This window comes from Gopherus evgoodei, chromosome 4 (assembly GCF_007399415.2).
Source record: "Gopherus evgoodei ecotype Sinaloan lineage chromosome 4, rGopEvg1_v1.p, whole genome shotgun sequence".
NCBI classification, from domain to species: Eukaryota; Metazoa; Chordata; order Testudines; family Testudinidae; genus Gopherus; species Gopherus evgoodei.
Genome location: NC_044325.1, coordinates 116,853,500 through 116,925,262, shown reverse-complemented (window position 1 = coordinate 116,925,262; position 71,763 = coordinate 116,853,500). Strand labels below are relative to the sequence as shown.

At 43.2% G+C, this 71,763-nt stretch overlaps 1 protein-coding gene across 3 annotated transcripts; it reads left to right on the top strand.

Annotated features, from left to right (window-relative positions):
- Positions 1-17,524: 17,524 nt before the first annotated feature.
- On the top strand, positions 17,525-65,818 carry PHRF1 (PHD and ring finger domains 1). Of its 3 annotated transcripts, none has more exons than XM_030560692.1 (18): positions 17,525-17,738; positions 27,863-27,977; positions 28,390-28,509; positions 31,103-31,341; positions 31,664-31,747; positions 32,880-33,004; positions 35,553-35,653; positions 36,213-36,385; positions 41,618-41,747; positions 42,335-42,459; positions 44,241-44,428; positions 46,084-46,203; positions 52,761-52,915; positions 54,595-57,402; positions 58,724-58,875; positions 59,426-59,686; positions 61,412-61,540; positions 64,842-65,818. In XM_030560692.1, the coding sequence occupies exons 2-18, from the start codon at positions 27,887-27,889 to the stop codon at positions 64,977-64,979; spliced, it is 5,139 nt and encodes a 1,712-aa protein (XP_030416552.1). In that variant the 5' UTR covers positions 17,525-17,738; positions 27,863-27,886; the 3' UTR covers positions 64,980-65,818. The 3 variants fall into 3 exon arrangements, with proteins under 3 accessions (XP_030416552.1, XP_030416553.1, XP_030416554.1); XM_030560693.1 differs by having other exon boundaries at positions 17,526-17,738; positions 58,724-58,800; XM_030560694.1 differs by lacking the exons at positions 17,525-17,738; positions 27,863-27,977; positions 28,390-28,509; ... (3 more) ...; positions 35,553-35,653; positions 36,213-36,385 and adding an exon at positions 39,494-39,626.
- The last annotated feature ends 5,945 nt before the right edge of the window (positions 65,819-71,763 follow it).

The following is a 71,763-nucleotide window of genomic DNA, read 5'->3' as shown; positions in this document are numbered from 1 at the left end:
GGGCAGGGCCAATTCTCCAGTGGCTCTCTCTCAAAGAGGCTTTAAGGCCACTTTGTGCTGCTATGAAGCAGACCGGAGAATCTGATCCTGATACATATATGCATTCAGAAATGAAGGCTAAAGCAATGATTTGTCTCTTTGCTTTTCTGCCTGAATCTGGCCTGGTTGATCTTGTAAACACAGTAGAAGAGGAACTGAGGAGAATCATGTGAAAGCCAACTTGATTAATTCCTCTGCTGTGTTCCCTACTCACAACTTAAGTTCTGACTATGGTTAACAACCTCGGCGTTGGAGTTACTAGAGCCATCCCTCTTTCTGCAAAACTCTTCCCGCCATTGGCTATATTTCACAAGTGCTTCAACCTTTCCTGTGAGTCGAGATGGACCAGTAGATTTCTGTGATGCTGATGTTAGTTTAACTTCCAAGACACACTTCGTCCCCTTTGTGCTATGACAGACCTAAAGTTTTCTCATGTAAAATGTGATCCTTACAAACTGTTGTTATTTATTTATTTATTACTTTATATTGCAGCAGTGCCCCCAGGCCCACATCAGGGATGGAGGCCCCCTTGTGCTAGACACTATAAATCTGCATGCAAGCCTTAGGTGAAAAGCAAAGGAGATCTGGAGTGTGTTTTCAAAGCAGCTCTGGGTGGCTTAGCTGCATGATTCCCACTGTTAATTCAGTAAGTGTTGCACACGACTAAATCTCTGTGCCTCATATTGAAAACATAGTGTAAAGCAGGGGCTGAAACCAAGACAACACAGCAATCTGGAAAGAAGCAGCTCTATTTGCTATATTGGAAAATGGAAGAGGTGTGATTTTAAGGTCCAGTTCTGTATCCACTGATGTAAGCTGAAAGACCCTCCACTGACGTCAAAGGAGGATGGATCTAGCTTTTAGTCTCTGGGACATTCGTGGGAATACCTCAATGTACTTCAATGGAGTAGGACTTGCTAACCCAAATGGAGAATTTGGCCCTTTGTCTCCAGCTCAGTTTCAAATCACATTGAAACCAAGAATTCTCAAAAGATTAAATTTATTTTTAAAGACGATCATTTTTTGGGATGATGGAAGGTGTCCTGTTCTGGTGTAGTCTAGGATAGGAATCAGCATGGCCTCTCTCCTTGCTAGGATCATTGCCAAGCTGAATCTGGTATCAGAACTGGCATAAACAAAGAGGAACAAAATTATTTTGTTTGTTCTGTTAGTAAAAAGAGACCAGGATGGGACTTTTCCTGCTCCCTGTAATAAGAATGATTCTCTCAGTGGGCCACAAATGCTGTTTTGTATCAAAACCGTGCAATTCCAAATTCCTAACAATATCTAATTAATATTTTCATAATGAAGGGCTTATTTTTCTTTTAAAGTGTACAGTGGTTACTAGCTGTTGCTTTAAGGCAGCCTTCTACCCCCTCTTACTTCATCTCTCTCTCAGATCGGTGAGAAAATAATAGAATACACTGGCACATTCACTTAGCTACCTTTGTATCATCAGGGAAGGGAATTCTGTTTCTCTCTTTCATCAGCTTCTGACAAGGTGCCAGCCCAGTGCTGACCCTGGAACATGCCTGTTTCTTGGTTGTATGTGTGCACCTATATGTAATTGCTCTACAGATTTCACAGATCCTGTGCTTTATTTTGCTTCCTTTTTTCATAAATAGGGCAGTTTTCTTGACTGACTCATGGGTAATGTGGGTTCAGTTCCCCTTTCCAATGGACTGTCAAGTTTTAAAGACCGATAGAAGACTGTAGAGGATGAAATAATACAGAAAGAATTATTTTCTCCCTACTTGTGTGATTTCCCCAGCAGGTGAGCCAAATGTTTGAGTTGAGCTCAGCTGTACAGATTTGAGAGGGAAATCTCAAATTTTCAACCAGGAACTAACCTGGGAGTGAGGAATAGCTCAGTGGTTTGAGCATTGGCCTGCTAAATCTAGGGTTGTGAGGTCAGCCCTTGAGTGGGCCATTAAGGGAACTGAGGTAAAAATCTGTCTAGATATTGGTCTTGTTTTGAGCAGGAGGTTGGATTAGATGACCTCCTGAGGTCCCTTCCAACCCTGATATTCTATGATTCTAACCTGGTTGCTTAAAAAAGATAAATAAAAATCTTTAAATATTCTAATATGTTATATTGTGTATTAATTTTATTTCCAGTGAGTTATTTTATGTTAATTTCAGCTTTCACTTCTGTAACATGTCTCGGGGGACCCATTACAATGAAGCCAGACCCCCCATTTCCTGTGACCTTTTGTACAATTTTTAATCAGGATAATCTCAGCAAATGTCTCAGGCTGACATGTCACAGGGAATAATCCTCACCGGCCCATGCGAGCTAACTAGGTTAAAAAAACCTCTCTAGCAAAACAATCTGATGGTGGAAGGGGCATGGTTAGCAATTACCTCAAACACCTCAGCTCCTGGGCCAGGAAAATCAAGGGAGAATGAGAAAGAGGGTTGGGTATAGGTAAAATGATAAAACTATAAAGAAACCAATATAGATCCACACCCCTGTGATGTGATTCACTCTTGTTTCATTTACTTAGTTCCGTAGGTAGTGGGCGTCAATCCTGTAAATAAAGAAAGAGCCTGCTGGTTAACATGGCATCTGATAACACAGCCTACAGTATAAACACAAATTAAGCAAAGCTGCTATCCTGCTGGTTCTGTGTCTTTGTGCATCTGCTAGAAAATAGGAATGCTGCTACTGGCCACTTTCATTAGTAAATGAGAGATAATGTGGGGGAGGGAGGGTCAGCTCAAATCCCAAGCAGAGAGAGAAACAGGATGTCTGACAAGGGAGTTACAGTCCAGCAAATTCAGAGGTGTTCTGAGTGAGAGCTGATAGGCTGATGGTGAACTCCTTGTTGCCAGGGGTCTGACTAGATGGCACAAGGGATTCCTTCCAACCCTTTCATCTATACGTAGAAATACCAGCATTTTCCTTTCAAAATGAGATTCCCCAAACCATAGTCTGGGTTTTTTTTCATGCATGATGGAGCTTACATATCTTTATGGAGTTAGAGAAAGATGCCCGAATGAAGTCCTCTGCTTATCCACTGAACAAACCATGAAAGTCCAAGTTTTCCTGACACAGCCTTTCCTTGTGCCTGAACCTTGTTTGAGGTGGGAGAGGATCACTTCTAGGGAATCAGAGGGAAATTCTGTTTCGTCTTCCTGGTGCGACTGCTGAAAATGCTGGCTCTAAACAAAGGAGGATTTTGCAGTATTGACACCTTGGGGGCCTGATGAACCAGTTTGGGGCCTGATCTAAAATTCTCCAAAGCCAAACTCCTTTCACATTGGACATCAACCTCCAGATGGTAAAAACTTCCAGCCTGGAGTTAAGCTGGTGACCTAGTGTCACGGAGTCAGTGGGGCGATGCTCTGGAACTACTCCATACAAAGCCAGTTAGGACTCTGGGAAGCCTCCTCTCGCTGAGCGTATACTGTTCCAGGGCAAGAAGCTAACACAGCTTCGACCTTCCTGGGTCTGACCTCGGAGAATTCAGCATCCCCTTCCATGCAGTGGGCTTCCTGCAGCCAGGGCCGTCCCACAACATTTTGGCACCTGAGGCGGGAAGCTCAAATGATGCCCTCATGCCCCCACGCTTGGGTCAAAACTTTGAAAGGTCTCAATTCTGCCTTCTTCCTGTTCTACTCCTCTCATGATACTGCTCTGCTACCTACCCCAATAAAGGAGCACTAACAACTTAAAATGCCTTGTTCAAAAATTTTAAGTAACACTTAACTTTCAAATGCCTGCACAGCAAATGTAACTTTTTTTGTCTGCATAGTAAACACTGGCATTTTTATCTGTTTGAATAATCAGAGTGGTGCTTTCCGTGCCTTCTTGGTTGCAAAGATTTGAACTGCTTCCTGAAGGTCCACAGTCTGGGCCAGCTCATGCTCTATTGAGATGGTTGCAAGGCCAACCAGCCTCTCCCGTGTCATTGTGGAACGTAGATGTGTTTTTATTAACTTCAGCTTGGAGAAGCTGCGTTCTCCACTGGCAACTGTTACAGGAAGTGTTTAGAAGTATGCACAGAGCAACAAAAGCATTTGGAAAGAGGGTAGTCATCTTATTGGTGCACATATATTCCAGAACAGCCTTTGGAGTTGATCCTGATTAAATGTATCTTGAAAGAGCTTTCAGTTCATCACCTAAATCACTTGCATCAATATTGCGCATGAAATCATATGTCAACACTGTTTCTAGTGCCCTACATTGCTGGTGTAGGTCTTCTTCGGGTATAGTGAGGAGTTTTGGAATATCATACAACATCCCAAATATACTGCTGGGTCCTTGAGCTGCATGAAACGTTCTTCAACTGACTGTATTGCACAATCTATCACCTAGTTAAAGAATTCAACTTTGAATTGTTGTTTGGGGTCTCTTATGGGATTATCGCATGCCTTGTAATCAAAACGTCTTTTTCTTTGGTGACTCTTGTATTCTTGAATGGGTGGGAAAATAGCTTCAGTGTGAAGTTCCTCTGCCAACTTCTGTGCATTCTTCAAAACGTTTTGAAATCCCTCATCTGACCGGTAAGATTGTAGATATAGTTACCCGAAATTGGGCCAGCTAGTAAGCTTAGGGAGGACTAATGACCCGCCAGAGTTTGGCAGAAAGCAGCACGTTTATTATACTTCCCAGGACAAGCACAGCACTGGAGATGTTAGGATCCTTGAAGGTAAGTTGCCCACAGTGCAGTGATGGATGGTGTAATGAAGGTAAGTCTTCCCGAGGCATGATGAAATGCAACGCAGTGAACCACTGGCCAAGCGGTCCAGGCGAAGGGCCTTTATGGGAGGTACACGCTTGTGAGTGCATTCCTGAACACATGACCCCTTCCCCTTTTAAGGACCTGCTCATCATGGCCTGCGACTAGAGATGATTTGGCCGCATCTGGTTGATCACACTCCACCTAGGGCAGTGTCCATGCACTGGGTGTGTGATCACTGCCTAATTAGAGTCCCAGACACCTTGTCTACCTGGAAGCTCTTCTGATCTTCCAGCTGTTCAAGCAGCCCATTCATCCCACAAGCATTCCAGGAGGGAGGGGGAGAGGGAAAACCACTTCACAGGTATTCAGAGAGGGAGAGGAGACAAAAGGGGTGGGGGAAGTATAACAGACCTTTTGAATATACAGGTTATACATAGCATAGTTATACAGAGCATACAGATCACTGCTGCTCCTACGAGTATGACTTTGCTTTGTCCAGTTGTTCCATTGCTCCAGATATATCAAGGTCAACACCTTGGAGTCTCTTGCTTACAACATTTATTTCAAGCAGTATGTCATGCCACAACACTAATTTGAAGTTATGTGTGTTTCTGGTGATTCCATTTCCCTCTGCCACTGTTCTCCCACGAACAGTTCTTTTCATAGCATTATCCTCCATAATGGCAACTATGGCATCATCTATCTTCCCAATTTGCTGTTTGATAGACTTTATCGCCTCCAGTCAACTTTCCCATCATGTAGATCTCAGTGGTTTCAGTGTCAGAGAGGAAGTTCCCAGATGTTGCTTCAAAATTTGCCACCGATGAGTTGATGCAGAGAAAAATACATAGATACTTTGAATTATATTAAAAAATCCAGCAGCCTCACTAGAAGCTGTTGCTGCATCACTGACCACCAAGTTCAATGAATGAGAACTGCACGAGGGTTGAACTCTCAGATCCCCATGTCTACATTCCTCTGTTCTTTCCTCTCATGTTCGCACCATTATTGTAGCCCTGACCTCTCATATCAGATATCGCAATTCCCATATGTTCCAGCTTTTTAAGAAGCACATTTGTCATACCAACTCCTGTAGTATCATCAATGTCAATAAATTCTAGAAAATGCTCTCTGACAGTCACCATTGCAGGGATATTTTCACTAAGTTCCGTTGTTGTTACAAAACGCACCATTAAAGTAATTTGTTCCGTATGGCTGACGTCAGGTGTGCAGTCCAGAATAACAGAGTAATGTCTTGCTGACTTCAGATCTGCCACAATCTTCTGTTTGACTTTTGTTGCCAATAACTGTACGATCTCATTTTGAATTTTTTCCCAAGGTAGTGGTGTTTGTACATTTCTTGGGTGGTGACTCTTCTTAGATGCTCCTGGAGTACAGCATCAAACTCAGCCATCAACTGCACAATTTGAAGGAAATTTCCATTGTTTGTTACATACAGCTGATCTGAAGTGCCACACAGTGCTAGGTTTTGGGTAGCAAGCATTCTCACAATGGCAATGAGCCTTTTCAAAACATTAAAGTCAGTAAAGAGACTCTGATGCAATCTTCTCTTGATGCTGATCACCTATGGTGGCCTTTAATCTTAGTCTCATCTCAAGATCTTTCCACCTATGGAATGCTCTCTGGTGATTTGCTGCCTTCTCATGGCATGCTAGTTTTCTAGCCAGATTTTTTCCAGTCCTTTTGTGATGTTATCGATATAAACTGGAACCATATAGAACATGGTTTGCAACCAAGGTCCTGTAGTGGCACCAAGTCTTATGTAAAGGGGGTCATATAAGGTGTCTAAGACCAAGTTATGAGTTACTGGTTATGATTATGCTGTCTGTATGTCTGTATCATTTTGTAGTTGAAGTTATAAGTATTGGCTCTATACTGTCTATATTTCAAACTTGTGCTGTGTTACTGGGAAAGATCCGAGACAAGTTGGTGTCAGCTCTGTTTAGCCTGCTTGATGGCCCATTAAGGACCATCACCTATACAATTGTCCCATCTAGAGAAGACAGTTACGCCCTGTGACTCAGCAGGGTGTGCAGAAACTGGCCCATGTGACTGCAAACTCCATTTTGCTGTAACTTTCCACAGCAGGAACAAAGGAGTGTTCTTACACCTGGAAAAGCCTATATAAGGTGGAGGCCTCATCTCCATTTGGTCTTCAGTCCTGCTTCTTACCTCTGGAGGGACTTTGCTACAAAGAGAAGCTCTGCACAAAGGACTGAATGACCAGTCCCAACTGGGGATGTTCTCCAGAGACTTGATTTGAACCTGCAGTTTACTCCATCACTGCTACAAGCCTGAACTAAGAACTTTGCCATTACTGTATGTAATTGATTCCATTTAACCAATTCTAGCTCTCATCTCTATCTTTTTCCTTTTATAAATAAACCTTTAGATTTTAGATTCTAAAGGATTGGCAACAGCGTACTTTGTGGGTAAGATCTGATGTGTATATTGACCTGGATCTGGGGCTTGGTCCTTTGGGATCGAGAGAACCTTTTTCTTTAACTGGGGTGTTGGTTTTCATAACCATTCATCCCCAGGACGGGTGGCACTGGTGGTGATACTGGGAGACTGGAGTGTCTAAGGAAATTGCTTGTGTGACTTGTGGTTAGCCAGTGGGGTGAAACCGAAGTCATTTTTGTCTGGCTGGTTTGGTTTGCCTTAGAGGTGGAAAAACCCCAGCCTAGGGCTGTAACTGCCCTGTTTGAGCAATTGGTCCTGAATTGGCACTCTCAGTTGGGTCCTGCCAGAACCGCATCGTCACACCTTTGTTCCTGTAGAACCCGATGTGGCTGGAACATTAGACTGGAAGAGTTTGCAACAAAAACAGTATGCAGCATTCTGGGTTTTTGAGTACATAAGCCCTAGCCTTTCCACTTTGTTGCCATTGGGGATTTCATGCCAGTAATGTGTTGGATGGAAACTTCTGTTTTCATTGTCTTTGGGGAACATGAATTTTTTCACTTGCTGTGGCCCATGCACTAAAAGGAACTCCCTCAGGCTACTACTCAAGTGGGTCCACAGTCCTGGATCATCTAGCTTTAAGGAACTAAACTCAGCAGCAGCTGTTTCTTGGGCCGCAACCATAATCTTCTCTGATCTACACTTTTCTTGAGGAATGTGTATGGTTACATCCATTTGAGATGGAAATATGGATGCTGCAGTAGCTGCCAGGTCACCTGCACTCTGACTAATTGGAAGATCAGGCATCTCCTCTCCACTCACATCCCCACTGGGGCCAGAAGGCTCACCGTGAACATTTGGGTCTATGTATCTCAGGAGAGCTCCTTCCTGCTTAGATAGAAAATCTTCCTTTGCTTTCTTTCTTTTTCTGAATGCTGCCCACAGAGGGGCATTTTCTTCTTTCACTCACGACTGCTGTTCTGTGCCAGCTATAGTGGCTCTCAACACTCAACTGAAGGGGACAAATAAGCAGGCTGGTAGCAGGGCCTGAGTGAGGGAAGATATCAGTGTCTTAAGGGCCTAACTGGCTCCTACTACTTCAGTTGACTGCCTGTTCTCCTCAAGTGGGTTCAGGGAAGCAGCAGGAAACCGGAAGCTCCTTGAGAAGCTGGTGTTAATCAGTCCAGGCTCCTGGGGGTGTTAGGGAGGCACATAAGAGGCTCCTCCTTCTCTCTCTCCCGGCAGCTCCTGCTGCTTTCTGTTATTTCCTCTCACCTTTTCTCCTGCCTGCCTGTTATGTATCTTGTGCCCTCCTTCCTCCAGTACAGCACTCCAACATCACTTTGCATCTAGAGCAGAGAGAATACATATGCACCAGCAACAGACACAATCTTCTACACTCTGGGTTCTAGTGATGCCCCCCCCCCGCCACCCGCCCACAGTCTGGCACCTGTGGTGACCGCCTCAGTTTGCCTCATGATAAGGCCAGCCCTTCCTTCAGTGAGTCTGCACAGGCGGGGCTCCTGGGGAAGCCAGAGGGCCCTGCACCCCAACTCCACAGTCAGACATGACTCTAAGCCAGTCAGTAAAACAGTACGTTTTATTAGATGACAGGAACACACAGGGCCATCCTTACCCGTATGCAAAGTATGCAGCTGCGTAGGGCACCAGGAAGTTTGCCCTGCCTCTTCCCACCCCTGCTCCACCTCAGCCCACCCCACTCCACGCCTTCTGGAAAGCCTCTGCACCGCCCACTCCACCTCTTCCTGCCCCTGTCCTGCCCTTTCCCCACCCCAGCCCCGCCTCTTCCCACCCCTGCTTCTCCCCAGCCATGCCCCCATGCCTCTGAGGAGTGGAGCAGGGCTGGGTCTGTACACACCGATGGCGGGAAGTGCAGCGGCCTGGCCCCAGTGAGTGCTGGGGGGTTGTTCCCCCCTGTCCCCCCAAGCCAGCCTCCCTCCTCACACAGAGGCCTGGGGCCCTGGCCAGCCTGATCCCCAGCTGAGCCAGCCAGGAAAGCTGCTCCTGCCCCTACCCCACATCTTCTGACCCCTGCTCCGCCCCCACCCTGCCTCTTCCCACCCCTTCGCCTGGCAACATCCCGGGGGACTGCAGCAGGGGTTGGGCCTGCTCTGCACTCACTGGGTGGCGGGAAGTGGAGCGATCCGGCCCCAGCCCGGTCTGCTCTCCCAGTTTCCAGCCACGCTGCCGGTGAGTGCTGGGGGATGGTTTCCCCTATGCCCCCCAGTCCCAAGGCTGGGAGCCAGGAAAGCAGAGCGGGCTGGGACCAGGTCGCTCCACTTCCTGCTGCTCCGTGAGTGCGGGGTCGGGTGGCAGAAAGTGGAGCGACCCGACCCCAACCTGCTCTGCTGGCTTGTGGTGGGGGCGGTTCCGCCCTGCTCTTCAAGCCTGGGACGGAGGTGGAGCAGTGAGGAGAAGGAAGGGGGTGGGATGGGGAGGAGATGGAGTGGTAGGGAAGGGGCATGGGATGGGAAAGAGAAGGTGGCAGGGGAAGCAGGGGCCCAGCATGTAGATCCCGTTGGCAGCAGCTGGGGCTCCCTGTTAAGCAGGGCCATCAAACCCTCACCCTGACAAGCCTCACCTCCCCTGCATCTGTACCACCCTGATGAGCCCCCACCCGACACCCTCCCCACTGAGCCACAACCATCTTCACCTGGACTCCCACCCAAATGAACCCTACCTCTCCTGCATCCAGACACCCCTCTGCTGAGCTCCAACCACTTTCACTTGGTCCCCACGGAGATTCCCATTGCCCTTGCACTTGGAACCTCCCTGTGCATCCAGATCCCCCACTGAGCTGCTTGCACCTAGACTGTCCCCCACAGAACCCTCTTACCCCCATCTGAATACCCCCACACTAAGTCCCTCTGCACTTAGATCCTGCTGTCAGGCTGAGCCTCCCTGCCCACATCTGGTGCGCCTGGCGCAAAAGGGGCAGGGCCCCAGGGTGTTTTTGTGGCAGGCATGGCCCTTGTGCTGTGTCAGGGTCAGGTCAGCCTTACTGCCAAGTCCCTGACCCGGTATTTACCCACCTCTGTGCAGTCAGTGGACTGTACTCCCCACTGCCCTGGTGGAGCTTCCACTTTTTTTTTTTTACAATAAATAAAAGTGAAGAATTTTAAAATATTATGCACAGAATTTGATGCAGAATTCCCTCAGGAATATGGAGCGCTGTACAGCTGTGGTGGCGGGATTGTGAAGGGGGTGCTGGACAGTAGGGGATCACTGGGTGGGAGAGCTGGGCAGGCGGTATGGTGTGCAGGGTGCTGTGCAGTTGTGGTGGAGGTCAGCCTGAGGGGTCTCTGGGCAGGGGGTGCTGGGTATAGGGCTCTGTGGGGGAGGGCTCTGGGCAAGGGGGCACTGGGCATAGGGCTCTGTGGGGGGAAGTCTCTCGGTGAGGGGGTGCTGGACATAAGAGCAGGGGGCAGTGTGGAAGGGGCACTCTGGGCAGTCCTAGCAGTTGTGGGTTTGTAAACAGTGCCCTTGTGCTGGGCTGAGTGGGGCCACTCCTGCTGCACTGTGCCTCATTGCCCCCAACCAGCCCCTCGTTCTGTGGACCCCCCCCTTCACATGCCCTATTTCCCCAATAGGAGCCCACAAACATGTTTGGCACCAGGCCCACAAAAAGCTAATCTGGCCCTGCTAGAAGCTCTATATCCTGTCACCAACCCTTCTCCCTTCTATAGCCAACTGTTAGTATATTGACAGTGCAACAGCCATCTTGAGAGCTTGGGCCCAGCTCCACAGAGGTATACAGGCTCTTAACTTCCATTGATTTCAATGCAAGTTAAGATCCTAATATCTTCGTGAATGTGGGCCCTAGGCAAAGGGACTGCAGCCCCATGCAAGCCCCGTCTACACTAGAGAAACACACTGTGCAACTTTAGCTCTTATCCCACAATGCCTAATGTTTATGATTAGGTATCAAATGTATGTTTGCATCTGTTATATATTTGTTTAGTTGCTCCAGTAACTGCTTTGAAATGTTCTGTCCTACATGGGACTCTGAACTATGCATCATGTGAGGCAGAGGCCACACACTCACACCATCAATGAAGATGTCATGGTAAAGGGTCACCAGCCTTTCCCCAAGTCACTGCCTGCATTGAATCTGGGCCTGGATGAGGCAAGAAGTATATTACTCACTGGTGCTGATTTTGTCCTTTCCGGAGGAGTGCTTGACCCCTGCTCTGCCCCAGGCCCTGCCTCCACTCCACCCCTTCCCCCAAGCCCCTGCCCTGCCTCTTCCTGCCCCATTCTGCCCTCTCCCCTGAGTGCACCTTGCTCTTCCTCCTTCCCCCCAGCACCTCCTGCACGCTGCTAAACAGCTGATCTGGGGGAGGTGCTGGGGGGAGGTGCTGATCAGTGGGGCCGCCGGTGGGTAGGAGGCACTGGGAGCACCCATGGAGTCAGCACCTATGATATTACTACTTAGTCTCTGTTATAACTCTATTTTCTTTTCATTCCCTCCCATGTTTTTTTAGAGGGGAAAGAGGATTGCTCTTGTTTGTAGCTGAACTACCTATTTCCTCCTCACCCTTCCTCCAAGGGATGGGAATGGCCCAGTTCAGGAGGCAAGCTATCCTTCCATAAATCCCAGTAGAGTTCTTCCCTCCCCCAGTTAATACAGTGGGGACCCCAGAGAATGTACCATTAGTGGCATGATAGCTGGGTGCTGGGATACTACGAAGAAGCGATCAGGCTGGCAGTAACTGGGGGTGGGAGGAATGTGAGGTTGCCTTGTTGTGTTATTTTTATCTGTGCCCCCATTCCGCAATTCGCAGGGTGGGGGGAAACACTGATAAAGCAGAATCAGGACTTGTGTAGCAACCTCCATTAAAGTGAGCACCTTGAGGTATCTGTGTCAGCAGACAGACTGCTTATCAGCTTTCGAGTTTTGCTCTTTTCTGTTATTCAGGTGAACTCCCATCAGGTGAGGATGAACTCCCACTCTATGTATTGGTCACATGTTTCCAGTGTGTTGTTAAAACCATATGTTTGCAGCATCCCTTTATGTCCTTCATTGCTGCTCTGGAGTTGAAGGTCTCAGCGACACATAAGTGCAGTGGAGTAGAGGTCAGCTGACTACCACTTAGGTGCTCTCAGACATGCATGCAGCCAGTAGGTGAGTGGTTATCAGCAGTTCTTTTCATCCTGCCTAGTTTCTAGTCTCTGGCTGCATGGAGACAGCTGTGTTCTCTCCTCCGGCTCTGAGCATTAATAGCAGTAGGCTTCTCCCTTCTATAAACGGTGATACGAGAAACAAGGTGGGTGAGGTAATATCTTTTATTGGACCAACTTCTGCTGGTGACAGATACAGGCTTTCGAGCCACACAGAGCTCTTCTTCAGGTCTGGGAAAGATACTCGCGGTGTCGCAGCAAAAGGCAAGGTGGAACAAAACATGGGTGGCAGGTCAACCCCTTATTTGGGGAGGCTAGCCTGCTGGCCCTGTCTTTCCCCTCCATCCTCCCGTAACAGGAGAAGCCCTAAGGGGCCTTCCTGGGACTGGAGGAGGCCTGGTCCGCCCCAGCCATTCCGGGCTGCACCACTGACCCACTGCCCCCGAGTGCCGGGCCAGACCCAATGCCGCTGGCTCCCCCACTCCTGATGGCCTCCCCAGTCGACACCAGCCCCATCTGCCAGCACCAGGCCAAGCCACCAGCCCCCTGGGCACTGAGCTGGCTGCAGCGCCAGACCGAGCCACCGCCCCCCTCCCTGAAGGTCCTCCCCTAGATGAGCCACTGCCCCCCCGAGCACCAGGCCAGCCCCTCAAGTGCCTGGGTCCAGTCGCCCTTGAAGGCCCCTTGCCCCTCGTCCGAACCACTGGCCCGTGCCTAGCCGAGCCTCCTCACTCCCCCCGCCCGCCACTAGCTCTCCGCGTCCCTCCTCACTCCTCTGCCCCCGAGGAGGAGGGATGTGGCAAGCAGTGGGGACCTCCGGGGTGGGATGGGGACTGGAGGAGACATGGCAGGCAGGCAGCAGCAGCAGGTGGTGGGGGCCTCGGGGAAGGGGCGGGACCACTGTGGCCCAGATGTCTGGCGGCTAAGCCTTCCCTGATCTATTATACCTGAGGCCCATGGAACAAAATGCCCTTTGCTGTGACGCTGGGATACCTTTCCCAGCCCTGAGGAAGAGCTCTGTGTGACTTGAAAGCTTGTCTCTCTCACCACACAGGACCGGCGCTAGTGTTGTTAGCGCCCTAGGCGCACGACCATTTCGCCGCCCCACGCGCTGGTCCCGCGGCTCCGGTGGACCTGCCGCAGGCATTCCTGCGGAGGGTCCGCTGGTCTGTGGTTCCGGTGGAGCTGCCGCAGGCCTGCCTGCGGGAGGTCCAACAGAGCCACGGGAGCAGCGGACCCACCGCAAGCACGCCTGCGGCAGGTCCACCGGAGCTGCCTGCCGCCCCCCCCCGGCAAAATGCTGCCCACCAATAATCCTGGTGCCCTAGGCGATTGCCTAGGCCGCCTAAATGGAAGCGCCAGCCCTGCACCAGCAGACTTTGGTCCAATAAAAGATATTACCTCACCCAGCTTGTCTCTAATATCCTGGGACCACCACAGCTACCCCTACACTGCAGATAACATATATTGTCCCTGGGCTAGTCAGATAGGAGGGTGCGGTGTTCTTAATGAGTATGGGAGAGACCTCTAGTGGTGGAGCTAGTGTATTGTCTCCTTTATCATACCCTCAAACGTGTATTTGAGAACATGCGAAGGCCAGAGTTTTCAAAAGATCTCAGCACCCACAATCGCAGCTAGAATTTCATAAGCTCAGGACATCGGATGATCCCCTGTTTTGAAAATCTGGCCATAAGGTCACTATGGGAGCAGCTGTCTACTGAGCCCTTTGGAAAACTTCAGAAGTGCTGAGTCCTTACACCTGCAGTTGACTTCAGTAGAAGTTGTGGGTGCTCAGTAGTATCCCTATAAAACCAGGCCCTAAACATTTATAAGCAGCAATCTGCTTCTCGTTCTTGTTCTTTTCACCATTCTATCTTGCTTCTTCACCATACTCCCACTGTCATTCCCAGTATTGCCAATCCCAGGCATTCAAAAGTCATTAGTCACACTCACAAAAATCATGAGATTGGCTAAAAAATCACAAGAGGTTTTTTTTTCCCCCCTAAAATTGTACATTTTGAGCAGGGTTTGGGGTTTTTTTGCATTCTGGTTTCTGAGCCTTTAGAGTGCATTCGATTAACCTCTCAAGATTTTCTCATGCTCGATAGATTCCAGCAGTTGGGCTTTTAGAAAAATAACAAGTATCACAAGAATTGTGATTAAATCACAAAAGTTGGCAACACTACAATCCTCTTCCTCAGGTAAAAAAATTCCAGGGGCTGAAATCCTAGTAATAAGAAGGTAATGCAAGTTTTGCCATTGACTCCAACAGAACCAGAATTTCATCTTCGATGCCTCCTAGTTTGCAATCTCTGTAGTTATGTCAGGATGTTCATTTTAAAACCTTCCTCCAATTTTCATGTGCTCATAACATTCTGAAAAATGTTGGCGTTGAAACTTTCCATGCTTGGCGTAGCCCAGAGTTGATGATGATGTTTTGACAGGTTGAGGAAAATCTCTTGACCTATCTGAATTACTGGACAGTGAATAAATAGATAGCTAAAATATGTAAGTTTTTTCTTATCTCCAATAACTCAAGTGTCTGAACTCCACCAACCTCTGTGGCCTTGTCTTCACCAGGAAAAAAGTTTGCTCTTATCCTGAGTTATGTAGCTAGAAGCAAAATCCTAGTGATAGGGCAATTTGTAGGTTTCAACTGAGATAGGAGGTCAAGGTCACCTAAGGCTGCCTCAGACTCTTAACTTGACTAGGGATTTCAGGCATTGGTTCTAGGCCTGATGCTGCTCAATATTTTTATCAACAATCTGGAAATAAATATAAAATCACTTCTAAAAAAAATGTGCGGTTGACACAGAGCTTGGCAGAGTGGTAAATAGTGATGAGGACACAGCAGTCGTACGGAGTGATTTGGATCACTGGGTAACCTGGGCCCATTCAAACAAAATGTGTTTTAATACAGTAAAATAAAAGGTCATAGTCTAGGAACAAGGAAAGCAGGCCATATCTACAGAATGAGGACTGTATCCTGGAAAGCTGTAACTCTGAAAAGGTTTTATGGGTCACAATGGACAAACAACTTAATGTGAGCTCCCAGCTTGACACTGTGGCAAAAAGGTCTAATGTGATCCTTGCATGTATAAATGGGTGAGTAAGAGCAAAGAGGTGATTTTATCTTTGCATATAGTATTGGTGAGACTAATATAGGAATGTGGCATACAGTTTTGGTGTCCATATTTGAAGAAAGATGTTGAAAAATTGTAGAGGATTCAGAAGAGAGCTACAAAAATGATTGCAGGCTGGAGAAAATGACATAGTAAGAGGCTTAAAGAGCTCAGTCTGTTATTGAAAAGAAGATCGATAGGTGATTTGAGTGTACAAGCATAAGTACCTTCACAGGGAGTACAAGAAAATGACTCTTTAATCTAGCACCCTGCCCCCCCGCCCAAAAAAAAGGCATAACAAGAACCAGTGGCTGGCGGCTGAAACCAGATAAATTCAAATAAAAAATAAGGCACATTTTTTCCTAAGTGAGAGTGATTAGCCATTGGAACAAACTACCAAGGAGATGATGGATTCTTCATCCTTGGATAAAGACTGAATACCCTTCTGGAAAATATGCTTTAATCAAACACAAGTAACTGGGCTCAAAACAGGGGTAGCTTGGTGAAATTCTATAACCTGTGTAATACAGGACATCAGCCTAGATTTAATGGTCCCCTGGTCTTAAAATCTATGAACAATAGTTATTCAGAAGTCAAGTTAAGATGATTTTTTTTTAATGATATGGGCAAATCCCTTTTGTTTGGTGGATGTTGCCCTTTATTTGCTGGTGTCGTAGGCCTGTAGCCTATATCCTTGAGTAAAGAAAGAAAAGGTAAACGGGGGAGATATTCAACTAGAATGAAGCATCCTAAAGCAGGGGAAAGCAAAATATTTGTAAGTATCTACATGGGGAACAAATATTTAATAATGGGCTCTTCAGTCTAGCAGAGAAAGGTATAACATGATCCAATGGCTGGAAGTTCAAGCTAGACAAATTCAGAATGGACATTAGGTGTAAATTTTTAATTTCTAATTAACCATTGGAACAATTTACCGAAGGTTGTGCTGGATTCTCCATCACTGAACATTTTAAAATGGATGTTTTTCTAAAAGAGCTGCTCTCAGAATAATGCTGTGGAAGTGCTATGGCCTGTGTTACACAGGTCAGACTAGATGATCACAGGTCTGGTCTACTACACTACAGTTAGATCAATGTAAGGCAGCTTACACCAACCTAACTGTAAGCATCTACACTACAACATTGCTACCACTGATATGCCACTGCACCGACCTACTCCACCTCCGTGAGAGGCATACTGCTTAGGTTGATGTAGTTAGGGTGACACAGTGTCCATGTAGACACTGTTACTTACTTCACCTGCTGGCTCTCAGCCCTGCACGGGCTCACAGCTGGAGCCCTTCTGCCTCAGGGCTGGTAGGCCAAGTTGTCAGCCCTGTGCAGGTGGAGGGAGGGGCTCCAACTGTGAGCCCTCCACACATCAGTGCAAGTTCTCCTGGTGAGGAGGGTAGTGTGGACATGAAAAGCTGCAATATTTGCTCCAGTGGCTGTATTTTGACCTCACTTAGACTGACTTAATTTTGTAGCATAGATGAGGACATAATGGTCCCATTTGACCTTGGAACCCATGACCGCATGAGCAATGGGTCCAGCATGTCCTAGGCTGCAGCTCATGTGGCCTGTGGCCATGGCAGATCCCTGCCTGGCAGGCACCACTCACATGCTGGCAGCAAGGCACCTGGCTTGCCCGGCCCAGTTTCTGTGGGCTGTGTACTGAGGATGGGGCAGCGGTGGTGAGCTGTTGGTATCTGGCTCCTACTGGGACAACAAAACCTGTGTGAGGCTCCCCTGCCCACCAGTATTTGCTCGGGCCAGTGCCAGGGTGGGATGATTGGTGTGTGCCCCCCACATGGCAGCCAGCGCTACGGGGGAAACCATCCCTTCCCCCTAGCTAGGGGGAATGCTCCTTAGCAGCAGTTACTGAGCTGCCCTAAATTTGTACATGCAAAATACAACCTAGCTCCCCTGTGCACAGCCCAGGCAGGGCAGAGATACACGCTCCCCCCCCCTTACAGTCACTCAGTGGTTCAGCCCGACAGCCTGCACTGGCTCCTTCACCCCAATGATTCAGTCCGCTGCTTTGCACTCCCCATCCCCTCACCCCCGTCGTAGACTCAATGGTTCGACCCACCAGCTTGTGTCCCCTCCCTTTGGGGGAGCGGAGCTCGCTGCGTGACCCGGAAGTGCTGCGAGCCTGGTTCCGGTGGGGATCACAGCGGCATTGCTCCCCCCTCAGTGTCCCGGCCTAGTCTCCCCTCCCCCCCCGCTCGCCCACTTCTCCCGGTTCCTTGTCAGCCGGGCAGCGCAGCGGCGGCGCGTTCGCTGAGTGAGGCCGCGACGGCGGCGCTGGCTCTTCTCCGGGGGTGAGTCGCTGAGGCCGGGAGCGGAGCGGAGCGCCCCCTCCCCCACCCGGGCGCCCCGCGGGTGGGCAGCCCGCCCTAAGAATCGCGCGCGAGGCGGGGGAGTCTGCTAGCCGCGCTCGGGCTCCGGTGCCTGGCGGCGGGCGGGGATGGGTTGGGAGTTTGGCGTGTTTGGTGCGGGGCTTGTCCTGGCTACTCGTCTTACTTGGCCACGGACAACATCGCTTCCCCGCACCCACCAGCGGGCCTCCGGGCGGGCGGGCGACTCCACCACCAGGTAGCTCCGCTGCATATGCCCCGCTGTCTCTCTAGCTCAGGGTGGGGTGGCGGAGTCCCAGCTCTCGCCAGCTCCTCTTATATAATCGGTAGCAACAGGCCTTGGAGGTGCTGGAGGTTACATTTCCGTAACGCTGTTTTTCTACTAAACCAATGTGTGTGGCAGGGGCCGCGTTTTCTCAGTGTGATTTAGGGGCGGGAATGCAGTTCTGTCAAATCAAAGGCTGGCGATCTGGTTGCTGCCAATCCCATCCAGCAAGGTGGGCTAGGGTTTTAAAAGCTCAGAGCTGCAACTTCTGGGTGTCTCTTACTAAACCTTTAAAATATTATTAGAAAAGCTATCTTATTGTAGTAAATGCAGTATCGAGCCCTTAGGCAGAGAATAGTAACGTAAGTAATTGTCACAAAGCGTGGACCATCACAAAACTGCTTACTTCATTGATATGGGCACTGTGTGGCAGGGCTTTGGAGCTGTGCTCCGGCTCCGCTCCAGGCAAAAAAACTCTGCAGCTCCACTTCTCCGCTCTCCAGCTCTGGGCTCCGCTCCAAAGCCCTGTTGTGTGGCTTGGTCTCAGTGTTTTGAATGTCCTCTGAAGTACAGTTTTAGAATTTACATCCAGTTTTATTGCTGAAAGACTTATTGAGGTGAGTATAGCTTGCCCCTGGGGTGTTGGGTGTAGTAATTGCCCTGTTTGCAGTGCCTCTTACTGATCATATGAAACATACAGAAAGATAAGAAAACTAGCTAGTTTGGTTGATATGATTACATATCATTATTGGATATAGTGTATCTGTATATGTATATGTATGTGTGTGTGATATCAACAGCCAGTGGGAAAAAGCTTCAGTTTTTTGCATGTTTTAAACTATTTTGTAATATTTAGAATTAGTCCACAAGATGGCATCTCAGCTAACTGCATAGGTAAGGCTTGTATGGAACCTGTTTGCCTATGAATGTAAACTTTTCACAACATTTAAATTGTGTCTAGATTTGGAAGGAGACTATTAGTATTAGCACCACAGGGTCAAATTTTTGCATCGGTGTATTCTTCTCAAAGATGAATTACCTTGTGTTATCTAATTTCATTTTAACATTGTTCAGCTAGCAATGGTGCCTTGCATTCAGTGCCTTTCGTTATTTGACTGGAGTGTGATTCTTGCAACTTAAGTTGCTAAATGCAATCTCTGATCTACTGATATGAGAGATAATAATCAAATACTGGTACATAATGATAATTGTTATGAGTATTTATCATAACCTTAGTCCCAGATTTGGACCTTAGCGTCCAAAATATGGGGGTTAGCATGAAAACCTCCAAGCTTAGTTACCAGCTTGGACCTGGTACTTGCTGCCACCACCCAAAAAATTAGAGTGTTTTGGGGCACTCTGGTCCCCCTGAAAAACCTTCCCTGGGGACCCCAAGACCCGAATCCCTTGAGTCTCACAACAAAGGGAAATAATCCTTTTCCCCTTCCCCCCTCCAGGTGCTCCTGGAGAGATACACAGACACAAGCTCTGTGAAACTACACAGAGACCCCCCCTCTCTGTTCCCAATCCTGGAAACAAAAAGTACTTTCCTATTCCCCCCAGAGGGAATGCAAAATCAGGCTAGCAAATCCAACCCACACACAGATCTCCCCGATCTCTTCCTCCCACCAATTCCCTGGTGAGTACAGACTCAATTTCCCTGAAGTAAAGAAAAACTCCAACAGGTCTTAAAAGAAAGCTTTATATAAAAAAGAAAGAAAAAATACAAATGTTCTCTCTGTATTAAGGTGATACAATACAGGGCAATTGCTTAAAAGAATATTGAATAAACAGCCTTATTCAAAAAGAATACAAATCAACGCACTCCAGCACTTATATTCATGCAAATACCAAAGAAAAGAAACCATATAACTTACTATCTGATCTCTTGGTCCTTACACTTAGAAACAAAAGATTAGAAAACAGAACTACTTCTCCAAAGCTCAGAGAAAGCAGGCAGCCAGAAAACAAAGAACTCAGACACACAATTCCCTCCACCCACAGTTGAAAACATCCGGTTTCCTGATTGGTTCTCTGGTCAGGTGTTTCAGGTGAAAGAGACATTAACCCTTAGCTATCTGTTTATGACACGCCCCCCAAATTGCAGACAGTGGGGAAGCTCACTGGCGGCAATTTCCTTCTAGAACTTGAAAATAAACAGATTAATACAACACATAGACCTTTACATATACTCCTAAGTATATAACTAATAGACTTCTACATTTTAAGAACACTTTTTAACTACTGGATTCTGGGAAACTCTCACGGGAGAGTGCATCAGCAACTTTGTTAGAAGCTCCTGTGATGTGTTGAATTTCAAAATCAAAATCTTGGAGAGCTAAACTCCAACGAAGAATATGAGAGATAATAATCAAATACTGGTACATAATGATAATTGTTATGAGTATTATAGCATGATGTTTGCTACATGGATGCAAAGTATTAAGGTAGTTCTGGATGTTTTCACACATCTACAGGAAGCCAGACAATGGCTGTGGATAACCCAATAAGTGATACTTACCAGGTCTTGACCCCTGTATTGTTTTGTTGTTGGTGTCCCCGTCCAAGGGGGACACAACTGATCTGTTTTTGTCCCTATCCATAGAAGGTGGGAGAATGGAAAAGCCTCAGGGGAATGACAGTGGAGAAGCTGTTGGTAAAAGGAGACTCTATAGCAAAGCGTGGTGTGGAGGGGGCTGCTTGCTGCCCTGTCAACCTGTGATTGAAGAGTTCTAATAAATCATGTGCTGTCCCCCTAAAAAAAAAAGAGAGAGAGTTCAGAACCAAAAGAGGAGTGAGTGTGTGTGTGTATGTGCACGCAAGCAAGCAAAAGAATGCGGGACTCTCTGAAGGACACACATCTCTCAGGAGGTTGAGGAAACTGGGGAAGGGTCTTGCTTGCAGGTGGGTATTTTTCCATATATCTGTATATCTCTTTTGCTTTCTCTGAGTGAAGTGTGTAAGGTTTAAAGATGTTTTGTAAAGTCTGTGTTACTTGCTTCAATTCTCATGAGGTCCCTGAAAGGCTAAACAGTAACCCAGAGAGCCCATGGTGGAGCTTGAGGGGGGGACATGCATAAGATACTGGGCAGACTTGAGGCGCTAGCACTAGCTTTGGGGCTCAGGGTAGCTGGACTGTGGGGTCCCACATCCAAGAAGGAGTGGAGTCTGTACCCTGGCATTGGGCCTGAAAGGGCCAGTCAAAGAGATACAGCTGTTTGGACACAGCTTGGATCCAGTATGTTTAAAAGTACATGGGATCAAAGGATTGGGTCCAGTACAGCAGCCTGATGATGGCTTACAAGGGAACACTCAACCAGGGCTGTAACATGCTGGTCTTTCACCTCGGAAGTGTCAGTGGGTTATCTAGTGAAAGCCACTGTAGGCCAGCGAGTAATTAATTAGCAAGTTGCAGACCTCCACTCCTGCCCCTCATGCTATCTAACCCCATGCAAGTTAAGTTAAACTGTGGCTTTCTGGTTCTCTGAGTTCCTGTAATATTTTGAGATCCATTTATTCTTACTACTCTGATTTAGCTGCTTTGGCCTATTTATTAGAGCAGTGGTCCCCAATATGGTGCCTGTGAGTGTCATGGCGCCCGCCAGGGCATCTGTGTGCACCCACATACTGTCCGGTGGACGAGCATCAGCCGAAATGCCACTGAGAAGCAGTGTCGTTCAGAGGTGTCGCTGATGAAATGCTGCTGCTTGTCGGCGGCATTTCGGCGGTGACGCCTATTGACGTTGCTGCTTCTCGGCGGCATTTCAGTGGATGCTCTTCCACCGGCCATTGTCCTCGGTGGCTCGTTATCTGGCGCCCACTAGATGGAAAAGGTTGGGGACCACTGTATTAGAGCATCTAATACTCCTCAGAAGAATGGGAGCCCTTAGAGATCTCACACTAAACAATACTGAGACTGCAATCTTTAGTCAAGATTCAAGTCTTGTGATACATGCACTGATTGCCTTTTCTCATGCTAAAAGCTTGTCAGATGGCTTCTGTCACTGGAAGCCTCTTTAGGCCAGATATTAAAAACCCAAGTCAGATGCTTATGGAGAGATCTGAAATAGTCTCAGATTCCTCATTTTGAGGGAAGAGGTGTCACATATTTTGCAGTTATGGGTTCTGGGACTCTAGGAAATTGATTATGTTGTTCTGCATCATTCTTTACAATTATTTAAAATATAGGCTTTGGTTGGGTGGTTCTAATTCCTAGTATGTTGGCTGCCTGGAATAACGATTTAGACTTATTGTGCTAGTTCTAAAGTTCTGTTGCAAGTTCCAACATTACATATAATGTATGTGAAATTGTATAGGAGTAAACTGTAGATAAACTTTGGGTTAGCAATAACACAATAATTCATCTAATGTATCTAAGTCTATTCTTTTTTTGAGTCAATTTAAGTTCTTGTTGCTTTACATTCAGGATATCATGGTGGTTGTTAACCTCTGTATCTCCAGCCTTTTTCTCAACCTCATGAGTCTTTTTGATCTTTATAACTTTTGTGTGTGTTTCAGTTACTGCAGATTCTGAAACCTGAATCACATCCAGTGATTTTCTGATGTCAGACATTAAGTGGGAACTGCACAATTTCAGTAGTATGAAACCCAAATAAAATAGACATTTCCTGGTTAGTGAAGTCTGGAAGTTACATAATGAGTCTTTAGGAAATTTAAGTTTAGTTGTAGGTGTTCTCTGGTGTATATCTTCCCAATTACTGTCAACAAAACAAAACAAATGATCAAAATAATGGAATTGAAAACCTCAAAGATATGAGAAAATCTAACTGACTTCTGCTTTCTTGTCTTGAGAGTCTCCGTAATCCAGAGTGCTTCTGAAGTAAACTAAAATAAATATTTTCATTTTTTTAAATGAATGCTACACCTAAAGACTGCTCAAAGTACCCAAAATAAGAAGTGACAGTGCTGTTGGATTAAAATGTTGATTTACAAAAATGTCAGGCTCTTGAGTAATTTTTTTAAAATTACCTATTGTACCCCTTTCCCCACAAAACAAGTTCATTCAACATTTGATTTTTTTGTTCGTTCAGAGAACCTCTTGCAAGTACAAGTCTGAAAATCACTTTTTAACTATTTGATAATTAAATGTAAATGATTTAAAACTTTCCATGTTGAGACTAATAAATAACTTTCACAGTAAATTATGGTGTTATTGTATATATTATGGTCGACCTCACAGTGTGCTGTGTGCACACACACCCACAGAAGACAGTCTCTGCGCTAAGTTCACAGTTTATAAACATGAAGACAGTAGAAGAGTGAGGGAAAGGATCAACATACAAGCAGTGATCTGGGCAACTGACATTTACTTATTGTTTTGTATATAAATGTTTTATTAAGATGTTGCAGAGTTCATCTTTTTTATTTATTTTTTTTACAGATATTTGAATGGTTTTTTTTTTTGGAGGGGGGGGTGAGATTATTTCCAGGGCTTATTTAAATTGCTGTACATAAGATGTGTACAAGTTCTGTGAATAGTGCATAAACTATATGCACAGCATTTTTTATGAATTTGAAGTAAATAGTAACACCCTTCTCCCTCTTAGCTTTATTTTTGTGTGTGAGACATTTGTTGGGATTGAAGATAAGGAGGAAGAATGGTGGGAAGGGCTTGGGAGAGTGTGAAGGGGAATATGGAAAGAGGGTGGGAATTCATAGGGGGAGAAGGAGAGAATGATAGGGGACAATGAACAGGTGTAGTGAGATTGAATAACTGAGGAGGTGGACAGGATGCAAGTGGACCAGCACCTAGTGGCAAGACACACTCAAGCAGAAAACATCCGGAGTGCAAGTTTTTTTTAGAGTTAAGTGAATAGCAGGAGGCTGTGAAGGTCTCTTTGGGTTTGGTGTGGTGGTGGATGGATACTGATGGTAATACTGATACAGTGATAGTACTGTGTAAGCTTCCCCAGCTTCAGACTTACTCTACAAAGTCTGCTAGTGCCTCTCCTTCATGACCTGCAAGTGTGGTATTCCAGTACTTCTGCTTTCCAAAAAAGAGACTATTATTTCTGACAGCATGTTTAATTTTGAGGGTCTGGACAGTGTTTAATTAGTCTTCTCTGGTGGCCCAAACCAAATTTGCACCCACATTTCCAGTTGTGAAAGGCTAACATATGTAAATGTACAAATGATATACTCCAGAGCTGGTGACTTAAAAAAAAGATCATCTTGCTCTAAAAGTGGCTAGGCTCAGGCTCAGTGGAGTTGAATTCCAGAAACAATGGACCTGAGTCATTGAGAATATACTGCTTCTTAAATGCATTGAATTGTCATCAGTTTTTCTTTTAAAGGGCAACTGTCGAGTATGATTTTGTTTTTTGTGAACTCCGTTTTTTGCTCTCTTTAGAAACTAGAATCTGTTTTAGCTTCAGTTTGTCACCTTATATTTGCAAAGGCTGTGTCTTCCCCCTTCTCTATCCCAAATTTCTCAAGGAACAAATGCCTATGTGAAGTTTTCTTTCTTGGGGCTTGATTCTGTGTCCTTTATGAATGCAAAGTTCCCATTAACTTAATTGAGTGTTCTGAGTACTGTATGTTGCAAATGCAGCATGTGGCCTTGGTCATAACTGCCATCAGTTATATCAGCTAGGTTTTTGGAGTAACAGTGGCTAATTTGTGCTCTATTTGTATTTCATGGATACTTTTCATTGGAGAAGAGCAGAAATATTGTACAAATTAGATAGTATTAGTGGCTATGTCATTCCAAAGCAATAGAATGAATGAATATATGTACATTTGCAATCAAGAAGACATCTACTTGACCATTCCTTAGAACTATCACTAAAAGTCTGATTCTTACTCTTCCAGTTCACTTCTTGTCTGATATATTTATTTTTGTAATAAGCTTCATAGGGATATTCAAGTTCATTTGTAAGCCATGGGACAGAGAGAAAAGATGGAAACTCATGCTATAAAGAGAGTGGGGAAAGGAGAGAAGGTGAACTTCATGATAAAGCTGAATTTTAGCTATGGATTCCATAACTTTCACTTTTTCTTTAAAATTTTGGACCTCTGATAGTTTGGAAATTGTGTAGAAGGGTGAGTGTGGATGATAACAGTCAAAAGATAAAGAGGAAATACACCCAAGCTATATTGATGCAACATTAAGATGAAAAATTAAAATAAAAGGTCAGGAAGTACAAATATTAAGATTCTTATAGTGATGTGAACTGGGTCACATTGCTCGTCCTGTGTACTTTGTGATGATTCATTTAACAATAATAAAAATATTAACTAAAATACCAAGTTGTACTCTATAAATTTAACAAGAATTTCTAAAAAACCTAACCATCTCAGCAATGTAGCTTGACTAAAGTTGCTCTAGGAATCTTAGCTTTGGAATTTCCCAACTTTACCACAATATTGTGGTTGTATAATTAATGCAACTAGTGTACCATTTAATTATATTTTATATAATGAAGTTGAGACTAATGTTAAATACCTAAATATGCACTGCTGAAACTTTAAAAACTGATAATGGAAACTAGCAGATTTAAAGTGCTTCTTATCCTTTCAGTTACATCACATTGTGATTGCCTTTAACTGAAAGTGATTCGGTCTTCATCAAATGTAAATGTTTTTTAATCACTCCTGTTACTAAATCAGCTAGAAGCCAATGGAACTTTTGACTAAGGATACACTTTTTGCTTTTTTCACTTAACTGTAAAAGCACTCTTTAATGTTTAGTCCTATGGGTTAGTGAAACCTGCATTTTTAAGGCAGTTAATTTAGTGCAGGGTTATGCTACATGGCTTCAAAAGGAAATGACTGAGTGAAGATGTTTAATTCAGGGCACATCATGAACATCTGCATAAAACATACAGTGCTATGATGTTTCAGAGCTTATTTTAGTATCTATTATATGCAGTGTGAAGGTGGGAGGGAGGGAGAATGAGGCAACTAGTTAGAACCTCATTATCACATTCATAAGATAATGTCTATATCCCTTTTCTGAAGAGAGCCTCTAGGAATCCTGACATAACGCACGTCTTTTTAAACAAGATTTCTGTAACCAAGCCAGAGATTAATATATTTAATTGCACAGTAATCTTTGTTTCTTAGTTTGTATTTGTAGCATGTGGAGGAAAAGCAATGGCTTGATTGTCATTAATTATGGATTTGGATCATGGCACATCTCTCAGTGTTTCAGTTTATTACCAGCCTCTACTGACCCACAACAATTAATTTTAGTTGCATTAATGTGCACTAAACCATGTCTCCTTGTTTCTTTGAAAGATTGGTCATGGGATCTGTGGTGTTTTTTTGTTACACCTCATTATGGAGCTGTGCAGGGAAAAGACTTATTTAGACTGTCTGAAACACAATGTTCTTTTGCCTGGTTTTTTGACTTGGAAAAAATATTGAGATTGTGCTTTGGTACTTTAATAGTTTCTTTTCAGTTAGTCCTTGAATGCTGCTGAGAATTGGAATTTATATACTCATATACAAGGGTTGGGTTCCCTTCAAACGAAGTAGTGAGCTGTAGACGTTGATATCTGTAACTTCCTCTAAATGGTCCACTCAGGCCATGGCTACACTGGCGCTTTACAGCGCTGCAACTTTCGCGCTCAGGGGTGTGGAAAAAAACACCCCCCTAAGCGCTGCAAGATACAGTGCTGTAAAGCCTGAGTGTAAATAGTGCCGCAGCGCTGAGAGCGCGGCTCCCAGCACTGCAAGCTACACCCGTAGAGGATGTGGAGTACGTGCAGCACTGGGAGAACTCTCTCCCAGCGCTGGCGCTGCAACCACACTCGAAACTTCAAGTGCAAGTGTAGCCATACCCTCAGTGTCCTTGACATTTGCAAATTGACTTCTTGCCACTCTGAACTTCTAACAACCAAGGAAGCAAAAAAAACCCTTACAGATGTGACTCTTGGATATAACATGGGATACTCTTTTCACTGTTTTTGTTCTCGCTGGTCCAAATGAAGAAATTTTGAATTGTAAGTTTCAGAGGGATAGTCCTGTTAGTCTGGATCTGTAAAATGCAACAAAGAGTCCTGTGGCACCTTAAAGACTAACAGATGGATTGGAGCATGAGCTTTCGTGAGTGAATACCCACTTCATCAGATCAGACATCGGATGAAGTGGGTATTCACCCACTTATGCTGCAATACATCTGTTAGTCTATAAGGTGCCACAGAATTCTTTGTTGAACTGTAAGTGTAAACCAAACTTGAGGAAAAAGCTGCATCTATTTAGCTCATCACAACATTCTAAAATTTTACTTGACAAAATATGGTTCTCTGGGGATCCTCTGTGAAATGAATTGGAAAACAGTTTCTAATTACATTTTGTATCCTTGAATCTAGTGGGCGTGGCCACTTTCAGTAAGTTACTAGTTTGGGAGCCCAGTGTAAAGCCAGTTTCCAGCTTACATAAGTGATAAGTAATCAAAGAAAAATTGTTTTTAAGGAGTAACAATTGAAGTGTTTAATATTTTGCTTTAATGTTAGTAGTCTTATATTGGGATCCTATGGTGCTGTTAGAAATGCCACTTTTCAGCAAGAGGGATGTCAGGTGCAGGACTGAAAAATTTAACTACAAATTTGGGAACAAATTTTACATTCTTCTGATCCATAATGTGTATCTCTGATAATTGGAAAAAGTCACACATTTGAGGGATTTGCATTTTGGCTTTTTCACTTAAAGCATGGTATGCATTTTACTGATGTGTATATACCTCTCTAGATTCACTGTTTCTCATCATGTGCTGAGCAAAAAAAAATATGCTTATTCAAACAGTGAGCTGTCAAACTGTTTGGAACTTTGTGTTTTACTTGAGTCTTCTTTTTTTCAGGGAACTGATTCCCAATGCCCTGCAATGGATGATGACAGTCAGGATGAACTGATAAACAAGAATGCTGCACTAGGCAAAGGCAAAAGATCAAATTTAGTGCTCCTAAGTGAAGCAGGTATCTCAAACCATGCTCTGTACTTGTATACTTCCTGTTTTAGGTTTTAAACAGTGTTTGCCTATCCAAATAAATAGTAGTTATAAATAAATATCTGTTCTGAGGGAGAAAAAACTTAAATCTTTGTGCCATCTCGTAGGTTATGTGCCTCCAGCTGTTGGCTTCTTTACACTACTAGCCAATTAAATGCTGAACAGTGCTGTCACAGCTTGATAATAAATGATACTCAAAAAAGTGCTGCAAAAAGCACCTTGGAAATCTGTTGTTTCAGCTTCTGTATGGATTTGCCCGCAGCAGGATTTCTGATATATATTTGGCTATCCCACATACTTCTTATTTGCAGTATATTCTTAGTGAGGGATCATGTGCAAAGTAAATGCAATTAGTGTTTTCTCTTTTGTCATTTTAAAAGAAAGCAATGATGGAAATAGTGGGGATTCAGAAGACGATACTGGAAGTGAGGAAGAAGATGGCACTGATGAAGATGAGGCTGAGGAGGAGGAGGAAGAAGGTGAAGATGAAGATTTAGAAGGTGAGTCTGTTAAACGTGCTTGTGTATGTTTGTTTGCTTCAAATATTTTTGATGGCTGGAAGAGAGAAACGGGGGTTATGGCTTTCCTTCCAAAAAGTAGCAACAAAATGTAAATCCGATGTTTGTGAGTATTTTCGTGATTCTTTAAAAGAGGAATCTAAGCATTTTTGGCTCTTGTTTGGCTAAAATGCTCGTATTTAAGATAATAAAGTAGAACTTAGTGACTGTTTCCCTTCCTTCAACTGCATCTTGGTAAGAAATGGACTTGAGACACTCTTACACATGCCATATAAATGGATGTTTTTTATTTATTAAATGTTCTATGACACCTGTCACCATTGTATGTTAGTAATACTGTAGTATTACACCTGCTAATTATTCAAAAGTGTTGTGTTTTTTCCCAATTCATTTTTAATTTCTATTCAAATGTAACATCCTTGTTGGCAAAATGATGTTATGGAGGGTGAAGACCCCACACTTATAAACAGCAGACAAACAGAAGCATGCCGCTAACTTACCCAAGGAAAATAATCTAACAATTTTAGGTGATAAGTGGTGCAGAGGAGTCTCTCAAAGTTTCACAGTGGAAATGGTACACTCAAACTAAAGTAGGATTTTGTAACTTCTGTTTCTTTTACATGCAGTGGTAAAATGGGGTGTGTGTCTGTTTGGTTTTGCATTTATTACTCATCTGCCTATACAGATATTACGTGACTGGTTATATTTTTGTCAGTCACTCTGAAAGTAATGGTGAAATGGACTGTCCTCAGGCTAATCTAACTGAAGTCCTGAAAGTGCTGAGTCTATGCTAAGTGCTTTTTAGGGAAATTTGTTAAAGAAATGCAGTTAACAACTATTATACTTGTTGTGCACATATTTAATTAGTTTTGATATCATCCTAATTTCTTTAGTTGTATGTTCTATACCTTTTCCCCACCTGTCTGTCTCCTTATAGCTTGTATTCTCTAGGGCAGAGATTGTTTTCCTTTCTGTCTAGGAAATGCATAATATGTTTTGGGTGCAACCACACTCTAAATAGGCATTAAAAAAAAATTAAAAGAAACAATGCCATGTGGTTTTAAAAAATAAAAAGCTTGCAGCTGTTGTGGAATGTACTCAGTTCTCTGCTGCTGCTAGGCCAATCTTGTGTCCGAGCAATATGTTAAAATTGACAAAAACAGTATTTCCTGGGTATCTTAAAGAACCAGAATCTCGTATATTGCAATAATACTTACTTGCCCAAGTGGCACTGTAACAAAGTAGCAGAGGTGTACTTGTGTCCCAGGTTGCATATTAAATTGCTGTAAGATTGCCAGTAATTCATACTACAGCTTATTACAAAAATCAAGTGTTTTTCGTAAGTATGAGGTTACAAAGCTAAAATTGTGAGCATAACCCTTGGGAACAAAGTGCTGTGATTTTTCAGGTTTTTCAAGGTGTTTGACCTTGACAATGTTCACTTAACACCCCCCCCACACAACAAAAAACTGAAGCAGAGAGAAATTAATAGAATTTCACAATTATGTTGTTGTTGTTGTCTGCTTGTGTAGACTAGTGCTCTACTGAAACTGAGGTTCAACTGGCAGAAAGAAATATTTTAGGATTTTAATTATTTCTTCAGCACATCTTGCAGGTTGCTGGGAGTGGACCAGTGTTTTCCAAGTCACTTTGATTAGATTGAACATGGATTTGATTTGAGCACGTGCCAAAAATATATATTAATCAGTCCTCTAAAATATTGTAGTCATTCTTGAGCCTTGACTCTGAAATATACAATACAATACATGCTATTTTTGTTTTGTGAGGAAAGTATTACACGGTGTTTTGGTGTTATCTGATAGCTGCATTAGCAGCCTTTCTGAAGATGTTATGTGTGTGTTGGACACGAAGCCTTTTTCTCAAAATTATGAATTGAGCAATGCCATGGTATTTGCCTAGAATGAGAATTAATACTAGTTAGTGAGTGATTAGTGATTTTTGGATCTCAAATTTTGGGTGCACAACTGAAGACACCTTAGTAGGCCTGGTGTGTGGTATTTTTCTTTTTTCCCTTTTTCTTTTCTTTTTCTTTTCTTTTCTTTTCGGGGGGGGAGGGAGGGTGAATGACTCTGCACCTCAACGAGACTTTAATGTCCCAAAGTCACTAGTTGCTTCAGAGAAATCTTGTCCCTATTCTGGAATGATTGGGAATATCTGGCAGTGCTCTATACCCTTTACAGTTCCTATGAAAAAGTGAATGAATACTCGTTTTGAAAATTATGCAGAAATGTCACCAACCTGATTTATACGATTTCACTGCCACCAGAGAGGGACTTCTTATTTTGCTGTCTCTCTCCTTTTAATCTTCTGCAAGCGTAATCACAACTCTGATTACCAAGATATTTAAAAGATCCTTTTTTTTAAAAGGAATATCTAGTTTTTAATTAAGTCGAAGGGAAAAATAGGAGAAGAATCAATCTAGCTTGTGATAAAAAGATTGTGTTTACCCTTCCCTCTGAAAAGCAACCCCTCGATCAGGATTCTTTCTGGTTTAATATTTTCCCATGCTGGAACCCTGCAGTACATTAAAGCATTTTTTTTTCTTATTCTCAAGATTCTGAAGATGAGGAGGAAGATGATGACTACGCTGAAGAGGAAGAAATGGAAACTGCTGTTGCGGAAGCAACCGTTTCTCTGAAAACAACGCCACAGACAAATGGAGGGGACATTTCTTCTGATGATGATGCTGAAAACTGCCCCATCTGCCTCAACACCTTTAGGAATCAGGCTGTTGGAACTCCTGAGAGCTGTGCCCATTACTTCTGCTTGGACTGTATTGTGGAGTGGTCTAAAGTAAGTCCTTTTTCTCTGTTCTTGTTTTTTTATCCAAGATAATGTGTTAAGCTTTCACGCCTGTCTGTCTTCTGATCAGCCTGCAGTAATATCTTGGTAAAGATTTATTGAGTTGTGGTAAGGATATCAGCAAGCAGCTGGAATATTCAAATCCATTTTCTTAAGATTTAATTGAGAGCAGTGAATGCAAGATGACAAAGCGCTTCTGCTTCACAGACTCGTGGTAATTGAAAACAGCCCTTTTAAAACTGATTTGAGTTGAGAACTGCTTATGACCCATGCTGATGGGACAGGTACTAAATTTTTTCTTTTTTCCTTCTAGAATGCCAATTCCTGTCCAGTGGATCGAATCCTCTTTAAATATATTTGCATTCGGGTGCGATTTGGTGGTGATATCTTAAAAAAGGTAGACCGTCTACTAACGTTCAAAAAACTAAAGTCAATGTAACCAGAAAACAGTTATCCAGAGATTTTTCTCTCATACAGTTTATTTAATATTCAGTTATTATATGCATTACCTCCATCCTAATTTGATCACTTTTTTGGGAAAGTTTGTTTTTAGCTTTTAAAAATCTTATATTTATACTACTCGATGGTACATCACAAAGTGTGGTGCCTTATTTAAGTCAGAAAGAATGGATATATGCTATGTTTAACTTTCATAACTACCTCTTTTTCAAAATAGGAATTAGATTGTAAACTCTTCTGGACAGAGACCATCTTTGTCTAAGTAGAAAGTGTCTAGAACTGTGTGCATGCTGCTGTAATATAAATAGGAATAAACCCTGGTTAAATGTATGTGGAGAGATAAGGCAATGGATTCTTCTCATTAGCACTGTTTTGTATTGGTAAATAGTTGTACAGGAGGAGATCACGTATCAGATATTGGAGTCTCAATTCCTAGCACCAGAGCTTCAATGTATTGATAACTTCTAATAATTTGTGGTCTTGATGAGTTAGCATTGTCCATTTTTCTTTAATGTGTCAGTCAGCATACTGTCTGTCTTGAAGACACAACCTCTCTTAGAATTCTGGGGATCTGGTGGCATCTTATGATAGTTTATGTATTTCTACTGTGTCTCCTATTTATTTTAATCATATTTGTTTCCGTGGAGTTAATTTGAAATAATCAACTCGTAGTGCTACTTTCATAACTACCAGGGGTATTTCTTTGTGGCATCTCACTAATGTCAAGGAAGTCAGAAACATCTAAACCTGAAATTTTCTTAGTTATACACCTCTTGGGGTTTTCTCATCTCAGACTTATTCAGAATTTGACTTAACTTATTGATTTAAATGGCAATTTTCTGTTGCTGACAATATCCAGTCAAACCCACCACAAATAAGGAAGATGGATGGTGGAAGTTGTAGCACTTACCTCAAAAATGATCATGTTCTAGATACTTTGAATAAAATGGAGGTTCTGTTAGGGTAGAACAGGCGGTCACTGTAGCAATGAACCACTATTGTTGCTGATGTAAGAGTGTGGATAAAAAGAATAGAAGCTTCTACTTAAAATATGAAACTCTCTTGTTTAGATTCCTGTTGAGAATACAAAAGCTCAGGATGGTAATAGCGGGGAGGATGATCCAACTTTTTGTGAGGTGTGTGGCAGAAGTGACAGAGAAGACCGCCTGCTGCTGTGTGATGGCTGTGATGCAGGGTAAGAAAGGTTGAAGGCCTGAGTTTGTGACCGCAAACAAAGGGCTCCCTCTGAGGGAGTGAAGTGGTTATAATTCACAGCTGTTTTTCAGCACACTGATTCTTTGTGGGCTACCATTCATAACGAGGTGATTATTATAGTGGGAGAAGAAAAGGGTCTATTTACCTTTCTCCTCGCTCTCCTTGTTTTTCCTTAATTAGAATAAGCAAAAGGTAGTATCTTCAAGGCAATTTAAACTCTTATTTTAAATATTGGAATACAGATGCATCGTGGTACTTAAATATAGCTTGTTGCTAAACTCTCGTGCAAGGGTTTAAAGCTGTTATACCATTTATATCAACTTTGCAAAATTGTCCATTGATATCCATTCAGTTTGTTAAATTTCAGTAAGTATAGCCTTGTTTGTGCCTTCACAGTCTATAGTCCCCAGGGAATTTAAACATTCATGGTTGGGATTGAGAGGTAGAAGCTATGAGGTCAGGCATATTGCTGAAACACTGAACAAATATAGTAAATATTCATAATTAAAGAACTCCTAACAAAATAAGATTTGATAAGTAGAACTCTTAACTCAAGTCCTTACTTGTGCAAGTCTGTCCTCACTTTGTTTTGTGTTCTAATTATAATTATTATTATTATTATTATTATTATTATTTTTTTTTTAAGTATCAGAGGGGTAGCCGTGTTAGTCTGGATCTGTAAAATCAGCAAAAAGTCCTCAGACTGTTTCCTTTGTTTGACTTGTCTGTTAGTCTATAAGGTGCCACAGGACTCTTTGCTGCTTTTTTTTTTTTTTTTTTTTTTTAGTGACAGTTTCAGCTAATTTTGTATGCAGAGTTGTTGTGGCCATATTGGTCCCAGGGTATTAGAGAGACAACTCGCCAATGGAAACTGGTCCAGTAAAAGATATTACCTCATCCACCTTGTGTCTCAGCTAATTTTGTTTTTCTCAAAATAAGTTTTACTCTTAGAAATATCTGTTCTTTGCAGAACTACAACTTTTCCAGTGCTTTTTTCTCAGAAAATGCTTTTCATCTCTTCTGGCTCTCTCGTAGGACTCTGTGGCTAGGATAAGTCCTAAAGAAATTTAGGATTATTTTCTTCTAATTTTAAGTCTCCTAACTTCTAAGATTACCAGTGTCTCAGTGATCTGAAACAGGAACAATAATTATATTTCCCATTTTTGTTCATTGTTCACCCTTTTATAGCTTGTAACCACATATATAGCGTCATCCTTCTCTTTTAATGGAGAAAGTGTCACGTGCTCCAGGAAAACAGGTCCGGATTTTCTCTCTGTGCAGAAATTGCATGAGAGATTACCTTTGTGGCAAAAAGCATCAGTTACAGAAACATACTAATCTGATAGTTGATTTTGGCTTAAATCTGTGCTGGAGAGAGCCACTAATACAATGTTTAACCTCAGGCATGGAACTCAGTCCAAGCATTTAGCTTTTTAGGTTGGGTAATTCACTGGAAAAAAATCCATTTAACACTGGTTATGTCTTGTAGCCATGTAGTTTGAGTAGAAGCTGCTTCAAAAGATTAAACACTTTACTGACAATCCTGACTTTAGCTAATGCTATGCTGTCTTGTATTAACTGTGTTGAAGATGGAATAGAACCAATAATAAAGGAACAGAATTGCATAATCTTAAAAAGCTTAATGGTACAGCTTCTGTTGACTACAGTTGGTGAGACAATTTGATCTAGTAATTCAAATCACTAGGCAAATAATATTTTAAAGTATTTATTATGGAATGAGCGTTATCCCATTTTTTGTCTTTAAAAATTGAACTGGACATATGCACCTCTGTATAAGGTTATGTGGAGGACTGCAAACTTGGGCCCCAGGTGTGTAGACAGCTCTATATGGGTGAACCCTTGAGAGCGTGTGAAGCTCCTAGCCTGTGCAGTCATACAAGGTGATGGTATTATGGAAAACTTCAACAGACATTAGTCATCTCTGAGTGATGCCTGGATTATATTTGATGTATGGGGCTTGTATTCACAACTACACAATCTAAGAGGCAGGTCCAGTCTGTGATGTATGGCAAAGTAAAGATTTCAACAATACCACTTTTGGAAACCAGCATTATTTCAAGTTAATGTCTGTTTTACCCTTTCCACTGCTTTTAATTTCTCCAGAGCACCTTGAAGTTTTTTTTCCTGCTCTGTATTTGCTATCTCTTTCTGTGAATTTGATCCCAGTCACAACAAGCACCTAACAAAACACGAAGCAACCACTGAGGGTGCAGAATTTTCTAGGCTTAGAACTTGAAGCGATTAAAGGAACTTCTGGAAATCCTGCAAGAATCCATGACACTTGTATAACTATCAGGAAACATTATTGCTTTGGAAACTAATAGAAGCAGCTCCATAGACTCCATGGACTGCAGTTTATAGCAGTGGTTCTCAGAGAATTATTAGATGCCTGTTTGCATAGGAGATGATGACCTTATAGCCCTTGGATGGAATTTAAAAAAAAAACCAAGAAACTTTTTTTCTTTCAGTGTTGATAAGAAGCTCATTGTGTGTTGCTCTTGTATTAGATACCACATGGAATGCCTTAATCCACCTCTGAGTGAGGTACCTGTGGATGAATGGTTTTGTCCAGCATGTGCACCAGCTAATGCTGCTGTTGCTGCTGCTGGTAAGTATTTTGATCAAATCACACTTTTTACCCTGATTCAGATCACGGAAGACAGCTGATCTTTGTAAAAAGATGCTGTCCAGTTGTTTAGGCCCCAGATTTGACACCTCCTCCCCTCGGTTGTTTTGGTGGGCAGCCTCTTTTGGGCTCATTGACTGGGAAAACAGTGTTTGTATATTAAGATTTTATTCAGGGATTGTAAGCTACGGTGTGTTGTCTTGGAAGTAGGTCTATTACTAGCCCTAGCCTGGCTGGGAATGACAGGGTAGAAGCAACTCTTCTCAATGGCCAGCAAATTATCTAACTGGCTGAAGGAGTGACATTATCTGGCTTTGGGTATATTTGTGCTGCCTTCTTTGCCAAAGGGTCAGTTTGCAGAGATGGAGGGGTGTGTGTGTGTGTGTGTGTGTAGCTGGGGGGGCGGGGGAGGAGATGGGATGGATCGATGTCCGGTTCAGAAAACAGAATGAGTATTTTGATTTCGGATTCTATAGTAAAACTTTCAACTCCTTGAAGGAATGTATACTGATAAGTGACCCAGAGGGCTTTTCCTTTTCAGAGACAGACCATGTGAGCGAAGAAGAGGTTGCTGCCCTCATAGCTGATGTCACCCCTACCACCAGTAGGCTACGTCTTAACGTCCGAACTCGAGCAATAGCCAGGACTCGGCAAAGTGAACGAGTTAGGGCAACAGTGAACAGAAACAGAATAACAACTGCACAGCAAATTCAGGTATTGAGAAGTGTCCAGTTAACTTAGAAATATGAACTTAAAATTTATAATCAGGTCTCTGAAAGACTCTCGTAAGAGAGTTAAAACAAGTCCACTCATTACTAGCTCAGCAGGCTTGGTAGCAATTGAAATCTGATTTCCAGGATTCATAAATTCATAGACTCTAGGACTGGAAGGGACCTCGAGATTCCACAACCTCCCTAGGCAATTTATTCCAGTATTTAACCATCCTGACAGTTAGGAACTTTTTCCTAATGTCCAACCTGAACCTCTCTTGCTGCTGTTTAAGCCCATTGCTTCTTGTTCTATCATTAAAGGCTAAAGTGAACAAGTTTTCTCCCTCTTCCTGATGACACCCTTTTAGATACCTGAAAACTGTTATCATGTCCCCTCTCAGTCTTCTCTTTTCCAAACTAACCACACCCAATTTTTTTCAGCCTTCCTTCATAGGTCCTGTTCTCAAGACCTTTAATCATTCTTGTTGCTCTTCTCTGAACCGTTTCCAATTTCTCCACATCTTTCTTGAAATGCAGTGCCCAGAACCCGACACAATACTCCAGTTGAGGCCTAACCAGCGCAGAGTAGAGCGGAAGAATGACTTCTTGTGTCTTGCTAACAACACACGTGTTAATGCATCCCAGAATCACGTTTGCTTTTTTTTGCAACAGCATCACACTGTTGACTCATATTTAGCTTGTGGTCCACTATAACCCCCAGATCTCTTTCTGCCATACTCCTTCCTAGACAGTCTCTTCCCATTCTGTATGTGTGAAACTGATTGTTCCTTCCTAAGTGGAGCACTTTGCATTTGTTTTTATTAAACTTCATCTGGTTTACCTCAGACTATTTCTCCAATTTGTCCAGATCATTTTGAAGTATGACCCTGTCCTCCAAAGCAGTTGCAATCCCTCCCAATTTGGTATCATCTGCAAACTTAATAAACGTAATTTCTATGCCAACATCTAAGTCGTTGATGAAGATATTGAACAGAGCTGGTCCCAAAACAGACCCCTGCAGAACCCCATTTGTTATACCTTTCCAGCAGGGTTGGGAACCATTAACAACTACTCTCTGAGTATGGTTATCCAGCCAGTTACGCACCCACCTTATAGTAGGCCCATCTAAATTGTATTTGCCTACTTTATCTGTAAGAATATCATGCGAGACCGTATTAAATGCCTTACTAAAGTCTAGATATACCACATCCACCGCTTCCCCCTTATCCACAAGACTCGTTATCCTATCAAAGAAAGCTATCAGATTGGTTTGATGCGATTTGTCCTTTACAAATCCATGTTGGCTATTCCCTATCACTTTACCACCTTCTAAGTGTTTGCAGATGATTTCCTTAAATTACTTGCTCCATTATCTTCCTTGGCACAGAAGTTAAACTAACTGGTCTGCAGTTTCCTGGGTTGTTTTTATTTCCCTTATTTAAATGATTGCATTCTGGTAAATTGAGACTAATTACAGTACCAGTTGTGCAATGTGTGAGCAAATTGTATGGATGCAAAATTGATTTGAAAAGTGCGCTAATTTGCATATCTCTCTGGAGACCTGCATTTTAATACTTGAGTCACAAATGGAATTGAATTTACCATCCTGAATCCCCAGAGGATATTAGTCCACAGTGCAAAGTGCTCCCACAGTTGTGCAAAACTCCTAGTTTTTTCTTCCATGGTCATGATTGGAATAATTAAGTTCCATCAGATGAGAACTACTGAAGTGTATTGAAAACTCAGGAAGCTCTTGTATATGCTTTAAGCCAATGCTGTTAGGGCTTCACTTGCATAAACCTTGAAAACTCAAATTCATGCCCCAACCTATCATGGCTTATAGACTGTTCAGAGGTTATTTCTGTACCTGTGATTGGTGGTATATCTTGGGGTTCTTTTTAATGGTTTCAGACACTTAATTTTTTAGTAACACTATAGAGGTTATCCCTTCTCTTTTGTTTGCTGGAAGTACAGGAAAACTGGCAAGTTGCAAAACCCTTTGTGTTTCAGTTGTTAAAAATATCGAAGTTGCAGCCAAAACTTTCTCTACATACTTGCAGAGCTGCAAGTTTTGTCAAGTCAAATTCTACAGAGGCAGTCAAACATAGATAAGAGAGAAGACAGTAGAAAGGAGAGGAAAAAAGAATAGGTTTCTTTTTATAGTCCAGTGGTGGATGAGTGGGTGGTGATTGTCAGTTTGAGGTTGGTGTCAGTTTAAGTGATGCGCAAAGTATCTTATCCTGAGGTCTGGTTTGGAAAAAAACTGGATCAGAGGTGAGGTCCATGTTGGATGATGCGTCTCTTCCCTTCCTCACATCCCCACAGTGGTTAAAGCTGACTATCAGACAAGTCGGTAAAACAAAACCTAGATGAAACCTGAGGAAAAGCCATAGCCTGATGCTCAATAGCCTTGATACCTATAATTAGGAACAAAAAATAAAGAAAAATGAAATAGAGACATAAAGAAGCAACAAAATGACAAAAGCAGAATGAAAGACCAAGACTTTCCCTTCTAAGTTACTCAGTCTAAGATACTTTGTCTCAGTTTCCTGTGGTCTGAGAAGTATATCAGACTGTTAATCACTGTCCTTTCAAAGTTTTCCAGTAGTGCATCTACTCCAAACAATCCTATTTAAAAACAGATCTTGAGCAAACTCAAAGCAATCTGAAATAGAGCAACAAGTCCAGTCATCAAAACAAAGTGCAAACAACGTTCCAGCATGCATTCTTAACATGGTTTAAGTTAAGTGATTTTACGACTTCCCCAAAGAGCCCTAATAAGCCTTAAATTTGTCTCTTTTCTGGAGATATGTCACGTCAGATGGTATGTTGACCCAATTCCTAACTCCCAATATTCAGCCCCTCAAATTTAAAAAGGATCAATAGCACAGTAAAAATCCCACACATTGCTGGATGTACTTTTGGAAAATATAGATGAAAGCAGTTGGTAGATGTTGTTCCCTTTCTCACTCTAGATGCTAACTGCTTAATACAGTTACACTAGAAAAGTGTCTTGAAATCAAAGGTTTTACAGGGTGACTGCTAGTGCTTTTACTCTCTCCCGTACCTGTTGTTTTAGAAATACAGTGTGTAGCTGTCTCCCTGCAGATGAGAGAGGTGGTGCACGGGGACTTAATCGTTGCATAGTAGTGCAAGACTGGGTGCCAAGTACTTCCTGTTCAAGAAACCATTCCGAGCTCCACTTCTCCAATCTGCAGAGATGATTACAAACTTTCCCTAGAAAGGTATTATTGCTCACATCATTTTTTTTTTTAAAAAGCACACCTCTCTTACTCTAGTTGACACTTAGATTTGACCCAAGAGCACAAGTAAAAATCCAATAGCTAAGAGAAGCTCTTCTGCTGTGCCCCTTGTCACATACAGAAGGGTGTTGATTTCAGATTCTCAGATACCTTTGGTATTTGGAGAGGCAGAAACTTCACTCTGTAATTCATGCATTATTCCAGATGTACCCGGTATAGTTAAAATCTGCAATGTTCAGGTACCCCCTACTCCACTCCCCTCCTACCCCCCAACAGAAAATGTTTGTGTGGGGCACATGTTGGCACTCTCAGAGCTTAAAATGCAGTTCTGCCCTAATGAATACCTTTGAAGAAAAAGTTTGGTAGGGTGTTTGACATTTAAAGGATGTTCAGTAGGCTTCAATGCTAACACTACATTGAGATGAAATTTCTTCTGTCAGCTATAGTTTATATTAATTTCCCATTTTGTTTGTTTCTTTACAACCATAAAACGCTCCTAAAGCAGTTTTTCTGTAATGTATATGCTATGTATAGGAGTTTATAGGTAAGTCATTTTTTGTAAGTTTATATATTTTATGTAAATATATACAAAGTGTAATAGGCTGATACACTGTAAGCATTGTATCAGCATGAGTTACTCTAAAGAAGTGCGATAATATCTCTTGTACCACATTTATGGTGGTTTGAAATTGCTTTCCCCCTTGACCCCCCAGTGTAATATGTGGCGTAGAGGTGGTTTTCACAAAACCATAGCACTTAACCAAGCTGATTAGGTTAGAGCAGTAGTTCTCAACCTTTGCATGCTACTGTACCTCTGAAGCTGAAACCCCGCCGCTTGGGGAAGAAGCATGTAACTTAGCTTCACGAAGCTCTCTGTGGCTTGGTTGCCACTCCCTAATGCTAGCCCTGCACTTGCGACTCCCCTGAACCTCTTCCGCCACTCCCGTGTTGAGAAACACTGATCTAGATGAGTTGATGTACCCCTGGAACACATCTGAGTACCCCCAATGGCCCTGGTTGAGAACTACTGGGTTAGAATATGTTGTTTACCTTTTTACTAAAAGGTAATGATAGTTGTGCTACCACTGGACAATTAAGGGAGCTCTCTGTTCTCCTCTGGATGATCAGAGTTCGGGTATATCTACACAACCCACTCCCCTTCCTGGGCTTCAGAGCCTGAGCTCCAGCCTGAGCCACAGCTTCAGAGCGTTGGCTATACAGCTGTTTTTTTAGAGCACTTGTGCAATCCCCACTAGCTGGCATCTGTCAGCCCTGGTTGGGAGCTTGCTTAAAAAGGCTGTGTAGACATACCCTTCGTGTACTGAGCTTCGCACTTCAACTCAGGATCTTCAGGAGCTGGATCTTGGAGTTGAGTGCACACCTCTCGTGCAAGGGAAAAGGGACTTGAGCCATGAAATAGTAGTTCCTGCTTATTGTGAGGAAGTGATAGTGAAGAGGAGTCTCTCTTATCCTTCAGCTGAGCTCCAGGATGTTGGTATTGAGATTTGCTGCCTTTGATGCGTCTGTTGGGTTTTAAGGGGAAATTTTAGTCTGAAAAGTGAGGAAGCTAAGATCTTGGGCCCCACACTGCCTTGACTTTGCTTTCATTTTTGGTCAGTATGGATTAGTCTTGCTTTGGGAGAAGCCAGTGGACAGTTCTGTGGGTTTGGGGAAGCTTCGCAGTGACAATGGATGTGATATTCTCCCACTAGAATAAATCATTGGAGTAAAAATGTCCCTGGCTTCAAACATTGAGGTAGATTTAAAAAGCCATGGCGATTTTCACTTGAGATGCAGCATGTGCTGGTGACACAGGTGACTTAATTTTAAAGGTGAACCATTTCTTGTTGAGAGCCTGATTCATGATGGTCGGGGAAAAGGGAACTTCAGTGCTGGATCACAAAACTATCTCAAACTTTTGTTGCTCATTTATGGTATGTATAACTTATGTGATTTCTTGTTCTGAAATGCAGCATGTGCCAAGGTATCTGATGTCTTCTCTTCTTGATGAAACAATTGAGGCAGTTGCAGCAGGGCTAAGCACAGCAGTATACCAGCGACCTCTGACACCACGGGCTCCAACCAGGCAGAAAAGGAAAACAGGTAAGGGGATCAGAACCCTTCCAGGATTCCTTGTCTACAGAGTAAAAGGTTTGCGCGAACAAAGTATGAGACAAACTGAAAAGAGTACAGCAGATATGTCTGTGTGCCTCCATGATACTGCATGATTACATCACTCTAACGCTTTTAAAGAGAACTTTTATTCAGTTAAAAAACAGTGATGCACTGAAGCCGAGCTTTTATATCCCTACCCTTCCAACTGCACTATTTAATTCCAGTTTAGAATTATTTGCAGCACATCACAACTTTTTCTTTTGTAAACTTGTTTGTAGTCTGTAGGGGAACTCTGCAGGTTTGTGTGTGTGTGCGCATGCACGAGTGAGGGGAAGGGATAGCTCAGTGGTTTGAGCATTGGCCTGCTAAACCCAGGGCTGTGAGTTCAATCCTTGAGGGGGCCACTTAGGGATCTGGGGCAAAAAAATTGGTCCTGCTAATGAAGGCAGGGGGCTGGACTCAATGACCTTTCGAGGTTCCTTCCAGTTCTAGGAGATTGATATATCTACAATTTTTTTTTTTTTTAACACAGTTCTGTCCTTTATTCAAATACTTTGCTATGCTTAACTCTTCAGGTAGAAAGACGAAAGCAGGCAAAAAAAGAACTCGGGCAAAGTCTTCTGTTGGAAAAAAGAGTTCAGGGACACGGATCAAGAGACGTAAGCGTCGAGTAAAGAGGAGAAAGGGGAAGAAGATACGAGTAAGTTCAGATGTTAGTTTATGCTGATCTAAATGATCTCTGCCATTACTTTTAATTTCTCTGGTGTAACGCTGTAAATCTGCTATAAGCCATCGCACACTAAATACATTGTCATAATGGCAGCACGCATGACTTGAATACAGGCAAATTATGTACAATGTATATAATATAGTCCTAGGAGAATGATACTTAACAGAGGAGCTTTTTTCATCTATTTACTACTCAATACTGTCTTCAGTAAATTTAGAACATAAGAGTGGCCATACTGGGTCAGGCCAAAGGTCCATCTAGCCCAATAGCTTGTCTTCCGACAATGGCCAGAGGGAATGAACAGAACAGGTAATCATCAAATGATCCACCCCATCGCCCATTCCCAGCTTCTGGCAAACAGAGGCTAGGGACACCATTCCTGCCCATCCTGGCTAATCGCCATTGATGGGCGTATCCTGCATTAATTTATCTAGTTCTTTTTTGAATCCTGTTATAGTCTTGGCCTTCACAACATCCTCTGGCACAATCTGCCTGGGACTTAACTATCTTGAGTAGTTTTATATCATCTGCAAATTTTGCCACCTCACTGTTTACCCGTTTTTCCAGATCATTTATGAATATGTTGAATAGAGTCGACTGGTCCCAGTACAGACCCCTGGGGAACACCACTATTTACCTCTCCCCATTCTGAAAACTTATTCCTACCCTTTGTTTCTTATCTTTTAACCAGTTACCAGTCCATGAGAGGACCTTCCCTCTTATACCATGAGCGCTTAATGTTGAGAGTGCTACTGTTCCTACTGTAGCACCATATGAAAAGAGCTTCATCATGTTTCTGATCTGGACCAGTAGTGCTAGGGATTGAGCATTCTTCCCCTAACTCTTCCACTGAAATCCCTGGGAAACGAGTTTCTTCACTTCTGCAGTATGGGAGAATGGGAAGTTAGTTTTCTTGAACTAACTTCTACGCATATTTGCGTGGCTTGCTGGCAAACCCTGGAATTAAACATAGGGTTCACTGTATAAACTGAACCCTGCAGATTTCACACTGCTGTCTTGCCAATGAACTGCCACTCTTGTTTGACACCAGTCCACGCTCACTTGAAATGTGAGTCTCCATCATCCTCTGTTCTAAGTCCACTGATTAAGCTATGGAATTTTTGCATCAATATCAAACTTAAGGGTGTGTCTACACTGCAAGTGGTACAGTGTCACAACTGCAGCGCTGCAGCTTGTCATGCTCTGCTTTAAATGGTGATGATTCCCTACAGTTACAACTTTCCCTTGCCACAGTCTTTAGAGTAGTTACGATAATGGAGAGTTTGATAGCATCCCTTTTGAATGACAGACTCTTCTGTTAAGGTATTGTATTTCAGAAATGGAAATGACCACTCAAGTTAATGTAATATGTGCAACTTACCGAGTGTATATGTAAAATTACCCTCATCAACCTATGCAGGTTCCATTATACTGTCTATAATACACTAAATAAAAATAGTAAACAATGTAGTCCTCCCCATATCAGATGTACACTAGTGAGAGAAGTTAGGGCCTCTAACACAGAGCACACTCATGCCCAACACCTGCAGGCCTCGCTCATTCTTAACTTGCTTGCTCTGCAAACTTCACCCCAAATCAAAGTAAAATATCTTTTTGTAAACTGCCACATGCTTTTAGTGCCAGGTATCACCCCCTCTTCCCTTCTTGCACTTGTAGCTAATTTGGATGTTGATAGAAGCCTGTCTTACAATGCATAGTAGTCGTCAACTTTTTTTTCTTCACCTGTCCAGGTGAAAAATGACGTTACTGCTCGCTCCCGTATTGCAAGAACTCTTGGCCTTGGTAGACCTGTACGTGGAGCTTCAATCCCTTCTGTATATAAACCGATAGAACCCTCACTTGGCCTTATGAGAGCAGATATTGGTGCAGCTTCTCTGTCTGTGTTTGGAGATCCCTATGAACTGGACCCATATGACAGGTAAGATCTTGGGGTCAAGACCACAGATCTGATAATTTATCAGATGTTTTTTAATGCTGTTAAAATATTTTAATACTAAATATCTGGATGCCTTCAAAATTAAATATTTCAAATATATATGTTTTTGGAGGGAGGTCAGAATTAAGCCTAAGATTATGTCACAGAGGTCATGGAAGTCACATATTCCGTGAATTCCAGAGATCTCTGTGACATTTTCTGCTTCAGTCCTGGGGCAGTGGAGCTGTCAGGTGGCAGGGGACCCCCCACACCTCTGAGCTGCTGTGGGGGGCAGGTGCTGGATCACCCCCCACCACTGCAGCAGGGCTCAGGCTTGGGGTTGCATCACCCCCTCAGTACTATTTTGTCATTGTTATTTTTAGTAAAAGTCAGGGATAGGTCACAGGCTTCCATGAATTTTTGTTTGTTGTCCATGACCTGTCCCTGACTTTTTAAAAATAATGGTGACAAAATCTTAGCCTTAGTCATAATATTTACCAGTACACCTCTACCCTGCTATAATGCGACCCGATATAACATGGGTTTGCGTATAGTGCGGTAGCAGCGGGGCTCTGGCTGCTGCGGGGAGCCCCGGACCCCTTAAATCACTGGTGGAGCCCTGCTGCTGCCACCCCGGGGCTGTGGCAGTGGGGCTCAGACGGCGCTTTAAAGAGTCTGGCCTCCCTGCAGCAGCTGGAGGCTGGAGCTCTTTAAATCACTGCTGGAGCCCTGCCACCCCTACCTTATATATCGGGGTTTCAGCTATAACATGGTAGGGATTTTTGACTCCCTACGACTGTTATAACGGGGTAGAGGTGTGATATAAAACTGCAGACCAAAAGATGACTAGTGGTTGTGCCCAATTTCAGACCTTTTAGAGGGGCCTGATTTTCAGAAATTGCTGAGGATATCCACCCTCTGAAAATTAGGCCTTTTTAAGAAGTTTTAATGTTGGGCATACAGAAATCATTAGTCGCTTTTGTCATTTGTGTGTGAAGCTACTTAAGTGTCTTTAGAATGTGATTCTTGTTAACTAACTAGTGACTGACTGTGATATTCTTTATTAAGAAGTAGTTAGCAAATTTTGGGGGGTATAATGATGCAGTGCCTTAACTCTAAAAGTACAATGAATCTGTGGAGTTATATGGGTCTCTTCTCTCTCATTCCCTTCAATTTTTAAACCTTGAATCAGAAAAAATCCCGCCAGATCATGTCAAAATGCCACTTCTGAGTCACTTATCTCATGAAGAAATCTGAAACCCCTTTTTAAAGCATAATCTTATATTGAAAAGCATATTTGACCATTGTCATTACAGGGATACTGCCCATTTGAAGTCTAATAGTCTTTAAATTTTTTCTAAAATATGTTTCAGATAAGACACCTTCCCTTGACTATCCCCCTAACTTTTGTAATTTTTATAGTTACGTTTACCTATATGTTTTAAAAAAAAAAAATCTCTCCTGTTGCAGTTTGAGACACCATACAAACAAGCATAAAGAACTATTGTATGCAAAAGTTAGGAAAAAAGTTTCTTCCCTTTATTTTGGTTATGTTCTTTCAGGTCTAGTAGCCTTTACTGTGATGTCAAGAGTAGATAATTGTTTAAACAAGGGTTTTTCAGTTGACTGTTTCTCTTTGTGTTTGTTTGTGTCTGCAGTAATGAAGAGATTCCAGCCAACCCAGCTTCACCTGTGAGCGCTAAAAGGAGAATTCTTTCCCAGTCTGCATTAAGATCTCATCGGCCTGTGGCTAGACCCATTTCTGTGGGACTTTCTGGGTAAGGTAGCCAAATTATTATTATTTTTTTTTTATTGTATGAAACAGACATTATAGAAGGAATCTGGGTCATAAGACTGAGTGAGCTTTTCTGGGTATCCAGAATCAGAGCACATTTTGGCCCTTCTTGGGCAGTTACTAAGGAACTATAACTAAGGCTCCGTGTTTGTCATGGAGATCACAGAAGTCATGGATGTGCCTGGTCTGAGGGCCGCCTGAGCAGCTTGGACAGTCCCCAAGGCAGGCGCACTGGTCGCTGCTGGGGCAGTCTTGGGCCCTCCCCTGCCCCCCAGCAGCAGGAGTTTGGGTGTGGGGGGGCTCAGGGTTGGGGTGTGGGGCAATGCTTACCTTGGGAGGCTCCCCAGAAGGGTGACAGGAACTCCCCTCCCTCAGCTCCTAGCTCCGTATGCTGTCCCTGCCTGCAGGCACTGCCCCTGGAGCTCCCATTGGCCATGGTTCCCAGCCAATGGGAGCTGCAGACCTGGGGCTTGGTGTGGAGCGGAGGCAGCACATGGAGCTAGGAGCTGGGGTTGCTTCCCAGGAGCTGGGTAAGGAGCTTGCCCCAGCCCCACCAACCCTTTGCCCCCACATGCACCTGAGGGCTCCCCCTGGGCCATAGCCCTCCCCCCCAAGAGCACCCGGCATGCCCCCCAGCAGCTGCTGCGTCCCCCTATCATGCCCACCCAGCACCTGCCAGGCCCCCAGGGCCGCCCTCCTGAGCTGCCCGCACCCCCCATTTTAGTCAGAGACATATAGTAAAAGTCTTGGACAGGTCATCACGGGCCAAGAATTTTTGTTTATTGCCTGTGACCTGTCTATGATTTTTACTAAAAATACGTGACTAAAACATAGCCTTAACCATAATACAGTTTACACTAATAACAGTTCAATTAATGTAGTTACATTGAGACACTTGCAGTTGTTGTTGTGTTGTTTTTGTTTTTGTTTTTGTTTTTTTTTAAGGCACTTAGCCTTGTGCTTTGAACTCAACAATGCTTTCTTTGGCTGTTTTTCCTCGTGATTCACTCTGTCTCATTTTTATATCATCCTTGCTTGCTCCTCATTCAGTAGATCTAACTAACATATTGAAATTTCAAATTTGGAAGTTATCCCTTCTTGTTCTGACATGGTCTGGCCATTTTTTACTTTAAATGTTGCACTTTAAACATATGTCTGGGAGCACTGAGCAACCCTGCAGTCTCTTTCAGTTAAAACTTGTGTCTGAGAAGTGATGTGCACCACAAAAAAGGATCCTCATATAGCACTTCAGAAGAGTGGGCACATAACTGGTTCTACACAATGTGGTGCAACAAGCTGCATATAACCTGAGGAGGAGATCAGTAAACTAGCAGATGATTTGGGTGACTAATCTGTTTCCTCTGCCATTGGGTAGAATTTAGAAGGAGACTGAAGAATGAGTGTTCACTTTCAACCTCTGCTTATATGTACTGGGCAGTCAATGATTCAGCTTTCCTCTGTTCAAATAAGCAGCAGAATATTTGGGACAATATCCCTTTAATAAACTAAACAGGGATGGAATGCTGGAGCTGGGACATTCTGTTGAGTTGAATGGAGGAGTTGGCTGAAGGAAATGCAGTGAGAGCTTCAGGATTCCAGTGTGTTGGTGGCGGGGGGAGGGGATGGGGTGTAAGGAGTCCGGGGACAAATTAGGGGTATGAGTGAGAGGAAAAAGGAGAGTTAAAAAAACACTAGAGCAAGGAGAAAGCGAGTGTGGGGGAGGGAAGACAGAGAAAAACACACACACGCACACACACACTACCCCCTACCCCCCACCCCGGAAAAATAAGAGAGCTGCAGGTTGTCATCTCACTGCTCTGGTGGTGTGATGGGTTTACATGGCCGCCTGTCTTTAGTTTATCTTGCTTGAATAATGTGGTTGTGCCTCTTGGCTATTTGGTATTTTTCTCCACTTTCCCACCTCTCGTTTGGAGGAGGAGGTTATGGGAAGTCTCAGTGATCCTGTGGGATGGCTTTGGGGGTAGCTTCTTGTTCAGAAGGCAGAATTATTTACCTGTAATTCAGCATCTCATAGACTCATAGACTCTAGGACTGGAAGAGACCTCGAGGTCATCGAGTCCAGTCCCCTGCCCTCATGGCAGGACCAAATACTGTCTAGACCATCCCGGATAGTCATTTATCTAACCTACTCTTAAATATCTCCAGAGATGGAGATTCCACAACTTCCCTAGGCAATCTACTCCAGTGTTTAACTACCCTGACAGTTAGGAACTTTTTCCTAATGTCCAACCTAAATCTCTCTTGCTGCAGTTTAAGCCCATTGCTTCTTGTTCTATCACTGGAGGCTAAGGTGAACAAGTTTTCTCCCTCCTCCTGATGACACCCTTTTAGATTCCTGAAAACTGCTATCATGTCCCCTCTCAGTCTTCTCTTTCCAAACTAAACACACCCAATTCCTTCAGCCTTCCTTCATAGGTCATGTTCTCAAGACCTTTAATCATTCTTGTTGCTCTTCTTTGGACCCTCTCCAATTTCTCCACATCTTTCTTGAAATGTGGTGCCCAGAACTGGACACAATACTCCAGTTGAGGCCTAACCAGCGCAGAGTAAAGCGGAAGAATGACTTCTCGTGTCTTGTTTACAACACGTGTTAATGCATCCCAGAATCACGTTTGCTTTTTTTGCAACAGTATCACACTGTTGACTCATATTAAGCTTGTGGTCCACTATGACCCCTAGATCTCTTTCTGCCATACTCCTTCCTAGACAGTCTCTTCCCATTCTGTATGTGTGAAACTGATTGTTCCTTCCTACGTGGAGAACTTTGCATTTATCTTTATTGAACTTCATCCTGTTTACCTCAGACCATTTCTCCAATTTGTCCAGATTGTTTTGAATTTTGACCGTGTCCTCCAAAGCAGTTGCAATCCCTCCCAGTTTGGCATCGTCTGCAAACTCAATAAGCGTACTTTCTATGCCAACATTTAAATCGTTGATGAAGATATTGAACAGAGCCGGTCCCAAAACAGACCCCTGCGGAACTCCACTTGTTATACCTTTCCAGCAGGATTGGGAGCCATTAATAACTACTCTCTGAGTATGGTTATCCAGCCAGTTATGCATCCACCTTATAGTAGCCCCATCTAAATTGTACTTTCCTAGTTTATCTATAAGAATATCATGCGAGACCGTATTAAATGCCTTACTAAAGTCTAGGTATATCACATCCACCACTTCTCCCTTATCCACAAGGCTCATTATCCTATCAAAGAACGCTATCAGATTAGTTTGACATGATTTGTTCTTTACAAATTCATGCTGGCTATTCCCTATCACCTTACCACCTTCCAAGTGTTTGCAGATGATTTCTTTAATTACTTGCTCCATTATCTTCCCTGGCACAGAAGTTAAACTAACTGGTCTGTAGTTGCCTGGGTTGTTTTTATTTCCCTTTTTATAGATGGGCACTATATTTGCCCTTTTCCAGTCTTCTGGAATCTCCCCCGTCTCCCATGATTTCCCAAAGATAATAGCTAGAGGCTCAGATACCTCCTCTATTAACTCCTTGAGTATTCTAGGATGCATTTCATCAGGCCCTGGTGACTGCAGGCATCTAACTTTTCCAAGTGATTTTTTACTTGCTGTTTTTTTATTTTATCTTCTAAACCTACCCTCTTCCCATAAGCATTCACTATATTAGACATTCCTTCAGACTTCTCAGTGAAGACCGAAACAAAGAAGTCATTAAGCATCTCTGCCATTTCCAAGTCTCCCGTTACTGTTTCCCCCTCCTCACTGAGCATTGGGCCTACCCTGTCCTTGGTCTTCCTCTTGCTTCTAATGTATTGATAAAAAGTCGTCTTGTTTCCCTTTATTCCCATAGCTAGTTTGAGCTCATTTTGTGCCTTTGCCTTTCTAATCTTACCTCTGCATTCCTGCGTTATTTGCCTATATTCGTCCTTTGTAATCTGACCTAGTTTCCATTTTTTATATGACGCCTTTTTATTTTGTAGGTTACGCAAGATCTCGTGGTTAAGCCATGGTGGTCTTTTGCCACATTTTCTATCTTTCCTAACCATCGGAATAGCTTGCTTTTGGGCCCTTAATAGCGTCCCTTTGAAAAACTGCCAACTCTCCTCAGTTGTTTTTCCCCTCAGTCTCGCTTCCCATGGGACCTTACCTATCAGCTCCCTGAGCTTACCAAAATCCGCCTTCCTGAAATCCATTGTCTCCATTTTGCTGTACTCCCTTCTACCCTTCCTTAGAATTGCAAACTCTATGATTTCATGATCACTTTCACCCAAGCTGCCTTCTACTTTCAAATTCTCAACGAGTTCCTCCCTATTTGTTAAAATCAAGTCTAGAACAGCTTCCCCCCAGTAGCTTTTTCAACTTTCTGAAATAAAAAGTTGTCTGCAATGCAGTCCAGGAACTTATTGGATAGTCTGTGCCCCGCGGTGTTATTTTCCCAACATATATCTGGATAGTTGAAGTCCCCCATCACCACCAAATCTTGGGCTTTGGATGATTTTGTTAGTTGTTTGAAAAAAGCTTCATCCACCTCTTTCACTTGATTAGGTGGCCTGTAGTAGACTCCCAGCACGACATCACCTGTGTTTTTTACCCCTTTTAGCCTAACCCAGAGACACTCAACACTTCCATCTCCTATGTCCATCTCCACCTCAGTCCAAGTGTGTACATTTTTAATATATAAGGCAACACCTGCTCCCTTTTTCCCCTGTCTATCCTTCCTGAGCAAACTATACCCATCCACACCAACATTCCAGTCATGTGTATTATCCCACCAAGTTTCAGTAATGCCAACAATGTCATAGTTGTATGTATTTATTTATTAGCACTTCCAGTTCTTCCTGCTTATTACCCATACTTCTTGCATTTGTATATAGGCATCTAAGATACTGGTTTGATCCTGCCTCCCATCTTTGCCCTGACCCTCCTTTCTCTCTGCCATTATAGCCCACGCTCCCTCCTGTTTCCGACCCATCTCCCAGGTCTTGTTCCCCACTTACCTGTGGGGTTTGCTCACCTGTCCCCGTCGAACCTAGTTTAAAGCCCTCCTTACTAGGTTAGCCAGTCTGTGCGCAAATAAGGCCTTTCCCCTCCTCGAAAGGTGAACGCCATCTCCGCCTAGCAGTCCTTCCTCGAATAGCATCCCGTGGTTGAGGAAGCCAAAGCTCTCCTGGCGACACCATCTTCGCAGTCAGGCATTCACCTCCACGATGCATCTGTCTCTGCCCCGGCCCCTACCTTCGACAGGAAGAATCAAAGAGAATACCACCTGTGCTCCAAACTCCTTAACCTGTACTCCCAGAGCCCTATAGTCACTCTTGATCTGCTCAGTGTCACACCTCACAGTATCATTTGTGCCCACATGGATGAGTAGCATGGGGTAGTAGTCAGAAGGCCGGATAATCCTCGACAATGCCTCTGTAACATCTCGGATACGGGCCCCTGGCAGGCAGCATACCTCCCGGGATGAACAGTCAGGGCGACAGATGCGTGTCTCCGTCCCCCTCAGCAGAGAGTCTCCAACCACCACTACCCTACGTTTCTTATTATCAGAAGACATCACTTGACTGGATTACTGCTCATCTTGCCATCAGAGCTGGGAGGCAAACATTTTTATACTGTGTGGTAGTTCTGTCATACAGGCATATATTTCTGGCATAAATAATACTTTAAAGGTTGGACTGTTGTTTGCTTTGTGCTCATCATGAACTGATGTAGAGTGCCCCAAAAGGCACTGAGGTATTGGCACTTGGTCTGTCCTTCAGATATGCCTACGGGTGCCTCAGTGAGCCAATAATACTTGAGAGTTATGGAAGTTTTAGAAACAAGACCTAAGAGTGTAGGCATCCAGTAAAATGATGTCTCCAGAGGAGACAAAGTATAGGTAAGTAATTTCCCTAATGGTTAGGTAATGCAGGGAGAGGGCCTAGTATTGTCTATAGTTGAGCCCTTAAATTAAATCCAAGAGTCATATTATCATGCACTCCGGTTCCTTTACAATAGGTGCCCATAAACCACTAAGATAACTTAAGTAAATTCTTTGCGATAGTAATTTTAGGTCTGCTGAGAAGTAAACTGGTAGTACTGCTGGAATGGGGAGGAAAGGTCGAGATAGACCAGACCAGCTATGATGGGAGATATGCTTATAGTAAACGTCTGAATGACACATTATGGTTATTAAAAAATGTGTAGCTTGTCAAACAACTGAGTGACACTCCCAAGTATTGTTATTTCAGGTGTTCACTGTGGTGGCTGAAGGCATTTGGCTTTAATTCTGATCTCATGCAGGTGTCTGATATAACCACTCACTTTGCCATTATATGGCACCAATCCAGAGAGTAGGTATTTTGACCACCTCTCAGCAGAGGGAGGCAGAAGCTGAATGCCTTTTGTGAAGCTCACTCTTATAAAGGGAACTGTACTGGCTGAGCACACCAGTCTTTTGCATGCCCCTGATAGCTGATCTTAGTTTCATTGTAATATAATCCATTTGTATAGTCTGAGAGCACTGTAAAGGGAAGGAAAATGTAACCCTTCTGTAACATGCAGGAGAAGTGTGCCTGTCTTGATTCCTGATCAAGAAACTGAAGCTCCCCCTGCGCCTGACCTGTTGGGAAGTATTCTGTCTGGACAGAGCCTCCTCATGATGAGTGGGTCTGATGTAGTCATCAACAGAGATGGTTCACTAACAGCAAAGAGGGCAGGTGAGGGTTTGGCTTCTCAGTTCTTAATTAACTGTTTGATATTTAGTCATATCGGTCTCTATCCTGCAAAAACTACATATGTGCTTAACTTTGAGTATATAAATAAATGTTTATGGGATCAGAGCAGTAGGTACTGACTAGAGTTTTTGACATATATATCCATGCTTCTGTTTTAATTGCATAGTGATAAGGTCATTGGAATAACTGGTTTAATGGGAGGTGGTGGTTGTCACCTGTGTAAGCAGGGCCCTACCAAATTCAGTCTATTTTGCTCGATTTCATGGTCATAGGAATTGAATAGTCATAAATTTAATGATTTCAGCTATTTAAATCTGAAATTTCACAGTGTTGTAATTGTAAGAATCCTGACCCAAAAAGGAGCGGTGTGTGTGTGTGTTTGGGGGGGAGAAGGGGAGGTATCGCAAGGTTGTTGTAGGGGGTGTTATGGTACTGCTACCCTTACTTCTGTGCTGCTGTTGATTGTGGTGCTACCTTCATTGCTGGAGAGTGGTGGCTGCTGGCTGGGAGTCCAACTCTGAAGGCAGAGCCGCTGCCAGCAGCAGCCAAGAAGTAAGGATGGTATGGTACAGTATTGTCCCTTACTCATGCACGGCTGCCTACAGAGCTGGGCCCTCAGTAAGCAGCTGCCACTCTCTGGCCGTCTAGCTCTGAGGGCAGCAGCACAGGAGTATGGGTGGCATGGTATGGTATTACCAGCCTTACTTCTGTGCTGCTGCTGGCAGGGCACTGCTTTCAAAACTGGATACCCAGCCAACAGCCACTGCTCTCTGGCTGCCCAGCTCTGAAGGCAGTGCAGACGTAAGGATGACAATACTGTGACTCCTCTAAAATAACCTTGCAAACCCCTTCCGCCCCTACAATTCCTGTTTGGGTCAGAACTTCCAATTTGAAAAATACTGGTCTCCTCATGTGAAATCTATATAGTATGGGATAAAAGCACACACAAGGCCATATTTCACAGTCCATGACATGTTTTTCATGACCGTGAATTTGGTAGGGCCGTATATGTAAGTACTTTGCTGTAGCTGTTTTGTCATTTGCCACAACTCTCAGTGAATTGGATGAAGCAAAGAGAACTTAAAACCCAATTTTCCTGAAATTTCACATGCTTACTGCCTTCTTATTTGTGAAATACATGGTGAATGTTATGAACAGACAGCTCAAAGTACAGCGATGAGGAGCTGGGCAAGAAAATTAAATTAAATACTTGGTAGAGTAGGTGCTATATTCATATATTCAGGTACATTCACTCTCCTGACTTAATCATTCTTATCTTGGAAAATATCTGTTCATATTGAAATCTTAAACATAATTCTTAAAACTAATTATCCTTTAATTCCCCACATATCACTGTCCTCCACGTATGTTAATCAGTCTCTAGCTAAAAGATTAGAAGCAGTCTTATTATATGGCACTTTGGTGTTTCCAAATGCACTTGCTACTCTACTAGTGATATTTGGTTGCCATAAAGACACCATTGTCCAACATAAGCCTTGAGCATTTACTAAAATGGTACCGGGCGTGGTGGCTTGCTGTTGCCAAGGATGCTTCCACAGGCAAAAATGGAAGATTAAGACTGGTACAGAGTTAATGCTCCTTTAATTTTGGAGTAAAAAGAGTAAATGTTGAAAAGATTCTTTTTCTTTTGTATGTTTTAGTTCCGTCACTGCAGAGAAACTCACTTAGTGACTTGAGAGTGGAAGATGGATCAGGAGAAAATCTTCAACCAAGTACATTGCACTCAGGGACCACAGCAAGCAGCTCCAGTGCAGAACCTTCAGTTTCATTGGGGCTGAATCCTCACACCAGACCCACCTCATCAAGCTTATTTTCAACATCATCCTCGTTAAGCAGGTTCAAGAAGGCAGTGAACCCCACGCAGACCACTGGAAGAGCAGCTGTTAGATTAGAATATTCAATGACTCCTAGATCTGTTCAGACTCTCAGTGTGGCAAATCCGAGCAGACCTGGTCTAAAATCAGATGAAATGCCTAGATTTAATGGGGATTCTAAACATGCAGTGCCCTCTCGCTCCACATCTTTGAAACCCTTCAACAGTAACTCTAATTTGAGTTCAAAAAGTGTAGCTGTGAGACAGCTGCTAAAACCAGCAGCTCCCAAGAGGATTGATATCTCTGAGCTTCCCAGGATACCAAAGATTAAAAAGGAAATCGTCAGCAGGCATTCAGAATCAGAACCTTCAGGGAACCAAAGCTGTGACATCCCCAATTCCTGTATAACCCAGCTGACTGGCAAAGGGAGCACTAATCAGTCAGGAAAAGGGAGCAAGATGGAAAGCAACAAGTCAAATACCAAGGAATCTCAACAACAGACACACACAAGTGGAGGCTCTTTTTCCACAAATACAAGTGTCTATGGAAGTACAACATTGTTGGGGTCATCAAGGAGTAAAGGTGTAAGCTCTTCTTTTGAGAGCTTTAAGATTAATATCCCTGGAAATGCAGGGCATTCCAGCAGACTGTCTAATCCTGGGTTTTGTAATACCTTCCGCCCTGTAGACAACAAAGTGCAACAGAAAGAGAATCCTTCCCCTCTCTTCTCAATTAAAAAACCAAAGCAGATCAAAAGCGAAATATTATACGATCCCTTTGATCCAACAGGCTCAGATTCAAGTTCAACAAACAGCAGTCCTGAAAGGCTTGTCTCAGGAGTGCCGCTAACAAACATCACCAGAACCATTTCGATTGAAAGTCCCAGAATTCAAACATTTCAAACTGTGCGTCGTTTTACCCCTTACACATTAGAAAATATCTTTGGATCGGGTGCTGAATCATCTGATGTTCCATCAAGTAACACAGAGTCTCATGATGATGTGACAATAGAGGGGAGGATTGTGGAACAGATCTCCGATACTGAACAAGAGAAAATGGATGAGGAAGAATCTCAAAGCAGGCCCTGTACTTCATCTGCAGTCAAACGAACTTCTAACCTGGAGTATTTAGAAGAAGAAAGTAGAGAAAGTCCTAGAGTGTTCTTTGATGCAGAAGACCTAGCTAGAGCTAATGTGAAGCTGGAGTCAGATAGCCACTCTAGTAATGATGGGCAAGAAAAAATCCATAAAAGAGAACAAATGGAGAGAGAGTCACATTCCCGATCCCGGTCAAACTCCAGCTCCCGAAGCCGGAAAAAATTGAAAAGAAAAAAGGCAGTCCTCAAAGAACATAAGAGAATCCCATCAAGGTCCAGGTCGAGAACACGCTCGAAGGAAAGAAGCTCCAGGTCCGCCTCTTGGTCAGCTGAAGAGGACTACAGCAAAATGCACAAATTGAAATCCAAGAACAGGAGGTCGTCTAGTGATCGTTCCAGTAGTCATGAACGATCGAAAAAAAAGAAAGCAAAGGATAAAACGAAAGACAAAAAAGCAAAAGGTTCCTGGTCCAGGGACAGAAAGAAATCCAGGTCACGCTCAGGGAGTCCTGACAGTTCTTCTTTTGAGTTTTATGAAAGCCGAAAAAAGAAAAGGCGATCTGGCTCTCGGTCAAGAGGAAGAGAGCGTTCCCGATCAAATAGCACTGAGAGAACTAAAAGGCGGAAGCACAGGAGAGACAAAAGCTATGAGAGATATGATAAAAAAGATGGTAGCTCAAGGCCAAGGGGGAGAGAGAGATCAAGATCCAGGTCACGGGAAAGGAGAAAATGGAGATCTAGGTCACCCTCTGTATCGAGGTCCAAGGAGCACAAAAGCACTAAATCTAGGGGGAAAAGGCCACGATCTAGATCACGCTCCAAGGAAAGAAAGCACAAGCCAAAAGAGGGGTCTTCGCTTTCTCCTCCAGAGAAGGATCAGAGATCGTCAGATGAGAATGTATCCAGTGTTTTTGTACATTGTCATTCTTTGAAACAAGAGCTGGAAGAGCCAGTGCCAGAAGACATTTCCTTAAACCTCCAATCAGCCATCATACCTGAAAAGGAGACTCTGAGAGAGACTGCTATACAACATGAAAATGCTCAAGAAAGTGCAGAGATGGAGCAGATCTCTGAGGAATTTACAAATGAAGCTGCCCTCCCGCTGCCAGAGAACACAAGTTTTCTTGCTTCACATGACAGTATAGATGCTTCCCTTGAGAAGGAATTAATAGATGGGACTGATTCAGCTGTGGTTAGTAGCCAAAATAGTGTGAACCTGGAGGAGACGGCAACTAAAATAGCAGATGTTGAAGAGTGTCCATCTCTAATAGAATCACCTCAAGAGAAGGAAGTTATTGTGCAGGATGAAAGTGAGGCAACACCAACCCAAAGCTTATCTGAAAATAAAGTTGCAGTGTGTGTGAAAGATGCTAATGATGAGTGCCCTGTATTAGATAAAAAAGCCAATGATGTAAATAAGCCTGAGCCGGAGGCAGTACCTCAATGTCCTGTGTTGAAAGCTAAAACACTTGTGAAAAGGGTTACATGGAATTTGCAAGAGGAAGAAAGTGATGCATTGTCTGCTGAAAAAACACCAAGTAAGTTTGTTTGTTTTTGCCCAAAAATAAAAAGTCATAACTAAGGATATAATTTGATCACAGATTCCGTGACTTCAGCAGATCTCTTTGACTGCTTCAGCTCGGGCTTCAGCCCCACCATGACCATACCATGATTTTGTACATTTTTACTATGACTTCTCTGTGAATTTTGCGTAATTTTACTGTGACAAAATCATATCCATAATCGTAATGCACTGAGTATGTTGTCTGTAAGGGACTGTCAGTGAAATAGAAAGCTGTCTTTCACTTCTGAAGTGAAACTCTGAAGAAAAGTCATTGTCATAACTGTATGTGTCTACCCTACAAGCAGCACAGCTGCAACTACACGGCATAGATAGTTGCTGCAGCTATAGAAGGGATTTTTCCATTGCTGTAGTAAACCCACCCTCTTGAGAGGCAGTAGCTAGGTAGTCAGAAGAATTCTTCCATCATCCTGGCTGCATCTACTTGGGAGGTGTGGGGGTAGGGTTAGATTAATTACATCACACAGGGTGTGAAATTTTTCACAGCCCTGTGTGATGTAGCTGGGTCAATCTAATTTTTAGGTGCAGACCAGGTCTCTCATGGTCTAAAGTGACCAGCTCTTCACTCTTGTTAGCCCTGCAGAGCTAACACAGCTAAGATAGATGTAACTGGATTTTGTTCCTCCTTGTGCATCAACTGAATTATTTGACAAGTTCCAATCAGTTATACTTGTTCAAACCCAGTAAAACAATAAGCTTGCACAAGTTTCTCTTGGCTCATAATTGAAAGGCACTGAGATTGTTCAGGTGTAGCCACAGACCTTCTTTGTCCTGCGATGCCTCGGTGCTGGGTATGATTGTGATGGAAGGAATCCAGCTGGACTCGGAGCCCAGGTTGAGTTTGCAAGACTAGGAGAAAAATCCATCTTTTCACTTAGCACATGTGATATGGAAATCATTGAGACAATGTGAACATAGGGCCGTCCCTGTGAGGCTGTTAAACCTCTTACAGAGGAGAACTGCATCACAAACATCTTAATGGGGCATGATTTTCAAGAAGTGATGAGCAACCTCTAAAATTCAGGTGTTTCAAGCTGGTCACCCAAAATCGCTAGTTACTTTTGAAAATGTGGGCTAGTGTGTGTAATCAGATTTTCTTTTTGCATCTGAAAATCCTCACTTAGCAGAATTTGTGAAATATAAAATTGGTCACTGCACAGAATTCTTTCTTAGCCAGTCACATTGCTAGATTTTTGCTTTTCTTACAGCTCACTTTGTACTTGTGATGTATTGGGTTTATCACTGTTCTTAAATGCTTTTTTTCTTGGGAATTTTAGGGGTGCCGTTTTACAAACTTCAGAGAGCAAAGGAAGGGGCCTGGAAAGCAGAGGACTTGAGCCAAACATTAAATCAGGTGCAGTTAAATGAGCCTCCTCCAACCAATTATATGATTCCTGAGCCTATGTTTCCTGATCTAGATTCTTCTCAGGTTGGTTCCCACTCCAGAAGCGAAGTGTCATGGAAGGCCATTCCACCTCATCCGTGACCTCGTTGTGCCCCGCCCCTTCCTCTGCGTGTAGTACATTCCATACAGCCCATGCGCTTCAGCAATCCAGTAACTGCTTATTTCTTCAAACCGTCCTCACACTTATATTTAAAAATCAAAGTTCATTCCTTTACTTTGCAATATACTTATAACTTCTGCTTTCCAGCATTTATTTGCACCCCCTAAATCTTGCTTTTGGGGAACAAATTGTCGTGCTGTAAAACCCAGCTTTCTGGCCACGGTTCATACTATTTATGCTTGTCCATCTGTGCTGCCCACCCTGTGAGAAGTTGAGTAGGAGTAGTGCTGGCTGCTGGAGCACAGAAGTCTTGCTGTGGCATGGAAACCCCAATCCTTTTGACTTAAAGAAATGTTTAGCAGTAAGTCACTTCTCTGTTTCAGTAGGTAAAAGCTGCTTTTAAATTCCCTAAACTCTGCTTTTCTGCACTGTGATATCAAGAAGCATTTGCCAAAGAGTGTCTCTATTTCACAGGTATACAGTCAAAACATACCTTTGACACCACCTCTGCCCTCAAGTCTGCCACCCTATGCACCAGTCAGTCAGCCCACAGTTCAGTTCATAATGCAGGGGAGTCTTCCTCTGCTTGGCTGTGTGGCAGGACAGAGTTTGACTCCAGAGCCAGACAGCCTGGCTACGGCTTCTGAACCAGGAAATCAGACTGCTTCGGTTGGAGACGTGGAAGAGAAAATCAAAGCACCTAAACCTCCTCTGGATAAAACAAAAAATGAAGAAGTGAGTGAAAGCCCTGATATTAACATATATCTAGAGTTGTGTACTCAGGCTGTGCCAATCCCACTGAGGCATTTGTGTGTTGTCATAAATCATGAGCAACACTTCCGTGGCTTATCACTATAATTAGAAATTAGAGATGAATGAGATGTTCTGTTTTGTTTAACTTGCTTTAGGATCACAAATATTATTTCATGCTATGTGACTTCACTGTCCATACTGCCACAGAGTGACTAACTTTGCTTTGGATCACTGTGCTACCTGTGGAACACTGGACCAAGCTCATCTTTGGTTTATCTGGGTCTTCCTCTGTGTGACAACTTTTTTGTGTCAGACCCCTTCCTCGGTCTCTGCCGTAATTAGTTTCACTCTGCAGCTTCTGCTAGACCACAGTAGCAGACCTCTGCTGTAGCTGAATGCTCTTAGAAAGAGGAGGTGAGGCTCTTTTCTGCATAGCCACCTACCCCTCTCCTCTGCCCATCACAGTGAAACTGACTAGGACTGCATCAGTTTCTTGCTTTGATTTGTCGGCATCAGTTTCTCTGCGAGGGGGTTTGAGTGCAATTTAAAACATTTGGGATGCTTGACCTACTACCAAATGCCAAATTCCTGAAAGCCAGAATATTCAAACTTGTATAAATACCTGAATTCATTCTCTTCTGTTTTGAAATGGACATAATTTGGGTACAGCCGAAGTCTAGATCCTTTAGTTAGAGAATCATAGAAATGTAGGGCTGGAGTGGACTTCAGGAAGTTATCTAGTCCATCCCTCTTTGCTGAGGAGGACAAAATTATACCTAGACCATTCCTCACAGGTAGTTTCTCACTTGTTCTTAAAAACCTCCAATGACATAAATTCCACAGCCTCTTTCAGTAACATATTTTAGTACTTAGCAGGAAAAAGTTTCTAATAATAAGGATAACTATCTAACATAACCTAATTTCCTTTGCTGTAGATTAAGTTCATTACTACTTGTCCTACCTACATTATATCCACTGCCACTGCCTTGATGCTGAGTTGGGTTTCTTGATTATATTCACTATCTATCTTTGGGCCTGTAATAGTTATTAACACCGATGTGCAAGTCCTAAAAATCACTTTTACTATATTTACTGCTGAGTCCATTAAAAAAATGGCTTACTAACACTGAAAATCCGTGACTGAGCCGCAATTTTTATGTAGTGTGAATTCAGTTACAACAGAAGAACTGTAAGCTGCTTTTGATGTGATTTGTAATATTTTATCTTGGAGACCTCTCTACTACCCATCTTTTCTGTGTAATGTTAGAGCTATTTGAAGTTGAAGTATTCTCTTCCCAGCTACGATTTGCCTTCATAAACAATCTCAGAGCCTTTTAGGTACTTTTTTTTTTTTTTTTTTTTTTAATCAATGGATGGATGCTTCACATTCAAGGCCCCTGGATTAGGGGAGGTTAGTCCAAAAAAACAAAAACCAATTGAATTGAGGAATGACTGTCAAAATACAGTAGAACCCTCATTTTTCTCAGAGTAATTTAGCACTGAGCAGGGGTTCACTGGAGCAGTAATTGTAGTTTGCACAACGTGTGACTTCCATTCTAGTTCACTATAAGTGGGTTTCACTTCACTTGTAACTCTAAGTCTTGAAATAAATCTTCACTTTGTCAGCTGACTTTTTTAATAGGGCTGGACTCAGGAGGCTGCTTACAGATAATCTTGGGTTACTCATTCTTCATTTGTGCTTTGTAGTATATGAAGAAACTCCACATGCAGGAGAGGGCTGTGGAAGAAGTGAAACTTGCCATTAAGCCCTTTTACCAGAAGAGGGAGATTACCAAGGAGGAATATAAAGATATTCTCCGAAAAGCCGTACAAAAGGTAAAAAAAGAAAGAAAAAAAAAAAAGGAAACGTTGACTTTTAAAACAGAAGGGGAACTGCGGATAGTTAGGTGTCAAAGTTTGGATTACATTTATAAGCTCTTGTAGTTGCATGCTGTAACAGAGTGGCAGATTCTAGAACTCTGCATGGGATCTTTCAAAGCTTTGACATAAGTACTAGGTGTTTTAGGCAGGGCTGATAGAATCACCTATTATTAAAGTTCTATGACACTTCCTATTTTAATACCCTGTTTTTCGAGTCCGAATAACTTTGCCAAGCTTTAACTAGTTGGGCTGAGATTTTCCATGTTGGGAGTCTGCCTCAGGCTGAATTTTCTTTGGAAAATTTCAGCCAAGAGAGTCTCGTTTCCAAGAATGAGTTAGGGAAGTATACGTTGGTTTTTCTCCTGCTAAATTCTGTGATCTTTTCTTGGAACAGCTCATGTCCCCAAGCTTTGCAGCAAGGACTTGAAATTTGGCAGGAGGTCGCCTTTGCATCAAGGATGTGCCTTTTGCCATCCCCCTGAAAATCTGCCCAAGTTGTAAGCCTTTGAAAAATCGCAGTTCGTGCATACTTGGACGACTTTTGTTTTAGCTTCTAAAATGGAAAAAGAATCTAACGTCACTGAGCTAATTTGAGCCTCTCTCAGCCTCTCTTAGTGCTGACCAGGCTGCACATGCACCATCCCCACGGAGTGGCTGAGCATGCTCCCTCCAGCCCAGTGTTCCGGGGCAAAGTCAGACTTTCCTTGAAATGGTTGCTCCCAACTGCTCTGGGGTGGGCAGGGCATTGGCAGTGAGAGCAGGGAGCCTGTCTCTTCTGCACTCTCAGTGACTCCTCCGTGCTGGCATCTATGTAACTTGGAGGAAGCGTCTGATTCAAATACAGAGCGAATAAAAACTGGACTGGGGGAGAGCAAGGTTAGATTCAGGCTTGGAGTCTGAGACTGGGAGGGAATGGTTGGGGTCTGAGATTGGGAGCTGAGATTGGGAGCTGCTGGGGAGGGTAGGCTGAGACTGGTTGGGCAAGGAGACAGTTTTGAAACCAGCGGGAGGGAGACTAGAACTAGGAGCTAATGAGGGAAATGGAGGGGTGGAGAACAAGAGTTGGGGTTGGACCATTGATACTGGATGAGGAGACTGGGCTGGCTAAGCTGGGCAAGGGGCCAGGGATGAGAGATGTAAAAGGAGGCTGAAATTGAATGAGAATGACTGACTGTGAGTGGGAGTCAGTGAGGAGGAAGCGGGAGAGAGTGGATGCGAAACTGGAAGGAGGGAACTGGGAGAGGGAGAGACTGGCAGTGTGTGGGAGAGATTGAGAGTTAGGGAGTTTGGAGACTGTTACTAGGACCGATAGGGCAAGGAGACTGGGGACTGATGAGTGGAACTGTAGATTTGGGGGGGAAAAGGCGAACGGTACTGGAATAGGGAGCCAGGGATATGTAAGAAACTGGACTGGCACAGGGCAGAAGGGATCAGGCTTGCAGGGAAACAGGCAAAATAGTCTGCCTACTAGATGATACTCACCTCCAGATTCTGGAATAGAATCAGAGATTCCTGAGTCTCGCCATCTCTCTGCTGTCAGCAAATATCAGTGAATCCTACTGGCACAGTATGTGTCTCATCCTAGTCTAAGTGCTGGTCCCCATAGAGAGTGACAACTTACTACTATCAGGTCGTCTATTAGGTCTGTGCAGTTGATGTGAAGGTTTTAAACTTGCTGTTGACCCATGGGAGTGTGTACATGATACCACGTAATTGAATTTCTATACTTTGAATTTGCTTTGTTGCAAAACCTAGGAAATTACACACAGACTATTTTTTTAAAAAAACATTAAGGTTGGAAAGTCAAGTACTCAGTTAGGAAATGCCGGAATTTAGATTGCTTATGCAACCTTAATTCATCCCTTTTGTGTGGATTCATTATGATGCAGCCTTTAATTACATGAACATGCAGCACAGTGCTCAGTTCTTGAGCAGCTTTTAATATGCTTACTGTTCTGTGTGGGGCTTTAAAACTTATTTGTTGCTCACTAATCAAATTCTTCTTTCAAGACACAATTATTAATTTCCTCATGGGCTTTAATGGCGTTCGTTACAATAGTATCCAAGTGCTTCACAAATATTATCTTCATAATACCTCTGGGTAGTGGTGAGTGGTATTATCCCCATTTTGCAGATAGGCAACTGAGGCACGAGAAGCCAAAAGAATCCACTATTTTGAGTGCCCAATCTGAGAAACCAAGGAGCTGATTTTTTTTCAGAGTTCTTAGCCTTATATAGCACTTCATACATTCAAATCACAGCCCCTATTGACTTCATGCTCAGCACTTCTGCAAGTCAGCTACTCTGAAATTAAGGAACACATAATTATAGATCACCTGTGAAAAGTTTGGTTTAAGTAACTTGTTCAGCGTTACTGAGAAACTCTGTGGCAAAGGCAGGGATGGAATCCAGTTCTCTAAGGTAGCATTCAACTGCCTTAACCATGAGACTGTCCTTCCTCTTCCTTCAATCTCCTGACTCCTTCATTGCACACATTCCAACTTCTGCAAACATTTAAGCTGGGGATCCTTCAGACAACAGGCTGCTTCACTGCACAACCCTGATTCATTGCTAGAGCAGATCCATCCTGCTCCCTGAATGAGGCAGGAGGCCTGTGGAACATATAATATATGGATCATGGACTTAAAGACCTTATCAAATGCATAAACACAAGGGGGCTGAATTGAGGTTGCACAGGCAACCTGAATTCTGGCATTTCCTAACTTTTGAGCATTTGACTTTGCAACTGTAAAATGTTCTTTTAAATGTAGCTTTTTGTGTTTTTTTTATTTTGGGTCACTCTGAGTCAGGATTTTGAATTCTGCATAGACATGCAGAGATTTTTGCCAAGCCACTTTGACATTATGTCCAATAAGCTTCATTGTAGGTACAAAAGAGGAGTCAAAGTCTTTCTGAAATGATGAGAATCATACTCCAGTGACAGAAATCCTCCAGGGAAAACCTCAGAGGAGCCCTTTCTGTGGAGCAAGCTTAGACTGACATCTTTGTTCTGTTGTTTGAGTTACCACTAAAGCCAGCTAAAGGATAGACTTGGAGTGCACACAGTACTATATGCTGTCTGCTCACATGTTAATTTTTTATGCTTTTTATCAGCTAGTCTTTCATATTACACAATGAATGCATAATTGGGAAAGCGAGTCTGAAGTACAAGTGGTAGTTTGACACCTGTTTCTCACCCTTCTGGACACTTGTAATAATATTTATTAACTGAATGACCTGGTTTTTTGTCCTGTAGATTTGTCATAGCAAAAGTGGAGAAATCAATCCCATGAAGGTGGCCAATTTGGTAAAGGCATATGTTGAGAAATACAAACATATGAGGAAACACAAGAAGACAGACACTGAAGAAGAACTGCACGAAATGGAGAATTGAAGTAAGACCCATCATGAGACAAATTGGGGTTATTCTGGCCAAGGACGTTATTCTGGAGGGAATAAATAGCCTGCAGTTGCATCTCATTGAAAAGAAGACATAAAGAAGCTGGATGTAATAGGATTTGTCTGCCGAAGGAAGCTTGAATTGTTTTCCACGTGGGAATAGAATTTCTTGTCTTGCATGAACTACAGTTGTAGATCCAAACGACAGAAATCAAATGCCCCCAAATCAGCAGCATAGTTCAGCGGAGACTTCGAAAATATTAAACTTTGGGGGCTCTCAAGTTGCGACAGTTTTTAGGGTTTACTTTGATCACATTTTTGGTCTGTGCACCTGTCTTGCTAACAGTTTAAAACTGGACACCATTTTTATATTCAGTACATAAAGAGAGATACTGTTTCCATTGCGTTATTTATCAAACTATGGATTGTCTTTAAAAACTTCTCATACGTTGATTTAATACTTGAAATGTGGTATTTTTAGCCTGCTCGATGGTGAGTGAAACTTTGACTCGCTCTCAGTTGTTCAGGAGTTGCAAAAGTGAGCTAACCTTTATAAATTGTCTTCAGAAAACACGGCTCAAGATGTGGCATTTATTTACATTCTGTTGAAGTATCTTGTTAATGAGAATCTTCATTTTTTTGAAGGGGGGCAGATTATGTTGCAATTTTGTAAATAATGTGCCAATGGCTGTTTTTGCGTTTTACTAAGCTGCCTTTCAGAGAAAACAAAGAGCAAAGATTGTGAATTTTCAATAACAAGCTTGAGGAATGAGAGGGAACGATGTACAAATCAAAAATGTGACAGAATTTATAAAGTTATTTTCAATGGTTTTAGCCATGCAGAAAGTGTCATTTATTTTTCCTTATCTTTGCATCTTACTTTCAGTAGCTGTTCTGTATAAATCTCCACTCTTGGGTCTTAAATAGATCCTGAGGTATCCTTTTAAGGCCTGGCCTACATCTAAATATTAGATTGACCCAGCTACATCATTCAGGGCTATGAAACATTTCACACCATCTGCAAAGTAGTTAGGTTTGCCTAACTCTTTGTGTAGCTATGGATGGTTTGATGGAAGAAGTCTTCTGTTAACCTAGTTACCACCTCTTGGAGAGGTGGAATACCTATATTGATGGAAAAATCCGATGTTGGAAGTATCTACGCTACGGCTACAGTGCTATAGCTGTTCCGCTGTAGTGTAAACATACCCCTTGTGTTGGGTGTGTAATTTCTTGAATTAGTATGTTTCCTATTTTTAGGATGGCTGGTGCTCACGTTATTGAGGAACAATACATGTAATGAGTTCTGAACACCTCGGACGTCTTCGTAATAGCAATGCTTGTCCCTGGGTACTGCAGAATCAGGCTGACCCAAATCTTTTCCAAGACAGATGCCTAGAAAGTAATGGCTGATGAGTGGTTTAAGGTGTTTTTTTTTTTTTGGTGGGTTTAATATGCTGAACTGATCAGTGTCCATGTTGTTGTTTGGGAAGGGGAGGGAATTATATGTTAGGAAGTGATTAGGCTACAGATCAGGAAAGGACTCTCACATAAGAATTAGAATATAATATACGTGACTGTAAGAAGCTGTGGAAGGTAGGAGTAGTAAAAGTTAAGACGAATGCTTATCTAACCTCTTGGAGCATATTTGGATACACTGTGCCTTACTGATGGTGGGTTCATCTGCCAAGAACAAGGCACCCTACAGGTGGTGGTGGTATTATTTTTATTTATTATATAAATAAATCTGAGCCTTTTTTTTTTTTTTGGCCAAGGTGTTTAACTAAAACCTCACATGTGACAGAACTTCCTTAGCCGCTCTTATATTGCCCTTCTGAATATCTTCAGCTATCTTATCTTTCCAGTATTTACCTTGGGCTTTCTTTTCCATCTAAGCTCTGTGGTTGGGTCACGATTCAGAGTTGCTATGTTACTATTTGATTTTAAAATATGAGACACTCCAGATAACACAGGGCTTTACAATGTGTGTAAACAGCCTGGATTTGTGAGGATAATTGCTTAGAGTACAGTACGCCAGCAGTTCTCAAGCGGGGTCTGGGCCCTCCTGGGGAACCCTGAGCAGGTTTCAGGGGGTCCACCAAAATAAACCAAAGAGCAGGGCCAGCATTAGACTTGTTGGGGCCCGGGGGGCCCAGAAAGTTGAAGCCCAATCCCTGCCACCCAGGGCTGAAGCGGGAGCCTGAGCAACTTAGCTTCGCAGGGCTGCCTGTTGTGTCGGGCTTCAGGCCATTCCTCTGCTTGCTACCCCCTAGTGCTGGCCCTGGCTTTTAATCTGTATGTGCAGAAAAACTGTTGTGGCACAGGTGGGCCATGGAATTTTTATGGCATGTTGCGGGGACCTCAGAAGGAAAAAGGGTTGAGAACCCCTGCAGTACTCTACCCTCTTATGCCTTCATTAGCCTTGGTAATTGGTATGTGTATGTAACTGGAAGCTGATTTTGGTTGACTGCAATAGTAGACAAATTAAGTGATTGAAATTTTCAAAGCTCACTAAGGCATCTAGCCACACTACTTCCCATAATTTGAATGCAAATTGTGTGGCTGAACACCCTAGTTGGCTCTGAAAAAATCTCAGCCCATGTTTTTTTTAAGTCCATAGGCACTGCTGCCAGGGGAAAAGGGGAAGAGAGGTCTTCTGTCCTTCTGACCACTTCCCAGAAAATAGCAGCATTCACTAGCTTGTAGATGATCCCGTCAGCACAGCTGCAGGGCTCATGCACAGCTCTCCGATCTGGTCTCCCTTTTATTTGTTTCAGCTCTACATGAAAGTGTGAACATTCTACTTATTTGAATAGGATATTGACCCATTATTAGAAAAACACCCCCAAACCCAGAGCTTGTTAGGCACATTTTTGTTCCCCTTGCTGCAAAGCCGTTACTTTGGTCCTATAGTTCAGGGCCATATGGAAGCAAAAGAATATCTGGACAAGATGTTGAAGTGAGCTCTTGTTCTGAACTCGAGCTTGTAGATTCAATCATTATGTTGGGTGCATATGTACTCTGTGTAACTACTTTTCTGATGAATTGATCACTAAAATGTTCTCACTGGGGGTGCTGAGATGTAAATATTGCCGCCAGACTTTCATAAAAAAAAAAGTGGACTTTTAAACAACTTTTGACTGTTTCTTAATTTGTATTTTCTTGCAGCATCAGTCTTGAACTTGTCAAGAATTGTTCAGAGGTAAATGTGGTGCTATATGTTAAGAGAACATCTGCAATATATTTATTACAATAATAGGTTTGAAATTCATTACGCCTATATATAGGGCCGTACCAAATTCACGGCCATGAAAAATGCGTCACGGACTGTGAAATCTGGTCTTGTGTGCTTTTTACCCTATACTATACAGATTTCATAGAGGAGACCAGCATTTCTCAAATTGGGGATCCTGACCCAAAAGGGTGTTGCAGGGGGCTTGCAAGGTTATTTTAGAGGGGGTTGTAGTATTGCCACCTTTACCTCTGCACTGCCTTCAGAGCTGAGCAGCCAGAGAGTGGCGGCTGTTGGCCAGGTGCCCAGCTTTGAAGGCAGTGCCCCGCCAGCAGCAGTGCAGAAGTAAGGCTGACAATACCATTCCATGCTATCCTTAACTTCTGCACCGCTCCTGGCAGCGGCTCTGTCTTCAGAGCTAGGCTCCCGGCCAGCAGCTACCACTCTCCATGTGCCGAGCACTGAAGGCAGTGCCGCCGGTGGCAGCAGTGCAGAAGTAAGGGTAGCAGTACCGCAACCCCCTTATAATAACATTGCAAGCCTCTCCACCCCCTCCACCACCACAACAACTTTTTGGGTCAAGGCTTCTACAGTTACAACACTGTGAAATTTCAGATTTAAATAGCTGTAATCATGAAATTTACTATTTTTAAATTCCTATGACTGAAATTGACCAAAATGGACCGTGAATTTGGTAGGGGCCCTACTTATATGTGATATCACCCGTGGTAGGATTACATGGTAGAAGGAAAACACATCAAGGCATGCAGTCTGCATTTGCCATGTTCTCAGGTTACAAGATCACAAGTACACTGATAATAGACTCGAACTGCTCTGCCATTGTTTGGAATAAATCCGACAGTGGGAAAATCAGTTGTTGAGATCAACTGCATGAAAAATATGTATAAAATACATAAGGTGTGTGAATTTGTCCTTCTTGCTATATTTAACATACCAGGAAATCTTGTTTCTTACTTAACTACCTCTGTGTTTTTACATTGTTGCATTCTTTTTGACATGAGTTCACAGCTATTTCAACTGAATACTTTATAGATAGATAGTTCAATGGTAATTGGATAAATTTCCCAATTTTATTATGTGGCTTAGAACAACCCTTTCCGTCCCCTTCTTTCCCTTACATCTGTCCAGTTTAAAAAAGAACACTGTCTAAAGAACCACTAACCCAGAGATTCTCAAACTGTGGTCATAGACCACCAGTGGTCCGCGGATAGTTCCCTCTAAGGTGCGCACCTCGATGGCCGCACATGAGAGAACGAAGGGCCATCCACCTAATTAGTGGAGCTGCTCAGGCATGGCTCCACTGATTAGGTGTCTGGACCCTGGAGAAGACCCACATGTAAGGTGAGGTGGAAGGGGGCAGTGGGGTGAGAAGAGGAGGTGGGGGAATTTGGGACGCTGCAGCCGCCAGAGAAGGACAACTTTCCCAGCTCCAGGGCTGTGGCTGCCAGGGAGAGACGGCCCTCCCTCCCAGCCCCAGCGTTGTGGGTGCTGTGGCAGGGGAGACGGGGCACATCCATGGCTTGAGTAAGGTAAGACTACTGATATTAAAATGAGTTATGTGCTTTTATTTGTAGAACAAAAAAACTTTATTATTAAGGGGTTTTTTCTATAGCACTTTTATCCAAAGCGCTTTACAATAGTTAGCTAACGATGTAACCAACATTTGGAAAAATTATGGTCCGCTGAGATCCTCTGCAATTTTCAAGTGGTCCACGAAAAAAAAAAGTTTGAGAACCACTGCACTAACTGAATAAATGCTGTTTAAAGGCAGACACTATATTTAATGAGCCACCACTGTCCTTGCCTTGTACTGGAACTTCCTGACTGCCTTCAACATGTAATGTGTATAGATTCTTTTCAGGAGAAGCAGCAAAGAATCCTGTGGTTCATGCTCCAAAACATCTGTTAGTCTATAAGGTGCCACAGGATTCTTTGCTGCTTTTACAGATCCAGACTAACACGGCTACCCCTCTGATACTTTTCAGGAGAAGGAATTCTTGAAACCAGGTGGCAACAGAGGGGAGCCGGAAAGATTAATCTGCATTTTAACAAACATGGAACCTCTTTCACCACGAGACTCCGTGTCTCTGTCCTCATGGTGGGAAGGAACTTTATCTGGGGTGATCCGCAGGAAAGTGCATTTCAAAAGGGAACTGGATTTTAAAAATGAGGGGCAAAAACACCCTGTGTGTGTATTTCTATATGTACATGCGCACACGCACACACAGACATAAGAATGGCCATACTGGGTCAGTCCAAAGGTCCATCAAGCCCAGTATCCTGTCCTCTGACAGTGGCCAGTGAAAGGTGCTCCAAATGGAATGAGCAGAACAGGTTATCATCAAGTGATCCATGCCGTCACCCATTCCCAGCTTTTGGCAAACAGAGGCCAGGGACACCATTCCTGCCCATCCTGGCTAATAGCCATTGATGGATCTATCTTCCATGAATCTATCAAGCTTCCTTTTGAAACCCGTTATAGTATTTGCCAGAGCGTGTTGAAGGCCAAGAGTTCCAGAGGTAGACCATGTGTTGGGTGAAAAAATACTTCCTTGTGTTTGTTTTAAACCTGCGACCTATTTCATTTGGTGACCCCTTGCTCTTGTATTATGAGAAGTAGTAAATAACATCTCCTTATTTACTTTCTGTATGCACCTGTACCACTCATGATTTTATAGACCTCTAGCATATCCCCCCCTTAGTCGCCTTTTTTCCAAGCTGAAAATACCAGTCTTATTAATCTCTCATATGGAAGCCATTCTGAACCCCTAGTAATTTTTGTTGCCCTTTTCTGAACCTTTTCCCATTCCAATATATCTCTTTTGAGATGGGGCGACCTGTAACTAGACCTGATCGGGAGAACAGAAGGGTGTACTGTCTGCCAAGGGCTAAGATACAGGATGTGGACCTGAGGCTGAATACGATCTTAGCGGGAGCGGGAAAGAATCCGTTGATTATCCTTCATGTGGGAACGAATGATACGGCTAGTTACTCGCTGGACTGTATCAAGGAGGACTATGCCAGACTGGGGAAGAGGCTCAAAGACATCGAGGCTCAGGTGATCTTCAGTGGGATTCTGCCGGTTCCTAGAGCGGGGCGACGAAGGAGTGACAAGATTATGGCGATCAACAGATGGCTTAGGGAGTGGTGTTATAAGGAGGGCTTTGGGATGTACGGTCACTGGGAAGCGTTTACGGATAGACAACTGTTCGCTCAGGATGGACTTCATCTAAGCAAGGAGGGAAATAGAATTCTAGGATGGAGGCTCGCCGACCTCATCAAGAGAGCTTTAAACTAGGAAGTTGGGGGAGATCTCCACGCCGGAATATAACCTGGAGAGGAAAGTAAACAAAGTGAGAGGGGATACCCTTGCGGTCCCAAAATTTGATCCAAGGAGGAATAGTGGAGTAGAAACCAGAGTAACGGGTGATGCTGGTGGTAAAAGGTCTCTGCACGACGGGGGAAAGAATGTCACTGACGCCAAACGCCGAAAATTAAAAGGTCTGTACACTAATGCGAGGAGCCTAGG

Bases quoted from the DNA above. Each gene is read 5' to 3' on its own strand.
- PHRF1 (XM_030560692.1), top strand. From the start codon at position 27,887: ATGGATGATGACAGTCAGGATGAACTGATAAACAAGAATGCTGCACTA. The intron at 28,510-31,102 runs GTGAGTCTGTTA...CTTATTCTCAAG, and splicing joins TGAAGATGAAGATTTAGAAG to ATTCTGAAGATGAGGAGGAA. The intron at 33,005-35,552 runs GTAAGAAAGGTT...CTCTTGTATTAG, and splicing joins TGTGATGGCTGTGATGCAGG to ATACCACATGGAATGCCTTA.